General features: G+C 39.4%; 2 protein-coding genes and 1 non-coding gene across 3 annotated transcripts; 2 read left to right on the top strand and 1 right to left on the bottom strand.

The window, feature by feature from the left end:
• Positions 1-19,223: 19,223 nt before the first annotated feature.
• LOC107830577 (peroxiredoxin-2B) lies at positions 19,224-27,889 on the top strand. Its single transcript, XM_016658188.2, has 3 exons — positions 19,224-19,460; positions 19,565-19,644; positions 27,473-27,889. Exons 1-3 carry the CDS (start codon positions 19,306-19,308, stop codon positions 27,724-27,726), a joined length of 489 nt encoding a protein of 162 aa, XP_016513674.1. The 5' UTR covers positions 19,224-19,305; the 3' UTR covers positions 27,727-27,889.
• Positions 27,890-41,092: 13,203 nt separating this feature from the next.
• On the bottom strand, positions 41,093-41,602 carry LOC107830575 (uncharacterized). Its single transcript, XM_016658187.2, has one exon. The coding sequence runs from the start codon at positions 41,600-41,602 to the stop codon at positions 41,093-41,095; it is 510 nt and encodes a 169-aa protein (XP_016513673.2).
• Positions 41,603-42,858: 1,256 nt separating this feature from the next.
• On the top strand, positions 42,859-42,965 carry LOC142164407 (small nucleolar RNA R71). The gene has a single exon (XR_012695178.1). It is a non-coding gene; the product is annotated as a small nucleolar RNA R71 (small nucleolar RNA).
• Positions 42,966-72,089: the final 29,124 nt, after the last annotated feature.

The raw sequence follows: 72,089 nt of genomic DNA, 5'->3' as shown, positions 1-72,089 counted from the left end.
GCTTTGCTAGGGTGATATGTCTGTGACACAGTATGAGATACGGTTCTCTGATTTGGCCCGTCATGCTATCTGGTTGTTTCCCACAAACATGGAGAGGATCATGAGGTTTATTGATGGTCTCACTTATCATCTACAGTTGCTTATGACCAGAGAGAGGGTTTCGGGTGCTACTTTTGATGAGGTTGTCGACATTGCTTGGCAGATTGAGATGGTTCGCGGTTAGGAGAGGGTTGGGAGGGAGGCCAAGAGGCCTCGTGGTCAGGGTGGATTCAGCGGTGCTCCTTTTGGGGGTCATTTCCAGCATGGTAGAGGTCGTCATTTCAGACAGGCTCAGTCAGCTCGGCCATTTCACCATGGTGCATCATCTGGCCATGGTTCTCACAGTTCCTATCAGGGCCACTCATCACTTAGTGCCCTTCCAGATCAGAGTTCATCCTGTGCTCCACCTATTCAGGTCTCTTCCATGCCAGGTTCTTCTACCAGTTATCCCGATGCTAGGGGTTCCCTTCAGTTTCCGCCACCAGCACCAGGGAGTTGTTTTGAGTGTAGGGAGTTTAGGCACATGTGGAGGCATTGTCCTCGTCGTCATGGAGGTCTATCTTAGCAGAGGAGTCAGCCTCCGACTTCAGCACCAGTTACTTCACCACTCGCCCAGTCAACTTGGGGAGGAGGTCAATCAGCTAGGGGTCGCCCTAGAGGGGGAGGCAGATCAGGAGGTGGCCAGGCCCATTTTTATGCTCTCCCTGCCAAACCAGATGCTATTTATTCAGATGCTGTGATTACAGGTATTGTCTCAATTTGCCACAGAGATGCCTCAGTATTATTTGACCCTGGTTCCACGTATTCATATGTTTCCTCATATTTCGCCCATTTTCTGTATATGCCCCGTGAGTCTTTAGTTTTATCTGTACATGTATCTACTCTTGTGGGCGATACTATTATTGTGGACCGCGTATATTGGTCATGTGTGGTGACTATTGGGGGTCTGGAGACCCGTGTGTATCTATTGTTGCTCAGTATGGTTGACTTTGATATGATATTGGGCATGGATTGGTTATCTCCATGTTATGTTGTTCTAGATTGTCACGCAAAGACTGTGACGTTGGCTATGCCGAGATTTTCGAGGGTTGAGTGGAGAGGTTCTGTAGATTATGTACCAAGGGGTGATTTCATATTTGAAAGCTCAGCATATGGTTGAGAAGGGTTGCCTGTCTTATTTGCCTTTTGTGAGGGATGTTGGTGCAGAGACTCCTGCCATTGATTCTGTTCAGGTGGTACCTGATTTTCCGGATGTGTTTCCTGCAGACCTGCCGGGCATGCCGCCTGACAGGGATATTGACTTTGGTATTGATTTGGTGCTGGGCACTCAGCCCATTTCTATTCCGCCGTATCGTATGGCACCGGCGGAGTTGAAGGAATTGAAAGAACAGCTTCAGGAACTCCTTGATAAGGGGTTTATTCAGCCTAGTGTATCACCTTGGGGTGCACCGGTTCTATTTGTGAAGAAGAAAGATGGTTCCATAAGAATGTGTATTGATTACAGACAGTTGAACAAGGTCACAGTCAAGAATAAGTATCCTTTACCTCGTATTGATGATTTATTCAACCAGCTTCAGGGAGCGAGGGTGTTCTCCAAGATTGATTTGAGGTCCGGTTATCACCAGCTGAAGATTCGGGATTCAGATATTCTTAAGACAGCTTTCAAGACCCGATATGGCCATTATGAGTTCTTGGTGATGTCTTTTGGGCTGACCAATGCCCTAGGAGCGTTCATGCATTTGATGAACAATGTATTCCAGCCCTATTTGGACTCATTTGTCGTTGTATTCATTGATGACATCCTGGTGTACTCTCGTAGCCAGGAGGAGCACACTCAGCATTTGAGGATTGTATTACAGAGATTGAAGAAGGAGAAGTTGTATGCAAAGTTCTCCAAGTGTGAGTTTTGGCTCAGTTCAGTAGCATTCTTGGGACACCTGGTGTCCAGTGAGAGTATTCAGGTGGATCTGAAGAAGATAGAGGCGGTGCAGAGTTGGCCTAGACCGTCCTCAGCCCCGGAGATTAGGAGCTTCCTTGGTTTGGCGAGCTATTACCGTCGCTTTGTGGAGGGATTTTCATTTATTGCATCGCCCTTGACCAAATTGACCCAAAAGGGTGCTCCATTCAGGTGGTCGGATGAGTGTGAGGAGAGTTTTGAGAAGCTCAAGACTGCCTTGACCACAGCTCCAGTGTTAGTTCTGCCATCATCTTCAGGTTCTTATACCGTGTATTGTGATGCCTCGAGGATAGGCATTGGTTGTGTTTTGATGCAGGAGGGTAAGGTGATTGCCTACGCCTTGCGCCAGTTGAAGACCCATGAGAAGAACTATCCTGTCCATGATCTTGAGTTAGCAGCCATTGTTCACGCCTTGAAGATTTGGCGCCATTATTTGTATAGGGTTCATTATGAGATCTATACTGATCATCGGAGTCTGCAGTATCTATTAAAGTAGAAGGATCTTAATTTGTGTCAGCGGAGATGGTTGGAGCTTTTTAAGGATTATGATATCACTATTTTGTACCATCCGGGGAAGGCCAATGTGGTGGCCGATGCTTTGAGTCGCCGAGTGGAGAGTTTGGGGAGTTTAGCATACCTTCCAGCAATAGAGAGACCTTAGGCATTGGATGTTCAGGCCTTAGCGGGCTAGCTTGTGAGATTGGATATTTCGGAGCCTAGTCGGGTATTGGCTTGTGTGGTCTCCAGGTCTTCTCTTTATGACCGTGTCAGGGAGCGTCAGTATGATGACCCCCACTTACTCGTTCTTCAGGATAGGGTTCGGAGAGGTGATGCTAGGGATGTGACTATTGGTAGTGACGGTGTGTTGAGGATGCAGGGCCAGATATGTGTGCCTAATGTAGATGGGCTTCGGGAGTTGATTCTTGAGGAAGCCCATAGTTCACGGTATTCCATCCATCCGGGTGCCGCGAAGATGTACCAGGATTTAAGACAGCACTATTGGTAGAGGCGGATGAAGAAGGATATAGTTGGGTTTGTAGCTCGGTGTCTCAACTATCAGCAGGTTAAGTATGAGCATCAGAGACCGGGTGGCTTGCTTCAGAGATTAGACATTCCGAAGTGGAAGTGGGAGCGGATCACCATGGACTTTGTAGTTGGGCTCCCACGGACTTCGAGGAAATTCGATGCTATTGGGGTTATTGTGGATCGGCTAACCAAGTCTGCGCACTTCATTCCAGTTGGTACTACTTACGCTTCAGAGCGGTTGGCTGAGATTTACATTTGAGAGATTGTTCGCCTGAATGGTATCCCAGTTTCCTTCATTTCAGATAAGGGTACTCAGTTCACATCGCAGTTTTGGAGGGCCGTGCAGCGAGAGTTGGGTACCCAGGTTGAGTTGAGCACAGCTTTTCACCCTCAGACGGACGGGCAGTCCGAGCGCACTATTCAGATATTGGAGGATATGTTGCGCGCTTGTGTTATTGACTTTGGGGGTTCATGGGACCAGTTTCTGCTACTCGCGGAGTTTGCATATAACAACAGTTATCAGTCAAGTATTCAGATGGCTCCGTACAAGGCTTTATATAGGAGGAGGTGTAGATCTCCGATGGGATAGTTTGAGCTAGGTTAGGCTAGGCTCTTAGGTACAGACTTGGTCCAGGATGCATTAGATAAGGTGAAATTGATTCAGGAACGGCTTCGCACGGCGTAGTCTAGGCAGAAGAACTACGCGGATAGGAAGGTCCGTGATGTGTCTTTTATGGTTGGGGAGAAGGTTTTGCTGAAGGTATCACCCATGAAGGGTGTTATGAGGTTTGGGAAGAGGGGAAAGTTGAGCCCCTGGTTCATTGGGCCTTTTGAGGTGCTTCAGAGGATAGGGGAGGTGGCTTATAAGCTTGCCTTGCCACCCAGCTTGTCGAGTGTGCACCCAGTGTTTCATGTTTCTATGCTCTGAAAGTATATCGAAGATCCGTCCCATGTTTTGGACTTCAGCATGATTCAACTGGAGGGTGATATGACTTATAATGTAGAGCCAGTGGCTATTGTGGATCGGCAGGTTTAAAGGTTGAGGTCAAAGGATATAGCTTCAGTAAAGGTGCAGTGGAGAGGTCAGCCTGTGGAGGAGGCCACCTGGGAGACCGAGCGGGAGATGCAGAGCAGATATTCACGCCTATTCGAGACTCCAGGTATGTTTCTAGACCCGTTCGAGGACGAACGGTTGTTTAAGAGGGGGAGGATGTAACGACTCGGCCGGTCGTTTCGGGAGTTATAGCCCCGTTTTTCCCATTTCTATTTCCTTTATGCTCTTAAGCTATATTATGATATACCGAGTTAGTTGGTTCGGGTCTGGAGTGGTTTCGGAGTGGAATGAGACACTTAGTCTCTTATTTAGAACCTTAAGTTGGAAAAGTCAACCGGATGTTGACCTATGTGTAAACGACCTCGGATTTAAATTCGGATGGTTCTATTAGCTCAGTTAGGTGATTTTGGACTTAGGAGTGTGTCTGGAATGTGATTTGGAGGTCCGTGCTAGAATTAGGCTTGAATTGGCAAAATTGGAAATTTGGCGATTTCGGTCGGCAGTGGAAAATTTGATATCGAGGTCAGAATGGAATTTCGAAAGTTGGAGTAGGTTCGTAGTGTCATTTGTGACGTGTGTGCAAAATTTGAGGTTATTCGGACGTGGTTTGGTTGGTTTCGGCATCGGTTGCCGAATTTGGAAATTTAGAAGTTCTTAGGCTTGAATCCGAGGGTAATTTGATGTTTGGATGTTGTTTTGAGTGATTCAAAGGTTCGACTAAGTTTGTATATTGATATATAACTTGTTGGTTTTTTTGGTTGAGGTCCCGAGGGCCTCGGGGTGATTCCGGGTGGTTAGCGGATTTGTCGAAGTTGGAATTTGCAGGTGAAGTTGCTGCTTCTGCTATTTCCGCACCTGCGTAAGGATGAGTCGTAGGTGCGCAAAAGGGGGTTCGTAGGTGCGGGCAATGCTGGATACGCAGGTGCGAGAAGGCTATCGCATCTGTGAGCCCGCAGGTGCGAGACCTGGGGTGCAGATGCGGAAGGAAGGAAGAAGGCTGGCTTCGCAGATGCGGCACGCCACGCGCGGGTACGTAAGCGCAGGTGCGACGGGTTTGCCGCAGATGCGGAGTCTGGGCGGATAAGTGAGTTGCACAGGTGCGGCTCCTTGGACCGCAGGTGCGGTCGCGCGGGTGCGAGTAAAAGGCTGCAGGTGCGAGAAGCCTGGGCAGATGGTATATATTGCACACTTCGCGAATTTTGGTGCATTCTTCACCATTTCTATTTGGTTTTGGAGCTTTTGGGAGAGATTTGAAGAGGGAATAAAGGGGGTTTTCATTGAGATAAGTTACTTGAGCCCTAATAGTCGTATATATGGTGATTTCCCGTTGTTTAAACATGTAATTAGTGAAAATGAGGGGTTAGGGCTTGGGATTTTTGGAGGAGTAATTTAAGGATTTGAAGGATCAAACGATGTCGGATTTTTATGAATTTGGTATGGTTATACTCGTGAGTGAATGGGATATCTAGTTTTGTAAATTTTGTCGGATTTCGAGAAGTGGGCCCGGGGGCCGGGTTTGAGCCAATTTTGGGTTTTGGTCTAATTTTGTAACTTTTCTTGTGGAATTCATTCCATTAGCGCGTATTGATAGTATTGTACTGATTATGAATAGATTCAGAGCATTTGGAGGCTGAGTCCAGAAGCAAGAGCATTGCGGGGTAGAGATTTGACCGGTTTGAGGTAAGTAACGATTGTAAATCTAGTCCTGAGGGTATGAAACCCCGGATTTTGTATCATTCTACTATTTTTTAGTGACGCACATGCTAGGTGACGGGCGTGTGGGCGTGCACTGTTGGGGATTGCGACTTGGTCCGTCCCGTAGCAACTGTAAAGTTGTATATTTTGTTGAAACTATATGATACTTATGTGTTTTAGAAAGAGATTCTGTAAATTGGGTTGAATGCCATGTTTGGGCCTTGTGTCAGTGCTGTTTGGACCCTTAGGGGCCTTTTCTTACTATCCTCTCACTGTTTTCGATTGAAAATCTATGTTCAGTCATGATTATACTTGTTTGCTGCATAACTCAGTTTTATGACTCTATTTTGATGCATATAAATGTTGTTTTGTGTTGAATGCCCTATTTTACTGAAATGCCCGAGTGGCTTGAGAGGTTTATGACTGAATGAGGCCGAGGGCCTGATTTGTGAGGATATTTATGGGATCGGGCTGCACGCCGCAACATGTTTGATATAGGCTGGGGGCCTGAGTGATTTATGTCATGATTTGGCTTGATATAGTGCTTGGGCTGAAGGAGCCCCTCCGGAGTCTGTACACACCCCCAGTGAGCACAGGTACCTACTGAGTGCGAGTGCCGAGTGCTGAGTGACTGGGAGGCATGAGTGATTGTGAGGTATGCCCGAGTGGCAAGAGTGATTGTAAGCTATGCCCGAGTTGCACGAGTGACTATGAGGTTTTGCCCGAGGGACTGTTTATGATTTCATCATTTTTGCTCACCTTTACATTAAGCCTTTGTTTGAAAAACCATTGAAAAATATCTTTAAATGATTTTTACTGGAACCGGGTTTAAACGAGAGGATTTGATTCAAACACTGATTTTTAACGCATGCTGTACTTTACTGAATTTTTGTGATATGAACTTGATATACTTTATTGCTCGTCACTACTGTTCAGTCTTTATTTATTGTTGTTACTTACTGAGTTGGCGTACTCACGTTACTCCCTGCACCTTGTGTGCAGATCCAGGTGTAGCTGGATACGGTAGCGGTTATTGATTATTCTGGTTGAAGATTTCTGTTTCTAGGGGATAGCAAGGTAGCTGCTTGGCGACCGCAGCCCCTCCTCTTCTCCCTCTTATCTTCCTTTAGTTGTATTTAGCTATTTTCCAGGCTGAGTTAGCCTTGACATTGTTAGATAGATTGTAGTAGATGCTCATGACTAGTGACACCTCGATATCGGGCTTTTCTTTTCCGCACTTTTGTTTTCTTTTATTTGAACTCCTTAATGAAGGTTTTATGTTAAATAGCATCGAAATTATCTTTGAAATGAAAATATCGGTTTGTTTGGAAATGAGTCGCCTTGCCTAGTTCTATGATAGGCGCCATCACGATAGGTTAGATTTTTGGGTCGTAACCATCTGTGTGGACAGAATCGCCGCATCAGCATCCTTGCTTTTGCGAGCCAAAACTCGCTTCTGCGAACATCCCTCACCTGGGCCATTTCCGCTTCTGCGTGCTGGAAATGCGCCTCTGCGCACAAGCTGTCGCGTCTGCGGCCTTCTCCATCAGCCCAACTTCCGCTTCTACGTGTCTTTCCTCCGCATCTGCGATCACGAAGGTTTTAAAAATGCTTCGCACTCGCGACCTCTACCCAGTCCCTATCCAGCCGCTTCTGCTATCAGTCCCTCGCTTCTGCGTGGTCGCTTTTGCGATCAGGCTTCTGCAGAAGCGATCGCACTAGCAACAGAAAAATTCCAGCATCTCCTTTATTCCAAAAATCGATCTGTTAATCATCCAGAATCTCCCCCGAGGCCCTCGGGACCTTAACCAAATATACCAACACGTCCCAAAATGCGATATGAACTTAGTCGAGACTTCAAACCATGTCAAGCAACGTTGAAATTATGAATCGCTTCTCGAATCGAACTTATAAATTTTCAAATTTCCAAATTTTATATCTTGTGCCTAAACGTAACAAATCAATCTGGAATGACTTCAAATTTCGCACACGAGTTATAAATGACATAACGAAACTATTCCAAGGCTCGGGACCCCAAACGGACATCGATAACACCAAAGTCCACCTCAAACCAAACTTAGGAAATTCTAAAACCTTCAAAATGCCACTTTCCATAATAAGCGCCAAAATGCTCCCGGGCGACCCGATACTCAACCCGAACATACGCCTAAGTCCGAAATCATCATACGAACCTATTAGAACCTTCAAACCACGATTCTGAGATTGTTTACTCAAAAGTCAAACCATAGTCAATTCTTCCAACTTAAAGCTTCTAAAATTAGAATTTTCCATCCGAATCAACTATGAACTTCCCGAAATTAAATTCCGACCACACGTACAAGTCGTAAAACATGAAGTGAAGCTACTCAAGGCCTCAAACCATCGAACGACGCGCTATAGCTCAAAACAATCGATCGGGTCATTACATTCTCTCCCACTTAAACATACGTTCGTCCTCGAACGTGCCAAGAACTATTCCGGAGTTGTCCAAAATCACTGTTTAACACCTCGTGCCACTACAACCCATGTGAGCACATTAGGTCGAGCCAAACTGAAGATCTTTCCTGCTACCTTAGTCCACAAGCCTTGGAATCACACCCCAACATCAGAAATTTTCCACGAGACTCGATTCCAACATACGAACACTGCATCAATCATCGGACATTGTACCCAACATGACCATGCTCCTCCGCTGAAATCACACCATGTACCACATAAGTTGCTTGACCATAATAACATCCTCCGACCACAATAGCTGCAATTTTACGAACCTGGTGGTCGCAATACACCTCATAACACATCTAAGACCTTATCCAACTCTCGCAATACTGGCACGACGGAAGAGATGTGTAGAAACTCATAACCACCTGCCGAACCAACAAATCATGGAGTCTCTCCTCCTGACAAGAACCATTACCTTATTTTGAACTGAATAACGATATTTGCTCTTTAATATACTTTACACAAATCTGATCGCACTGATTCCAGTTCCAATAACCTCGTCTCACCCAATACAAGCTGCCCAGGCAATAAGCCACCTCAAACATTGCCCAAGATTTAATATGACGTCATCAATGCACCAATAAGCTACAACTCAAATATGATACATAAGGAAAAACGAACTCTGGAAATGAATTACCCAGCCCGCGTAACGAATAAAATGGTCGAACAGACGCTATGAACCCTTCTTAGAGAATGGGAAACAAAAATACACAGAAATAAGTATATGGGACCGTACTCAACATCTCACTGTTGTGGCGTGCAACCCGATCCACACATGATACTATTGCGGCGTGCAATCTGATCCAAACAACATACCCATGGTGGCGTGCCACCTGATCCACACATAACAATAAATAAGGAAATACCCATCAAGCCATAACGCTTATACCTACGAAATACCGAATATCATCCACAAGCACGCCAAGTGCAAAAATACAACTCTGGGGAGACGGATAGCGCAATACGCTTCAAAACCCAAGCACAACTAAGGTGCGATAAATGACCTACATCTCGAGAGTCATCCTGCTCATATGACACCACAAGATACACGGGACCACAACATGCAAATAATCAAGTCGTCTCAATCTGGAACAAACTCCCACAGTTCACAACCAAAGGAATAGAGTGCCTTCCAGGCATAAACTCTCACATTAACGATAGTACCATAATCTCCAGGCTTGGTTTCAATCTTTAACAATCAAGTGACTAACATGTCACACTTATACATATTTCCCCGTGGGATACACTCCCATGACCTTCCGCACCAGGTAGCAAGGTCTACATTTCCAAACCACCAACAATACTAATGTTGTAAAGCAAATCAAAAATCTGCAAATCAATACACAAAGCCTCTTACACAGGACACCGTTCTCAGGTGACTAGAGAAAATACCAGCTTACTCCGAACATCTAAATTCTTTCCTGCTCATCCAAGCTCGTGACATTCTTGTCAACATCGAACCGTAATCCTTGATCCTCAACTTCCAATTCCCATGCCGCTCACTATGCCTATCATGCCGCTATGCAAGAGTACAAGAATCTCATCATAACTCCTGAACCACCAATAGGATAAATACCTCATCATCTAGAACTCTTTCACTCAACACATTTCAGAGGAACGATGGCAACACACAACCGAATTCCCATAACCGCAGAAAATACAAACCTCAAGTTGTGGTCTAAACCACCATAACTCTTCCGGGATCCATATACATATACCAGGCCACTAAAATCAAATACTTCTAAATCAATCAAATTACGGTGGTTGTCAAGCCCGCACGTACAACCACGAATCACCTGTATAACTTAACATGCCAAAGGAACTGATCATTGCCACAATCACGGTGATTAAAATCATTACTAACCGACCCCAACTTCTTCCAATTTACTCTTGACTTGCCTTAGAAATAATAATAACTCCATTCAAAAACATAACAAACTCAATCAACACTCATCCCGTGTGACCCGAATCACAAGACCACATCGTCTCAATACCCATGAACTATCTCATACCCTCCTCATGCGCACAACAGCATCTCCAACTGGTACACCCGTTCTGAAAGATCTTCTATGAATCTGAAGTAGTTCCTCCCATTTCTCCAATATTGCCCTGCATATCCGATGATAACTTAGAAAGTTTCCGAGTATTCCTCACACTCTGCTAAAAAATCCTAGTCTTCCGTCATATAACTAACCCCAAAATCCTTAGACGCTTCATCTTAAATTCTTGAACTCACTAGGACCGTTGTTGGGAGTTACCCACTCTAACCTGGTCCCGAATATAACCAAACTCCAATGCTCTGCTAGCACATGGACACCCTCTCAAAGAAGTAGCCGGCTGAATTCTCTTCCTTGTACATCACATCCATAAGAAGCATAAACTCTGAGTCATCCCAAAATATGAACATGAACCGATAAGGCAAAATATAGCACACATTTAACAAATTCTTTGCTCGAATTATCCCAGATGTTTTCTTTTTCTTAGTTATAATTGATCCATCAATGCACCGATAATCAGAAACCGCACAAGCAGACAACCACGCGATCCAATCATAGATGGTGGGCTCCCCCACTTAGCTTTAAGCTACAATCACATAAATCTAGAACCCACAAAGATTTCTCCTACTCAATTACCGTGATATCGCATCGCTAACCCGCCAAATTTCTCGAAATCTCTTGTTAAACTCTTCATAAAGCATCCTCAATCATCATCCATAATTGACTATCCGACCTCCCACTGGGTAGTAAGTAGAACTCTACGTAGAAAATTCATCAAAATCGTGCAACCGCTAACCTGCTCACAGGAGATAACCTACCTGTGGAATTCAATACCGACATCTTCCAACGGCGCTGCATTGGGTATAACCACCACAAAATCAGTAAACCCTCCTGAGCCCGTGCTCGTCCACCAGCTGTAAAATTATGTTTATTCCCCATTGACATCAATTGAAAGTCCGACATTACGTTCCAAACTCATAGTCATGTGGCATCCGAAATGATAATCGAGTTTTCACACCCCTCATCATTTCAAGCAAACTCCTTTCTGCCATATTCAATCTCCCTCGGTACAGTAGCCACCTGTAACACCCCGAAAAAAAAAATTCAAAGTACTTAAGTGTAAGGCCTGGTAAAATTTACAAAGAAAATAATGTTTTATGGTGCCGAACTAGGCTTACGTGTTTGAGGGTTATAGAAATTATTCGCACGCGAGCAAGCTCGTCGCGGCTCAGACTTTTTGGGTTGAACAATGCACGAGAATGAAAAGGAAACTTTTTGGAAGAAAAATGTAATTCTGCGGTCCATTATGCGACCGCAGATTCACTCTGCGGGCCGCATAATGGCCGCAGAAGTGAGCAGGAGAAGGGCCAGTCCGGGAAAATTATGCGGTCGATTATGCGACCGCATAACTGTTTTGCGGTGCATTATGCGATCGCATAACAGTTATGCGGACCGCATAGTGATCGCATACACAAACAGATTTTGGCCAACTTTGGACACCAATATGCGACCGATATGCGGTCAGCATAACCATTATGCGATCGCATATGCGACCGTAGAACCTATTCCGGAGCTTCATTTTTGGGTTTTTAAAACCCGACCCTACTTCGTTAAATACACATTTTGGACCATTTTTGAGAGATAATCTGACATTTTAGAGTGAGAGAGGGTGTCCTAGAGTGAAAAGGTGTTCTCCAATCATTGTTCTTCAATTCTTGCCCAAGTTTTGGAAGATTGAGAAGGGAAACTCACTAGGTCTTCATCCCAGAGGTAAGATTCTACACCCTAACCCTCAATTTTGAATTTTGTGTAGAAATGGATAATAAGCAAGATAATTTCTGGGCAAGAGGGTTGGTTATTGCACATGCATGTGTTATCAAGGGGTGTAGAAAGATTGTTGAGCTAAAAATGGTAAAGGTTGGGTTGTGGGATGATGGAATCCTCCATAAAAGGATATTGAAACCTTAATGTACATCTAGTGTTTGATAAAATGCTCAAATGAGCTAGAACCATGATCATCTTCCTAATTTTGGTTTAATTTGTTATATTTCTAAAACAGATTGAAGTTGCTAAGAATTTCGGAACATTTAGAGTGTAAGGAAGCTCAAGTGAGGTATGTTGGCTAAACTCTTCTTTAAGAGTTGGAATTCTCATTATCCTTGTGAGTTCCGAGATGTTGATTATAAATCGAGTATTCCGATCAAAGTTTTGTGATGAAGATATATGTTCAATTTGTATTTCAAATGCTCTTATTATATTGCATTATAAATTGAGGATGTGTCCCAAACTATGGATTACGTATCCACATGTTATAATTTCTAGTCGTGATTTATGTGAAAGGTATTATGCCAAGTTGTGTAGAGATTGTGATTATGATACACCTCCACCCACATACATTGGGGTGAGGCGTTATGACCGCTTTGTGTGGGGATTATGGTATAGAGATTGTGATTATGATACACCTCCACCCACATATATATTGGGGTGAGGCGGCATGACCGCTTTGTGTAGGGATTATGATATTGAGGGACTGCACCTCCACCCGTTTACATTGGGGTGAGGCGGTACGACCGCTTTGTGTATAGTTTTGGTATTGTTGTGGCACCACCACCCGTATACATTCGGGTGAGGCAGCATAGCCGCTTTGTGTAAGTTCTTAGTACTGTAGTTATATATCCACCCGCATACATTGGGGTAAGGCGGCAGGGCCGCTTGATTAGAGTTGTGGTATTGTACGTACACCTCCATGTGCATACATCGGGTGAGGCGGCGGGGCTGCTTTGTGTGAAGATGGTTACATAAGATCTCATCTTAAATTCTATAAATGTTGTTCATAGCTTTTAATAAGCTTGCTATGGTTGAGACAGTTATCTATATTATTCTATTGCCGCAGGTTTATCATAATTATCTTGTATTTCTAAATTCTTAAATTGATGTTTAGTTTTCATACTAGTACTATTCGACGGTACGAACGTCCCTTTTGCCGGGGGCACTGCATCTTTAAATGGATGCAGGTGGTTCCACAGCAGGAGACATTGATCAGTGATAGCAGTACACCTTCTTCCCAGCTGACTTGGTGAGCCCCACTTCATCCCGGGGTCATGTATCTTTTGTACTTTATGTATTCGGTTTGAGGTATAGCCGGGGCCTTGTTGCCGGCATTATCATTGTACTCTTCTGTATCTATAGAGGCTCCGTAGACATAGTGTGGGTTGTGTTTTGGTGCTGGGAAAGACAAACTACGTTATGTTGTGGTTGTATTACTTGTTCTAGTTAAGACGACTAAAAACGATGGAACTATTGGTAATGAATTGGTATTGTGAACATGAACACCTTTTTGTCTAATTAATGAAAATATGTATTATCTTCATTCGTGGATGAGTTTGGGTAGAAGAAAATATAACAGGCTTGCTCGGTCTGGTTCATTCGGTTGAGCGCCGGTCGCACTCCTCGGTTTTGGGGCATGACACCACCATCCCAAATAAAATCCGTAGACTAAATCACCTTCCATCACGATTCCCAAATCACCCTAAACTTTCTCAAAGCACGTGGCTATCCTACCACAGAATCTATACGTTACTCTGCCACTCCCACTTCGGTTAACCGATCTCCTTAAGCAACTTCTCGGCCTCTGCTATGCGTACTTGACCTGCTAACAATTCAATCACCGCGAGACACCTCTCACTATGTCCCTCCTCATCCTTCGCTACCTAAAGGTTGCATCAAATCAAAATCCATCTCTGTAGTACCTAGAGTAATAAATTGCTACCAACTCTAAGCCTCCTCGAAGATCATCTCTCTCTATCGATCCATCAGCATTCGAAACATTGATTCGATTCTGAAATCGCTACACACCGCCTTCTCTAACAACCGTTTCTTAGACACTATTTCATCACACCCTGCCCCGAAGGCAAATCAAAGAAGACAATAACACTGGCGAACCTTAATGCGTTCAAACAAGGACGACGACACCGTATCACAATGAAAATTCCACCACGCTCGAAAATATCAAGTCTCGTTACTCCATCAACCAAAGCCTGAACATCCATAGTCCAATTGCCTTTTCTCTGCTGGAATTAAATGCTGAACCTCTAAATTATGCACTGAGAAATCCTCCTTCCAAGTCATTTACTGCCTCGACACATAAACAAGAACCCTACCATTACACCAACACAGTGCGATAATAACACGTGAACATTATAACAATCTGTGCAAAGCCTCGAAACCATAGGAAATACCGATACTGGGCAAAAACGACAGTACACTCTTCCGCAAGGCAATGATAATTGCCTGCCCAAATACGCAGGGAGAAACATCCTGCACCATGTCTGCAGTACCACTACAACTCCTCGATGCCTAATTGATAATAAGTGCTCCACGTCGCATAAGATTGAGTAGGAAGAAAATAAAGGCATAAGCCTCAAAAGAATCAAATTGTACGACGAGAAATCAAGAAGGGAAGTGCTCCTAACAGCCCTGTAGCCTCTCGAAGATAAGTACAGACGTCTTCGTATCGATCCGCAAGACTCTAATAGACTCGCTCATGACTCGTGAGACCTAAGTGAACCTAACGCTCTGATACCAAGCTGTCACGATCCAAATTCCACTATAGGTCGTGATGGCACCTAACGCCGCCTTCAGGCAAGCCAACGGTGATCGATCAACTTAATTACTCATTTTGATTATTTTAAAATCATAATTCATGTTAATCACATAGTATAAAAGCTGGTACTCATGCAAAACCCATGATTTTATTTTCCAATTCATGTATAAAAATATAATTTTCAAGCTGAAATATTAATAATTACATGAACTACAATAATGAACAACCAGTAGGAACCCCCAAAATCAGGTATCACAAGTGCATGAGCATCTACTAAGGAGTACAATAATAATACAACAACCATCTGGAATACAAGTTAGACGGGAAAAACAAATAACTCTGATGGAGACTCTATATGCTGCGAATCGTAACAAGGAAATGCAACTCACCGTAAAGTCCCCGCAAAAGCCGCGCCTCTGCACCCAGAAGACCACCGGAAACATATATATATACATGCACAATAAGTGCAGCAAGTATAGCATGAGTACGTAAATCAACGCGTACCCATTAAGTATCTAGCCTAATCTAAGAGAAGTAGTGACGAGGGGTCAACATCGACACTTACTAGTGGTCCAATAAGACAGATATAGTAGAAGTAAACAGATGTGAGGTAGAGTAAATAAACGAAATAAACAAGTATAAATACGTGGTACAATCTTCCTCTCAACCATAAACTCAAGCTCTTAATTAGCAGTTACCTCCTCAATCGGAGTATATGTATATAATGGACCTCACCAGATAGGTCGTCACAGTTCAAATCAGGAAAACTCACAGATACACTGGCTTTTTGTCAAATATTACGCACGATTTCATCAGAGTATTTTATAGAAATGCCGAGGCGTATGACCCGATTCCATCATAATATGTGCACTTCCTAGGGTCGAACGACACAAACCATAGATACATCTATTATATTGCCGAGGCGAATGGCCTGCTCCTATGATAATGTGATACATAATGCTGCCGAGGCAAATGGCCCGATCCCATCATAATGTGCGCACTGCTGAGGGTCGAACGGCACGAACCATAGATGTATCTATTATACTATCGAGGCGAATGACTCGATCCCATTAGAATAAGAAGCTTTAACGGGTCCTTGACCCTACTCACAAATAAACGTGTGAGTTATGCATTTTAAGGAAAACTTTTCGATGAAAATGCATAGCGCGGGAGAAATTCGTAAGAGGAGTACAATTATTCCGCGGCTAATCATGAAGCCCGTCAAATCTCTACAATATCAAGTCTATCACTCTATGCAAGTCTAGTCTCAAGTCGTAATGCGAAATAAAGGAATTAAACGAGCAAAGATAACTCTTGTAGTACAATTATAGCATGGTGTGAACCTAAGTCTACGTAGACAATAACATAAATTTAGCTACGTACGGACTCTCGTCACCTCGTGCGTAAGTAGCCCCCGCAACAAGTAGCACATATCAAATACATCACCTAGGGGTAGTTTTCCTCTCACAGAGTTAGACATGAGACCTACCTCGCTCCGAAGTTACGTAACCGGCTCCAAAGCCTCTCTAACATCTCAAACCGATGCCCGTTGATCCAAAGCTAGTCAAACAATGTGAAATCCAATAAAAATATACTCTAATACCCATAATTAATCAATTTATAACAATTTCCAACTCCGCTCGAATAGTCAATAAAGTCAACCCTCGGGTCAACGTGCCCGAATTCCGAAATTTTTTGAAGATAAACCTTACCCATAACATTACGAACTCAAATATATAATTTATTCCTAATTCCATTTCCAAAATCGTGGTCAAAATCCAAAAATATCAAATTCTATATTTTCTTCAAAAGCCCCACAATTTTTCTAAATTTTCCTCCTTAGATCCACATATAAACCATATATTTAGCTTACAACAAGTGAGAAATTACTTTCCTTGTGTTGCATGATGAAAACTCCCCAAACTCTTCCAAAAATTGAGCTCCAAAATCTCAAACGAAAATGACGAAATGACTAACTTTTGATCCTTAAGTGTTTTGCCCAGTTCGCATCTACGCGGACAGAATCGCCGCATCAGCGTCCTCGCTTTTGCAAGCCAAAACTCACTTTTGCGAACATCCCTCACCTGGGCCATTTTCACTTCTGCATGCTGGAAATGCGCCTCTGCGCATGCGTTTCTGCGACCTTCTCCATCAGCCCAACTTCCGCTCCTACGTGTCTTTCCTCCGCACCTGCGTGATTCCTGCGTGTCTTTCCTCCGCATCTGCGATCACACAGGTGCGGAAAATGCTTCGCACCTGCGACCTCTACCCAACCCCTATCCAGCCGCTTCTATGATCAGTCCCTCGCTTCTGCATGGTCGCTTCTGCGATCAAGCTTCCGCAGAAGCAATCGCACCAACAACAGAAAAATTCCAGCATCTTCTTAAGTCCAAAAATCGATCCGTTAATCATCCGGAATCTCCCCCGAGGCCCTCGGGACCTTAACCAAATATACCAACACGTCCCAAAATGCGATACGAACTTATTCGAGACCTCAAACCACATCAAACAACGTCGAAATTACGAATCGCGCCTCGAATCGAACTTATAAATTTCCAAATTTCCAAATTTTATATCTTGTGCCGAAACGTATCAAATCAATCTGGAATGACTTCAAATTTCGCACACGAGTAATAAATGATATAACGAAACTATTCCAAGGCTCGGGGCCTCAAACAGACATCGATAACACCAAAGTCTACCTCAAACCAAACTTAGGAAATTCTAAAACCTTTAAAATGCCAACTTTTCACAATAAGCGCCAAAATACTCCTGGGCGACCCGATACTCAACCCGAATATACGCCCAAGTCCGAAATCATCATACGAACCTATTGGAACCTTCAAATCCCGATTCCGAGGTCATTTATTCAAAAGTCAAACCTTAGTCAATTCTTCCAACTTAAATCTTTCGAAATTAGAATTTTCTATCCGAATCAACTCTGAACTTCCCGAAATTAAATTTTGACCACACGTACAAGTCGTAAAAACATGAAGTGAAACTACTCAAGACCTCAAACCGCCAAACAATGCGTTAGAGCTCAAAACAACCGATCGGGTCGTTATAATATTAATGAATAGTAATGGATAATAATATTAAATAATGTGACAAATCAATAAAAGATCCATATGAAAATGTGGTAATATAATATATTAGATAAGGTAATACTAAAATTAGGAAAAATAATTAAAAATCCAGTATTAGAAATGGAAGGGAAGACTACTTGAACTTGAGATTAGAAAGTTTTTAAAATTATGATGAGAACGCTCAAACTATGGAGAACCACGAAATTGAAGCTTACTAGATAAAGAAAAATAAAATTTGATAATAAATTAAAAATTTTAAAATACTAATCTCGTTAATTTTACTAGCAAAAAGTCAAATTGTACCTTAAAACTCAAAGCAAAAAAAGTTTAATTGCATGTCATAAAAAATAATAATTATAATATAACTTAATATATTTGAAACATAATAATCAAATAACTTATGTATTAATATTTTAGACCAATTCAAAATTAAAATTAAAATTAAAATATGATATTATTTTGATTATAAGTAAAACATTAATGTAAAAATTAATTACTATTTCATAGTAGGGAAGTGAATGCATATAGAGGAAAATAAAGCTAGTGTGAGGATATTTACAGTTTGAATTAATTTAAAAATAAATAAATAAAATAATTAATAATGTTATTGATAGATTTAAATAATAAAAGAATTCCGAGTAAGAGGATATATGCATAAAAATATACTAAATTGTAAGTATTAAAAATTATATTTATCGTTGATTATTAAAAGGGTAATAAGTAATGAATAATACAAATATTTATCGTTGATTATTAAAAGGGTAATAAGTAATGAATAATACAATAACTATAAGCAAAAAAATAAAAAGAAAAAAAATTGTGTAAAAATATAGAAGAATAGACATATTTGACGAAAAATAAAGTGGTAACAAGAATTTTATTAATATAATATGATCGAATCTGCTCTAACAAAATAGAACACAACATGAAATGTTCAATATTGTTTGATATTTATAGCGAAAACGAAAGGCAAGTACTAAAATTAATGGATTAAATTGTTATTAATATAAAAAAAGAATATATATTATCCACTGCGAGATTTGAAAAATAATTTCATCTTCTGCTTTTTAATTAATTTTAATAATTATATATAATTTTTATCTAAAAGATTTATATTTAAAGTTATTTACGCATAATTCAAATAACTCAAAATCATAATTTAATATAATTTGTGTCAGCCATACACGTGTTAGCTCAAAAGATGTCGGGTGTCCTACTCTGTTCTCCCATAACTTTTTGCGGACTTCAAAACTTTTATTAAATCCACCTAATAAATATAATTCTTGCCTCACTAGGTCAACAGTCCAATTGTCGCCGGAGAAAATTGAGAAAGCTATAATACAAAAATGGCAGCGATCGCCGTTGGTGACATCATCCCCGATGGAACTGTATCTTACTTCGACGAGCAAGATCAGATGCAGAGCGTTTCCGTACACTCACTTGCTCAGGGCAAGAAGGTCATTCTCTTCGCCGTTCCCGGAGCTTTCACTCCCACTTGCAGGTCCTATTTTCATTTCTTCATTTTGTTTGGAATTTCTAATGGAAGAATGGAACTTTCGAGAAAAATAGTCTGATATTTGGAATGTGAAATGTTTATATATGCAGCACGAAGCATGTGCCTGGGTTTATTGAACAGGCTGACGAGTTGAAATCTAAAGGCGTGGACGAAATTCTCTGCATTAGCGGTATGTTTCTTCTCCTCAATTATCATCTGTGATGTAGAGTTTTATTTCTTTGATTTTGCTTCACCAAGAGGATTTCTTTGGTCTTTCTATGATTTGTACTGACTTTGTTTCAATTTACGTGACACAAGAAGGAAACCATTCTATATTTAAAAATAACTTTAACTTTAAAATTCTCTTTTTATCCTTAATTAGATTATTTATATCCAAACAAATGTCCATTTCTTTCTTTGGACCATAAGTTTCAAATTTTTTATTCTTTCTTGAAATCCATACTTGTTTCTATGCTTGCAAACTCGTCTTTACTGTTATTACCAAAATTGTGTCTTTGTTCAGAAAATTTCAGTGTATCCAGCACAGGCCCCAACTGTAATTATAAAGTTTTTAGGTGTATTGTTAGTTCAGAATATTTCATCCGGTATCCTTTTTTGAACTGGTATTTTAATTTTGTTTACTTTTAAAAAAATCTTATAGGTATACTGGTATAGACTCACGTTCTTCCCTTCTTCTTCCTCCTCCTCCTATGTCGAGATTTTTTTTTGAGAAGGTAACAAATTTTATAATAAAGATAAAGTAGTTTTTAGCACAAAAATTGTGCTAAGAGTAAAACATAGTTACAAGACCCCACAAAAAGAACAAAAACAAGGGCTCCTTTACACCAAAAGTGAAACAAAAATATATTGCTCAGAATTTGCTCTATCTTCAAAGCATATTGAGTTTCTTTCCTTCCATATTATCCACCAAATACATGCTGGAATCTTGGTCCACCATCTCTCTGCCTCAGTATAATTCCTGGATCATTCCAACATGCTGGCACTTCCCTAGTTGTCTAGGGAATTGTCCAATTCAATCCACAAGTTGTTGGTTACTTTGCAGTGCAGAAACAGGTAGTTGTTTGTATCAACCTCTTTTTCACACAAATAACATTTAGAGAACTCTTCACTAGACAATCATGTGTTAGAATAACCTCTTTGACCACAAGCCAGCAGAAACATGCCACTTTAAATGGAATTTTCACCTTCCAAATGTGCTTCCATTGCCAGGACCCAATGTGCTGTTGCCCAGAACTGTTAGAAATTGCTAGAAATTGTCAAGTACAGCAAGTTCAATTCTACAACCATTTTGAGTTCAAATAGGTTGTATTTAATGTTTAAATATTAAACTGTTCTAGTAGTACCATAGAATCCCTTGGCTCCACGTTTTCATGCCAAACAAAAAGTATTTTATTGACCAAAATAATTTTATAATTTTTACTTAGAATGGATTAATTTAGTGGTACATGGAGAAAAATGATGAAATGCAAATTAGGAAAAAATATAAAGGATAATACCTTAAATGGAAGACTAAGTATGCTACGTTGAAAATAGTATTTTATTGTGGTATTGAATACGTTTAGTTGCTTGTTTATACTCCCTCTGTCCTAATTTACGTAGCACCGTTCGGATTTCGAGAGTCAACTTTTTGACTTTGAACGTGAATATGGACATAAATTTTTTAACTTTTTTGAAATAAAATTTATACATTTGAAAATTACGTAACAACAACAACAAAAAACCCAGTGTAATCCCACAAGTGGTGTTTGAGGAGGGTAGTGTGTACGCACACCTTACTCCTACCTTCAAGAAGGCAGGGAGGCTGTTTCCGGAAGACCCTCGGTTTAGGATAGGTAAAAGGAAGGGCGGCAACAACAAGCATACCAATTAGAAAACCGAAACAAAAATACAAAACTAAATACATTTGGTACTGCAATCAGAAAGCCGACACGAAAGCGATAACAAGTAATCACAGAAGTCAAGGGATACGAGAATACTAAATCACGTAATAAAGCTACTGTTACCGACAAGGACAATGCTCGGCTACCTGTCCTAACCCTCTACCTTAATTTTCAACATCCACACCTTCCTACTATCCATGGTCATGTCTTCAGTAAGCTGGAGCAATGCCATATCTTGCCTAATCACCTTCCCAATACTTATTCGGCCTGCCTCTACCTCTCCTTAAGCCCTCCAGGGCCAACCTCTCACGCCTCCTCACCGGTGCATCTGTGCCTCTCCTCTTCACATGCCCGAACCATCTAAGTCTCGCCTCCCGCATCTTGTTCTCCACAGGGGCCACGCCCACCTTTTTCCTAATAACTTTATTTCTAATTCTATCTAACCTGGTATGTTCGCACATCCATCTCAACATTCTCATTTTAGCCACCTTCATCTTTTGGACATGGGAGTTCATGACTGGCCAACACTTCGCCCCATACAACATAGTCGGTCTGACTACCGCTCTGTAAAACTTACCTTTAAGTTTTGGTGGCACATTCTTATCACAAAAAACACCGGAAGCGAGTCTCCATTTCATCCACCCCGCCCCAATACGATGTGTAATATTCTCGTCGATCTCTCCATTCTCTTGTATAACTGACCCAAGGTATTTAAAACTCTCTCTCCTAGGCATGACTTGCGAATCAAGCCTCACGTCTTCGTCCACTACCTGAGTTGCACCACTGAACTTACACTCCAAGTATTCTATCTTGGTCCTGTTCAACTTGAAACCTTTAGACTCCAGGGTCTGTCTTCAAACCTCTAACCTCTCGTTAACACCGCCTCACATCTCATCAATCAGCAAATAACATGTACCATGACACCTCCCCTTGTATGTGGTGCGTCAATGCGTCGATCGCTAAGGCAAAAAGAAATGGACTGAGGGTTGACCCCTGGTGTAACCCCATCATAACTGGGAAGTGTTCCGAGTCCCCTCCCACGGTCCTCACTCGGGTCTTAGCTCCATTATACATGTCTTAATAGCCCTAATATATGCAACAAGAACACCTCTAGCCTCCAAATATCTCCACCGAACCTCCCTTGGTACTTTATCGTAAGCGTTCTCTAAGTCGATGAATACCATATGTAAATCCCTCTTCCTTTCCCTATCCTGCTCCATCAGCCTCCTAACAAGATGAATAGCTTTCGTAGTTGAACGTCCCGGCATAAATCCGAACTGATTTTCAGAAATAGTCACAATCCTCCTCAACCTCAGCTCTACCACTCTCTCCCAAGCTTTCATAGTATGGCTCCGTGTTGTCAAAGGCGCGCTTAAAGCGCACTTAAGCCCTGAAGCGAGGCTCAAAACATGTTGAGCGCTTCGCCTCGCTTTGGTTCTAAAGCATACTTTTTCTTGCCGATGAGTGTAATCTTGAAAAGGTGACACTAAACAACTGATATTTCATTTTATTGTAATTATTTTTCAATTTTTTTTTCTATATGTGTGTTATTCATGCTTATAATTATTGGTCTTGGACTACATATATATATATATATATATTCTTTTTTTTTACTTTTTCTCCCGTTGCCCCTTTTTTCATTAAATCCCACGCTTTATTTGCGCTTTGCGCTTAAAGCCCCAATAGACCTTAGAGCTTTTTTGCGCTTTTCGCCTTTGATAACACTGGTATGGCTTAGTAACTTGCTGCCCCGGTAGTTGTTGCAACTTTGGATATCACCTTTGTTCTTATACAGCGAGACCATCCTACTCCATCTCCATTTTTCGGCCATTTTCTTCATCCTAAAAATGACGGTAAATAACCCAGTAAGCCACTCCAAGCCCGCCCTACCCACGCTCTTCCAAAATTTCACCGAGATCTCGTTTGGACCGGTTGCTCTCCCCCTTGCTCATCTGACACATAGCCCTTTCAATCTCCTAGACTCTTATACCCCTACAAGTCCCTTAGCTCAATGCTCCTATCCCCCTCTTTGTTCAAACGTTTATGGAAGTAAGTCTGCCATCTTTGTCGAATACGTGCCTCATCCAACAAAACTCTGCCTTCCTCGTCCTTGATGCACTACACTTGGTCCAGGTCACGGGTTTTCCTTTCTTGCACCTTGGCTAGCCTGTACAACTTTTTATCCCTTCCTTTGCCTCCAAGTTCTTTATATAGGTGTTCAAACGCGGCCGTCTTGGTTGCAGTAACTGCTAACTTTGCTTCCTTCTTAGCTATCTTATACCCCTCCTTGTTCGTCCTCTTCACCTCCTAGTCCACGCTCTCTAGAAGCTTCAGATATGCCGCTTTCTTGGCTTCTATTTTGCCTTGAACCTCAGTAATCCACCATCAATCCCCTTTGCGGCCACTAGAGGAGCCCTTCGAGACCCCCTAATACCTCTCCAGCAGCCTCCCTAATGTAATTCGTAGTCGCGGTCCACATACCACTCACATCTCCGCTACTCCTCTATGCTTTCGTAAATCTAGATCGGGAAGAATTGGGGGAAGAAGGGCACACAGGGAATGAATGGGAAGATCGAAAAGTTGGAAGAAGAAAGGACTTTTTGGTTAGACGCGTGGAATTGGCTAAGCATTTTATTCGAACAAATATAGAGCCAGAATGGATGGTTTTGTGTCTATTACCAGTTCTTCCTCCTGAGTTGAGACCGATCATTCAGATAGATGGGGGTAAACTAATGAGCTCAGATATTAATGAACTCTATAGAAGAGTTATCTATCGGAACAATACCCTTACTGATCTATTAACAACAAGTAGATCTACGCCAGAAGAATTAGTAATGTGTCAGGAGAAATTAGTACAAGAAGTCGTGGATACACTACTTGATAATGGAATCCGGGGACAACCAATAAGGGACAGTCATAATAAAGTTTACAAGTCATTTTCTGATGTAATTGAAGGCAAAATGGGAAGATTTCGTGAGACTCTGCTTGGCAAACCAATAAGGGACGGTCATAATAAAGTTTACAAGTCATTTTCTGATGTAATTGAAGGCAAAGAGGGAAGATTTCGTGAGACTGCTTGGCAAACGAGTCGATTATTCAGGACGTTCTGTCATTGTCGTAGGTCCTTCACTTTCATTACATCGACGTGGATTGCCTCGTGAAATAGCAATAGAACTTTTCCAAACATTTGTAATTCGTGGTCTAATTAGTGTGTTCTGTCTTTAGTCAAAGTTCCTTGAAAACTATGTATAAAGCATTGAAATTCACAATAATTAACAATTCAAATTATTTATAAGACACCTGAAAAAATTGCATTGAAAGAATGTCTCAAAATTTGAATGATAACACATAAGTTGGGACAAAGGGAGTAATAGTTAATATTCTGTTTTGGTCTTATTTTTAATTCTACTATATAATAAGGAGTAAGCTATCATGAAGTCAACATGCTAGCATGCCGATTGGGGCTTTTTTGCTATTTTGCATTTTTTACTTTAATACTTCCGCTTCTGGTTAGCATGAACTATTGAGGCTTTTTGTTAAGTTGACATGTGGGAGTTGTGGGTCCATAAATTTGTAAGCCAATTCTCTTTCCGTCCACCAAATATCCTCGAAATTAAATGTAAGAAAAATCCTTCAACTACATGCCATTTGTTATCAGTGGTAATACTGAGTAGCACAGGCAACTTCCAATGAAGTTCTTGAAGAAGATACTTCTATTTTATTTTTTTTACGAAATTTTAAGAGTAATGTTTTACATTAAAGATAACAGAGTGATCAATTAACAAAATCACAAAACACAAATCTTACAAAGACAAATATTTGCACACTTTTAAGTTGACATGTATCTATCTGCAAACACTCAAATTCTTACAATGAATGTCATATAGTGTCTCATGCATTTAGAAAGTGCTATCTTATTTGACCTTTTTGAGGTTTATGTTTTGCTATTTGTTTATTAATCACTCTGGAATCTCTAATGTAAAACATTACTCTTAAAACTATGTAAAGGAAAAAAAAAAAAAAATGAAAACCCATGCTTCAAAAACTTCATCGGAAGTTGTCTGTGCTAATTAGTATTGATATTGATACCACGTGGCATGTAGTTAAAAATTATCAAGGTTATTTCTTACTTTTAACTTTAGAGGGCATTTGGTGGACCGAAAAGATAATGGAGTTAGTATTGATCTCTAGCCCCCACATATTTATTTAACAAACAGCCTTGATAATTCATGTTAACCGGAAGTGAAAGCATTAAAGTTGAGAAATACAAAATTTCATAAAAGTCCAGTAGGCAAGCTTGCATGTGCCTCCTGCTAGCTTACTTACTCTTATTGTGTAGTAGAGAACATGTAACTTCAAGAACACAAAAGTCACTTAGCTATAGAACCCCCTTATAGTTTGAGTTTTTGGTTCTTTTGCAGAAAACTTAAATATCTTTTGGGAATATTCACGTGATTATAGGGAAAATACAATCAATCTCTTCAATCTTAAATTAGTTGGAGTCCACAATATGAAATCTCAAAAGATAATTAAAGTTGAATATTGTGGTGGAGTTTCAAAATTACTTAAAATAAGACTAACCAGAACCATTTGGTATAAAATTTTCTGAATTGTATAAATCACCTCATCTAAAATTTAATTTAAACAGATAGAAATGGGATACTTTTGTTTGTTTCTTATATAAACATGCAAGGTGTCCCTCATGTGTGGGTCTAAATCTTTTCATGGCCAAGCTCGTGAAATATTTTTAGCTTATGGATGGACTTGATATCACAGAACCTCGGTCTACTCTAGCATTGTATTGAATTGTGTGAATTAGCTCATTTAAAAGTTTAAGCTATTTGACATGGAACATATTTGTATATTTTAGTTCTCCAACAATTTTAAAGATAAAATGAAACCTCGCTAATTCTCCCAATCCTTTGAAAAACCCTTTTGTTTGTAAGGAAAAGGGTACATCCAATCACCTATAGGAAAACTGTCATAGGTACAATCGAATGAAAATGTTTTTTCTCATGGCTTTTCTTCCTTATCCTTCATTTACTATGACAGCTTGTGATATTTTTATCCCTCTCAGGGTGCTCGAACATTTTTTTTGTCTTATGGGGTCAATGTAACCCCCCTAGCCCTAAATCCGCAATTCTGCATTCTAAGGAACCCAACAGTGGCTTTTCCTACTTTTAGACCTGAACACCCAACCTAATGGTTGAAGGTGGACGATCCTTGTAACTAGGTTGTCACCCCTTTTCCTGCTGAAGCATATTGGAGCTTCACATGGTTGGTGTCGGATTTGATTGCAAAACTATGCAAAATCACTGCAGATCTAATAGTAGCTTCTCAATTCTTAGGTGATCTGTTCATGTACTTGACTTTCATAAGTTACAAAACTGCCCTCGCGTCCTTGCCTGCTGTGCCAACATCATGCTTCTTCTCTTCTCACCTTTTTCCTTTTACCTGATCTTAATATGGAGTTCTACCAAATTTCCACGCTTCATTTTTTGCATAATTTAAAGGAAGAAAATCACAATTCATTAGAAGGTTCAGAAGTAGGGACAATTTTGTTCTCACAGTTTATTTTGTTCTCAGCTGATAATTGTCCTCAATCCATAAGTAACGAGGGGTAAAGAGTGTAGGTATAGATAGCCAGCAAATATCAGGATCACTGAACTGGCTTGTGGAGATAAAAAATGGGCCAATTAGGACAGTAAGATTAGCAGGTCTTGGTATGTGAGTGCATCGTTATCAGCAAAAATTGATCATATCTTTAGTGCAAGTACCACTTTTTCCAGTGATTATATTTTATCCATGTTGTGGTGTCTGAATAATATGGCAGAGTGGCGCTTTCTTGCTGCTGGTTCAAGCTGACGTTCAACAGGTGGAAACTAATAGGGAAAAGAGGTGGATTGCAAATTTTTAAACATAAAACTAAGTGGTAGCAGGTTTATTAGCCTCTGCTAAGAGCCAATGATTTCTTCTGGTGAACAGAATATAACTAAAGCACCCATTAGAAAGAATGCAGCACGATAGTCATCTCTGCTGACCTTCATGTGCATCTGTTTCTCTATTATGCTTGGTTTATTGTTATGGAAGTTGTTACATGTTTGCTTCCTGCTGCAGTTAATGACCCCTTTGTGATGAGGGCCTGGGCAAAAACATACCCGGATAACAAACATGTAAAATTCCTTGCCGACGGAGCTGGAAAATACACTCATGCTCTCGGGCTTGAGCTAGACCTGTCTGAAAAGGGGCTTGGTGTTCGATCTCGAAGGTATGCTCTTTTGGTTGAGGACCTCAAGGTGAAGGCGGCTAACATTGAATCTGGAGGGGAGTTCACTGTCTCCGGTGCTGATGAAATCCTCAAGGCTCTTTAAGGTTCACCACTGCCTTCCGTGTGTTTTTGGCTGTATTTACCGAGCGTCTGGAATGTATGCCAATAATATTATTGAAATATAAGTACTCGGTTCTGTTCCACAATATCACAGTTTGTATGAAGAATGCTTTAATATAGTAATAAAAAACTTCTTGCTGCTCGGATTACTTGCTCCACTGTGTGTTGGAGGCAATTAAATCCGCAATGTAACAAATTGGTCCAAGGTTGAGGTGGAAACATGTTAATACATGTGTACACCCAAATATTTCGAAATAATATCCTAAAAATGTGGAATATCCTAAAAAGAGTATGCCATATATTAGATGCAAAGGAGGAACTTTCGATAATATTGATGCTACCTTCATTTATCACTGATATTCAGAATTGTCAGTGCACAGCCTTGCTGCTGGAAATGTCACACTCGGGTGTACCCGATAAATTTTTGCCTCCTTCCCGTGTTATCTATATTGCCACAGTATTTTCAATTAACTTGCAATACTGAGTAATATCATCTGTAGGCTGTTGCTTCTCGATTTTCAAGATGCGAATGATGCATTTGTGATAAAGATGTGGGCAAACAATAAGCTAGAGAAAAGTGATGTGATGTTCTTTGCTGATGATTCTGCAAAATACAGGAGAGAACTGGAGCTGGAGTTTGATGCAGTTTGTCTAAACTTTTAAAATCAGCTTATTTTGATATGTGTTATTTTCAAAAGTACTTTTCAAAAAAGAATTTTTAGTGAGAAACATTTTGTGTTTGACTAATCTATATTATTATATTTACTATACTAAAAATGGGAAGACTCTAAGTTGTAAAGTTGATTTACTAAAATATTCATAAAAAAATTAGACGACATTTTTACCCCTCATCTAAATACTACTCATATAATAAATTTGTACTAAATAATAAATTTACATTCCAATAAATAATAAATATATCAATTAAATTTGAAGTCATTGGCTTGAAAGTTCCATGTATCTGCCAAGCACTTATTTTCTTTCTTGAAATTGGAATTACTTTCATCTTCCAGTAATTATTACTATGTCTATTCATTAATGTTTTGAAAACTCTTTCATTTTCAAACAATATTGTCTCAAAATTAGCCGAAGAGTTGTAACAGAACTGGGTAATTAAAGAGATGTGGTATTGGTGACCATTTTGCCATTTATTTTGTAAAGATAAAAAGAAAATAATTTAATAAAGTTAACAGAAAAGTGATAAAATCCAAAGAAAGAGAAACATTCAGATGAGTTCAAGTGGCCAACCTTTAATAGGACAATTTTTTAATAAGACCTTTGATTTTCTTAGGATGTGTGTCAAAGTGCAATAGTGAAACTGAAACTTTTTATAAATTAAACAAGCTAAATGTGGAGAATTATTTCGTCGGCCAGTTGTTGCAGGATGTCAGTTACGTAAATTGTTTTAATTGTTATTTACAAATCTTTTCACATTTCATTCTTTGTTGTTGTTCCTTTCAGCTTGCACTGTAATATTCTTTTTGCACAATCTTGACATTTTTTGCTGCAATCTATAGAAGTGCACAACTAAAAGTTCCTATTTCTCTTGTTTCTGTCACAAATTCCCTTTTCAGGTACTTTTCCCAGCATTATCTGTAGTACATCACAGGTAAATATATTCTTTTCTTATTAGACAAGTTCATTTTCTACTACTGCCTTCTATGTAGGGAGTTGTATTTATTGGGTGACATGTAATACAATATTAACGTTCTACAAATATCATTGGACTTACTTGCCAATCTCGCAGTCAAAAGTTCGACCTTATTGAATACTATTAGTCTATTGAGGGAAAAAACAAGATGTGCTGATAATTTTTAAAAGTAAAGCTACAAGAGTTTCACAAAGACAATACTTACAGGGTTTCTTTTTTCTTTTTCTTTGAGAACTTGAACGTTAAAGTGTCTAAAATGAAATTACCCGAAAGCAGAACATTTAGATTACTTTTGCGAAAAGTCTTGACATTTTATTACAAAGAAGGATATCAAAATTTATCCAAAAAGTTATAAATAATATAGGGGAAAAATTTATACTCTGGATGGCTGCTGCTAAATTTGTTATCTTCTTCCGCTTTCAATAAAATATTTCCAAATAACGAAGAAAATTAGTTCATCACACCTACCTACTGTTATACTAATTGATATGGACACACGTGCAACGTACGTGTTTAGAAACTAGTTATTATAAAAGCACGAATAATTTATACTAAATATTAAACGACAATAATATCCTCGAAATATTAACCGACTTTTATGCTCTTAAAATTTTTAAGGATTTCTTTTAATATATAAGTCCATATTGGATAAAAGGGTAAAATTAAGAATTTGTCTCATACTTGGACTTTAAAATCTTCACCACAAGACGCGGTTACCATACCTAATTTGTGACTGATTCTAATTAAACCCGAACGCGAATCTCTATCAATAAAAACCTTTTGCTTATAGAGTCTCAATTTTAATAGAAAATAATCGTGGATTTACATGTGATCTGCAATTCTGCATAATTGTTGTTTGATATTATGCGCTTTTGCAAGAGATACATGTGAACATTGATCTAGCAAATCCACTGCACAATTTTCATCTTATATATATATATATATATATATATATATATATATATATATATATATATATATATATATATATATACTATTTTCTTACTTGAAGTTTCAGTAGTTGGAATTTGGCTTTTGTTGGATGTTTTATTTATTGTTGATGCTTTTTTCAGTTCATCGTTGTGCCCTTGAGATTAAATTTTTAATTCGCTTATTTCTCACCTTTTCCTTCTCATAAATTTGATGCAAAAGTTTTAGATGCTAGAAAGAAATTCGAGAAATTCATAATAGGTCATACAAAATATATTGATGTCTGCTACAACTCTTGGTTTGATTGCACAAACATCAGCATCTAAGGTAATGAAGCAATCTTTGTCTTTGCGCATTTGGCAATTGTGTTATCATTGGTTACTATTTGGACGTTTCTTTGCTTTGTCTAATTGATCTATGGGCATGAGAATGTCCCTCTAAAAGAGGGATTCCTGGATAATCATATTGGATGCTAAAATATGCAAAAGATCCAAGTCTAAGGAAGGAGGTTTACCATGCCCAAAAATCGTGGTTCTTAAAGTTAATAATACAATGATAATTAATAAAATTCTTAATGTTTATTATTATTATTATTATTATTATTATTATTATTATTATTATTATTATTATTATTATTATTATTGTTGTTGTTGTTGTTGTTATTATTATTATTATTAAGTGATGCATTATGATCTTTTTAGGTAACGTGTGAAAATTGAAATAATTGATCGAGGGAGAATATTGAGAGAAAACAATTGTGAGATCCTTCGCGTGGGTTGTTTTGACAGTTCTTCCCCTTTATTCTTAATTAGATTGATTAGTTCTATAGTACATTAAAATAGCTATCTTATTTATTTTGTTTATACAATAATTTCAGTTTCAGAGTCGGCAACTGATCACGCCCAACTATGCCTCTTAAGAGGTCTAGCGGTCGTTGCAAATAAAATCTGATTTACAAGCCCGGAGTCGAATCTCACAGGGAAATAACGTGTTAATTACAACTAGCACGAATTCAAGTAATCAACCTTCAGAAATATTATAAAACAATTTGAGAGTTTACTAACTAAGATCAAAGTAATTAAAAATACAGTAATTTATAACTAACAAGGCAAATATTGTAGACAAGATTTAAAAAAGTCTAAGGTTATGATTTTCCCTATTGCCGGAATCTTCTCCGCTATGTTTCCTATAAATTTTCCTAAGTCCATAGCTGCATCCCCCATTTTTCCAACTCCCAGTAGCGCTCTCTCTCTCTCTCTCTCTCTCTCTCTCTCTCTCTCTCTCTCTCTCTCTCTCTCTCTCTCTCTCTCTCTCTCTCTCTCTCGAGTAACTACTACAATTTACTAGACGTATTCTCTCGAACTACGCTAGTTGACACTAATTTACCGCTCACGACGATCGCACCAAGGCTTCATTATCTCTAATCCCGCCTTTAAACCCTCTGTATCGATCTCTCAACTACGTTAGGAGTGGTGTTGTTCAACAACTGCCTAAATGTGCACTCTCTCTCGAGCAGTATACACACTAAATAGGCACAGTTAATTGAGAGCTCTTCAATTAACTACAATGAAAATATAGTTGAACAAGTAGAGAAAAATCAAAGGCAAATCTATATTAAACGCAGTAAAAAATCATCCTCCAATAGGTTCCATCAGACCTTAGATAAAAGAGTTTAGCTACTCATAAATACAACAACAATCAACATAATGTTTAAAGACATGAAACTACAAAGTAAAGAGATAAAGGAAGGGAAAACTCGTTTGATTCTTGCTCCACAGTGCTTGGCAGCCTATTTCTTCTCCAAAATCATGTTCAACCCTAGAATAACTCATTTGGGGAGTATTTATGCCAATCTCCCGGTCCAATTTTGGTTTTGGGTCTTTTAACCCGCGACTTTTAATTACCGTGCTATAGACCTCGCGAAGCCTGGTCTATAGCGCGGTCGACCTGGCTATAGACCTCGCGAAGCCTAGTCTATAGAGCGGTCTACCTGGCTATAGACCTCGCGAAGCCTAGTCTATAGAGCGGTCTACCTGGCTATAGACCTTGCAAAGCTTGATCTATAGCACAGTTTGGATACTTGATGCTTTTGTGCTCTTTTATTGTATTTTTGTCCTCTTTTTGTGAAATTTTCATTTGATGATTCCTTCCGATGTTCCTACACATAAAACAATACAATTTAGCTCAAATATCACACAATAACTCATTAGACCAACAAAATATAGGACGAGTAATGTGCTAAAAGTAAAGCATTTTGGCATCACATCACCACCCTACACTTAAACGTTGCTCGTCCTCGAGTCAACGACCAATTCCTAGAGCACTTTTATTTTCTTTTAGCACATCCGAAGCACACCATACCTATGACTATGGTTGATAGCAACAATTAAACTTTAGCATATGTCTTCGACACACATTTTCTTTACTTTATGCCATACTTCAAATCTTTATTCAACAAAAGGACAACATGTTTCTAACAATCCTAACCTCACAAACCGACTCAATATCACAATGCATTCATCGCTTGAACACTTAACATCATAGAGAAATCTAATAACATCATCTATCCCTTGTAAAATCATGTGCCCTCACAACAAGAGCAAGAGAGTAAGTTGAATCCACACATTCGAATCAAATGCTCAAATATATTTTAAGGATGCTCATATATCAAAGAAATTTCTCACTCTCACAAAGAAGTCACATGCATGCACAAAGTACCATAGGCTTGCCCATTATGTAAACCTCTACTAATGTAGGCTTGCTCGATTAAAATCAATTAGGACTTTTTATGGTTGTAATGTTGGCTTAAGGACATGTAGGATAAATTTAGGAATAGTGACTAACTCCTAAACACTTTAACACATCACATAATTAACTTTAAGCAAAAATGCTTCAATCCATTTCAATTTCACAAACATTATCACCCCTAAAAAATTTTCTCTTTATTTAAGCACCACATTAATTCATACACACTAGCAAGGACAAGATATGTTTATTTTCCTTTGCTACATATTTATTTTTTCTTTTCAACAATACTTTTTTTTCTACCCGTCCTGCTAGTGGTGTATTCCTTACAATACAAGTGCACCTTTCTTTCTTTCATTGGTTCCACTCAATAGCCACCTAAGTTTCATCCTTACTTCTTTTACTGCTCATTTTATAATTAAAGTACTTTAAGAGGTAAAATGATCAAAACAATGATAATTAAGAACAAAGGGGTATAGGTTTGTAATGTGGTTGCCAAATAAAAGTTTATAGGCTAAAAAGGGTTGACTAGGGATAATTTTTATTGTGGTAAGCACTAAGCTCAAAAAAATCAAAGAAAGCCTAATATCATTTTTCAAACCGAGCAAAACCTAAAATTTCGCTTCAACTCACATGCCGGGCAGGTTCTGGACTCTAATGCAATGACAGAGACTATACAATTTCTCACCACACATGGCATATGACTCACTAAGGAGCCACAAAATATTAAGCATCAAACACAAAGTGACATAAGCCAAGAAAATGAGATATAGGCGTCAATAAACATGTTATTACTCAACAAGGCATATCAAACATTTTCAAACCATAGGGAAGGTACTACACATGCTAGAGCCTAAATATCTATCAAATTAGTCAAAGGAGCCTAGCATTTCTCATTTTTTTTTTCTTTTATTCCCTAGATTCTATTCTAATCTAAAGACAAAACAAAAACTACTACCTGGTTCAACTACATCTCGTGGAAAAGAACCGATGCACAAAGAAAAATCACAAGGGATTATTACTATCTACAATAATAAAAAGACATATATATATATATATATATATATATATATATATATATATATATATATATATATATATATATATATATATATATATATATATATATATTTATTTATTTATGTGTGTGTGTGTTGACTTAAGTACCTCAAGAAAACTGCCTAAGAGATCAATCGTCGGGAAAAGTCCAGTTATTTTATTTTTATTTATTTATTATTTTTAAAAAATATTAAATAAGGGGAAATACGAAAATAAAATAAACATTAAACACACGAACTAATTACTTTATCTAATATTTACAAATGACAGAGAATACCTTCCACCCCACACTTAGATCATGCATTGTCCTCAATGCATATATAAAATCATAAACAACAAAACATGTAAGGTGGTTGGAAAAACTCCTTGATCAGACATCGTCCTCGCCCTCATCATCAAAGGCTCCATCTGCACCTGTCCAGTCCTCATCCTCTTCTCCCTCATCATCATCATCATCATCCTCGTCGGACTGCTCTAGCTCGACCTCAGAACATACTGGTGTGTTGATATACTCATCATCTGGGAGTCGCTTCCCATCGCCAAGCCTAACTAGCTGTTGCGCATGAGGATTTAGCGGATAACGCTCCTCCAAGGTGGTCCTCTCCTCAGTAGTGGCCGGCCTTCCCCCAATCCTGAGCTATAAATCCATCATCCCATATAGATGTGACATAAGGCTGTCATCTCGAGCATTGCACTCGACACCTGTCATTGTGGCCATGGCATTCTCCTCTTTCACCCGTATGTTTGTGATGTCCATTATTCTGAGGGGTGGAGGAATGGCTTTATCAAAATCACGCTTCTCCTCCACCTCCTCTTTGCACAGGTACTGAGTCAACATGTTGGCAAAGGACGATCTGTCAATGTGCTTGCTTTTTCTCACCTGGGACATCTGGTAGCGTATTAAGTGGCCCATATTCACTTTCTGGCCATTCATGAGGAAGTAAAACATGCATATCCTTTCACGGCTTATAAGAGTCTCATGATTGAATGGTAATAGTCGTGTGTTGATCAATTTCAGCCATACCTGAGCTTCCGACTTCATTTGTTTCTTTGGAAATTTCCTATGGCGTTGGGTCTTCTTGTCACGAACCCAAGCAGTCATAGAATTGACACCACAGAGAGTGTGTCTCAATTCCTGATATGGAGGACGTGTGATAAAGTTGTCCAAGGTTCCTGTGGAACATCCGGAGCTCCCAAAAAATTGCATATAGCTGTTGCCGAAAAATCGATCAACCTTCCTCTAATAAGCACCAGCTGCTCAGGATCATTCGGATCAAAACTGGCATAAAATTCCTGAACAAGGTTGACATTAATATCCCCGGTGTTTCTAAATACGTAGCTTAAGCCAAGGTCATAAATACCCTTCCAAATTGATTGGTACTTAGCTTGTAGGCGCCGCTCATGAATAGCTGACTTAAAATGTATATGTCTTGGCTGACAAAGCTTGTACCAATCCTTGGCAGATTGAGGTATGCTCTTCAGTCCAAATTCTCATTGTCCCTCAGGTTGTGGGCATGTGGCTGATATAGCTGCAACTGCTTGCAACCCTTCAACTTGTCTTGAAGTGGCCTCCTCACCTTTTCTCTTTTTCGGTGGAGGTCTGGAAGAAGCCTTGGCCTTAGTTTGAATAGTAGCCTTGCCCTTGCCTTTACCATCGTCTTTTTAGGAGGCATGCTCGTACCTACATAAGTGAACGTTCCTTAGTGATAAAGCAGATGAATCAATTCAAAACATGGTCTTGCGACCCCACACTTAAGAGTTCACTACATGATGTTCAACCATTTTGAGGCTACTCATACTTCACCTCTTTATTTTAGCATGCAAATAAAGCATTGGCAAAATGGTGTTTACCACAATTGTTATGCATGTAGCTGCTGTTGAGCCCAACTAAATTTGTAATTTGGAGTGGTGAAATGCAACTTAGCATAAGTATTATAATCCAGGAGACCAAAACTCCATTTGGGCAAAGAGTGCCTTTGAGGCATTTCGACAAACACTTAGCATGCGCTAGTGTTGTCAAAGTGGTTGTAGAGATGAGGGATTGCCTCATCCTCCCCAAATCGGCTTGGGGATTTCATGTTATCACCCTTGTACCCAACAACAATATCAATCCTATGGGGTTTATGGGATTAGGGAAAGCAAGCAATTTGATGCTATAAATACATACCCAAAATTAGAGGAATTTCATTTCTTAACTCAATTCAAATTTTTGATTGATGAAAGAGTTAGGAACATACCTTAGATGCTTAGGAGGATTGAAATGTTCCTCAATTGATGTCTCAAGTGAGTGAAAGAGTGGATGCAAATCGTCTTGAATGAAATTTGTGTGTGAGGGGAAGGGAAAAATGGACGGGTAGTGTAGTGTGTTTAGTGAGGTGTGTGTCTTTTTGTAGTGTTTTAATATAAAGAGGTTAGAAAAAAAAGTAGTATTTTAATATAAATAAGTTAGAAAACAAAGTAGTGATTTAATATAAAGAAGTTAGAAAACAAAGTAGTGTTTTAATATAAAGAGGTTAGAAAACAAAGTAGTATTTTAATATAAAGAAGTTAGAAAAATAAGCTTAAAAAATATTAAAACACGTTACCTGGCGAGGCGAACTACTTAGAGAGCTTACAAGCAGGAGACGCGAGCTCCTTAGCGAGCAGAAAAACAGGTGGCGCGAGGGTTGCCGCGAGGTGGACCTTGCTACAACCCATGCGATGTGAGGTCCATAGCGAGCTGGTGGTCTGGCTGGGCGAGGTTTGATGCGTGATATTGAAAAGCAAAGAAAACTGACCTTGCGATAACCTGCGCGACGCGAGGCAAAAATGAGCTCTGTCTCGCTATAACCCGCGCAATGTGAGGCTAACGCGAGGTACTGCTTAGCGAGCTGGTTCATTTGCGACGCATGGTTTAATGCTAGGTTTTGCTCACTGTATCCCTTGCGACACGAGTTTAATAGCATGCTTAAGACCTGGCGATGCGTGGTGTTTAGCGAGAAAGGGAGTGGTTTGTTGTGCTTAGGTTGGGCAAGCTCCCAAGCAAGCAATGGACAGTAGGTTTACAACAATGGACAATAGGTGATGTGGGGTGCGTGCATGGGGGCTGGCCATCTGAGTTTTTACAACGAAAATGGGAGATGGCCAGGCGAAACCAATAGCGAGCTAGAAACATGGTTGGCGAGGATTTCAGCGAGTAAAGGACCGTGCGAGGCGATCTCTAATGCGTGCTAAAAATCTGGCGACGCGAGATCCCAGCGAGAAACTTACCTGGCGAGGCAAGCTCCTTAGCGAGCTGCGAAGCTGGCGGCATGAGGCATAACGCGAGGTCCTTTCCTGGCTATACGAAGTCTGCTGCCAGATTTTACTCGCTGTTTCCCTTGCGACTCGAGGCTGCCACGATATTGGTCTCGCTATAACCCTCGCTGGGCGAGCTCTATAGTGCGCTGAAGACTGGGCGACGCGAGCTGAAAATCACGTTGGGCAGCAGGCGATGCAAGCTATGCCGCGTGGTGAAATGTTTGCAATGCGAGGTTTGCTTCCAGGTGCACTGTGCATTAAACTGGGTGACGCGAGGTACGCAACGTTGTTTGGAGCGTACGCATGTAATTTTTATTTTGTTTTGTGAACGACTCCTCGCGCCATGACTTTCCATCATGCTCCATTACCTGTTCAGATACCAAGATTTAGCTAAAAACTTGTTAGTGCAAAAAAAAAAAAACGAAAATTTATAGTTAAGCTAAAATAAACTACGAATTGGGTTGTCTCCTAACGAGCGCCTGATTTAATGTCGTGGCATGACGCATGCAATCAAACTTAAGGTTCACTCAACAATTGAGGCTCCTTCAAATGAATCACCGATACAACATTTTCCTCATCCATGCTAAGGTAATGTTTCAACCTTTGCCCATTAACTCTAAACCTGTTCGTTCCATCCTCAGATTCAATTTCTACAGCTCCACTTCAGAGTACTTGCACCACTCTAAATGGTCTCGACCATCTAGATTTTAGCTTACCTGGAAATAGTTTCAATCTTGAATTATACAACAACACGACATCTCCGGGTTTGAAAATCCTCTCTTGAATATGCTTGTCGTGCATGATCTTCATCCTTTCCTTGTACAACCTGGTGCTTTCAAAAGCATGGTAACAGAACTCATCGAGTTCATGAAGTTCTGTGACTCTACTCGTACCAGCGGCCTCTATGTCAAGATTTAATTGCCTTAATGCCCAAAAATCTCTATGCTCTAGCTCCACCAGTAAGTGACACACCTTTCCGAACACCAATTAGTACGGTGACATACCAATCGGAGTTTTGAATGAAGTGTGGTAGGCCCATAGTGCATCATCCAATTTTTTCGCCCAATCAGTCCGAGTAGCATTTACAGTTTTGGTCAAAACACTCTTGATTTCTCGGTTTGACACCTCAACTTGACCACTTTTTTGTGGGTGATACGGAGTGGCAACCTTATGGCGTACGCCATATTTTTCCAGCAACTTTGCGAAGGCTCGGTTGCAGAAGTGAGTTCCTCCATCACTAATGATCGCTCTTGGAGTTCCAAATAGGGTGAAGATATTTTTTCTTAGAAAACTAATAACTCCCTTTGCATCATTTGTTGGGAGTGCTACAGCTTCTACCCATTTCGAGACAAAGTCCACTGCTACTAGTATATACTTGTTGTTGTATAAGCTAACAAATGGTCCCATAAAGTCGATTCCCCATACATCAAATACTTCCACTTCTTGGATTGGTTCATGGGCATCTCATGTCAACGGGAAATATTCCTCGTCCTTTGACACTCATCACAAATCTTTACCCAAATGTGTGCATCTTTAAACAACGTCGGCCAATAGAAGCCCGACTCCAAAACTTTAGCAGTTGTCCTTACTCCTCCGAAATGACCTCCATAAGGCAAAGCATGACATGCCTGCAAACTAGAAGTCTATCTCGGGAATACATCTCCGGATCATGTTATCAATACAAATCCGAAACAAATATGGTTCATCCCAGAAATAGATGCGATAATCACGAAAGAACTTTTTTTCTGCACAGAAGACAATTCATAAAGAACAATATTGCTTGCCATGTTGTTTGCAATGTCGGCATACCGTGGCACTTCCTCAAGTCTCGTGGCTAACAGTTGTTCCTCCGGGAAAGTCTTCATGATCTCTTCCACCTAAACCTTCATTTCAGCTCTTTTAAGCCTGTACAAGTGATCAGCAACTTGGTTTTTCGTTCCTTTTTGGTCACGAATTTTCAAGTCAAACTCTTGCAGCAGTAGAACCTATCGAATCAGGCACGACTTTGCTTCCTTTTTATCAATTAGGTACCTGAGAGCAGCATGGTCAGTATAAACAATTACCTTCGAGCCTATCAAGTAGTACCGGAATTTGTCAAATGTGAACAACACTGCTAGCATCTTTTTTTCTGTCACTATGTAATTCAATTGGGCGCCATTCAATGTTCTACTTGCATAGTAGATTGTATGCATGATTTTATATTTTCTCTGTCCAAGTACTGTTCCCACGACATGGTCACTTGCATCACACATCAACTCAAATGGTTGCTCCCAGTCAGGTACAACTATGATAGGTGCAGACACTAGACTCTTCTTTAATCCTTCGGAAGCTATCCTACAGTCATCAGAAAACACAAAAGAGTGATTGTTTTCAATCAATTTACACAAAGGATTAGCAATCTTGGAAAAATCTTTTATAAACCGCTTGTAAAATCCGGCATGACCAAGGAAATGTCTTATTGCCTTGACGAAAATGGGTAGTGGCAGCTTCTCTATTACATCAATCTTGGCACGGTCCACCTCAATGCCCTTACTTGACACTAGGTGTCCCAAGACTATACCTTCCTGTACCATAAAATGGCATTTTCCCAGTTCAACACCAAATTAGTCTCCATACATCTTCGCAACACTCTTTACAGATTTCTAAGGCAATTATCAAAAGAATTTCCCACCACTGAGAAATCATCCATGAAAACCTCCATTATATCCTCAACTATATCTGTGAAGATGGCCATCATGCACCTTTGGAATGTGGCGGGTGCATTGCATAGACCAAAAGATATTCTCCGAAAAGCGTAAATGCCATATGGACAGGTGAATGGCGTTTTATCTCTATCCTCCGGGGCAATAGATATATGGTTGTACCCTGAGTATCCATCCAAGAAGGAAAAATGGGACCTTCATTCCAATCTATCTAGCATCTGATCAATGAACGGCAAGGGGAAATGATCATTTCGGGTGGCCTTGTTCAATCTTCTGTAGTCCATGCAAATTCGCCATCCCGTGACTATTCTTGTTGAGATTAATTCATTGTTCTCATTTTGCACAACAATCATCCCACCTTTCTTTGGCACACATGGAACTGGGCTAACCTAGTTGCTATCTGAGATGGGAAAAATAATTTTCGCATCTAACCACTTGATCACTTCCTTCTTTATAACTTCCTTCATGTTAGGGATCAACCTTCTTTTATGTTATCTTGAAGGTTTGTGCCCATCTTCCAGTAGAAGTTTATGCATGCAGAAGGCCGGGCTGATACCCTTAATGTCTGAAATGGTCCAACCAATTGCATTCTTGCACTCTTTCAACACCTGCAAAAGTTGTTTTACCTGCACATCTATATAACCAGATAAGATAAAAACATGCAAAGTTGAATTAGGTCCCAAGAAAGCATACCTGAGGTGAGATGGTAGCGGTTTCAGCTCCAATTGTGGTGGTGCTTTGATCGATGGCTTGGCTGGAGGGTTCTTTCTTTCTTCCGAGTGTAAAGGCTCGAATTCGAGCTCTCTTTTTCAGTACCCTTGCCCTTGAAGAAACAACACCCATTCCGCCAAGTCCTCACCATTTACTTCTTCTAAGTTCATAAGGCAGGCTGTTAGATGGTCTTTTGCATTAAGTGCCTCATCATCTTCCTCTATGATTACATCCACCGTGTCTAACAAAGAGCAATTTGCAAACTCACTGGGTCACTGCATAGACTTTTGCACATTAAATGTTATTTCTTCATTATTCAGCCTCATCTTCAGCTCCCCCATTTCACAATCAATCAGAGCTCTCCCTGTGGCCAAGAATGGCCTTCCCAAAATTATAGGAATCTCCTCATCAACCTTACAGTCCAGAATGATAAAATTTGCTGGAAACACGAATTTTTCAAGCTGCACAAGTACATCGTCAAGTATACCTGATGGCCTTTTCACCGTTCGGTCAGCTAGTTGCAGTAACACGGATGTAGGCCTTGCTCTTCCAATGCCTAACTTTTTATATATAGACAATGGCATCCGATTTATACTTGCTCCCAAATCACACAATGCTTTGGCAAATGCATAGCTATCTATGGTGCATGGAATTGTGAAGCTTCGAGGGTCGGATAACTTCTCAGCTATAGGTCTTGACACAACAGCACTACAAGTCTGTTTCAATGTGATAGTTTCCAAGTCTTGGAAGTCGAACTTGCGAGACATCAAGTCCTTCATCATTTTTGCATAACCGGGCATCTCCCTCAAATCATCAATTAGAGGAATGTTTACCTGAATTTGCTTCAGCATTTCCATGAATTTTTTGTACTGTTCATCCTTCTGATATTTGGCCAAGCTCTGCGGGAAGGGTGCTGGAGGTCGCTTCTTTTCTTTGGCTTGAGTTAGATCCTGCTCAGGCACTTTTTCTGAAAACCTTCTCTTGCATTTTCTCAGTCTCTTCCGCAACTTCTTTTTCCTTGTTTATTTCCATGTGGGCTGGTTGCATTCTTACTTATGTTAGCCCGGTTGACTCATCTAACTCAATTGGCACTGACACAAGTGTTTCAGTTGACCGGCTCTCACGAGCAATTTCTTGCTTTAAATCAAGATCTCTACCATTTCTCAAGCTCACCGCCATAAGCGGCTTTAGGCCCTGCTCTTTTGGATTGACATGTGTGTCCGCAGGTAACGTCCCTTGAGGACGATTATTAAGGGACATGGATAATTTCCCTAGTTGAATCTCAATGCCCTTGATAGCCGAATCATGTGACAATACCTTTTCTTGCATTTGGTGGACCTTTTCTTTCATTTTCCTGCTGGCCCCAATGAGTTGTTGCAACATTCCTTTAATTTTTGATAACCCATCATCCTGCCTCACTATCTGCCGTTGTTGAGGTTGTTGATAAGTTAGCTGCTGAATTTGCTGGTTGTATCCTTGTTGCCTTTGGTAAGGTACACTACTTGACCCTATGGTCACATAACTCTAGGATTTTTGGTATTATTGTACTGTTGTTGTGCCGGTCTATACTGCTGATTTTGCTGCCCCCAATTCTGACCATCTTGTCTCTGTCCTCCATAGTTGCACACATAGTTCATGTTCTCTTAATAGTTCTGGTTGTCACTTTCACCACTCCACGAACACACGTATGGTTGGTTAATGCATGGTGTACATAATCCCTCATTAGTCATGTCAACTATGTGTACCTGCTTTTGGCCTGATTCATCAATCTTCTTGGTGAGGATACTCATTTGCGTCATCAGAGTGGCCATATTTTCGGCTATGGAATTGTTCGGGTCCAATGCTACTGAGTGAACTATAGGGGGTGATTGTGGAATCTCTTGTCATCCATCCCGAGTTTTGAGCCATTTTATCTAGCAGGACCTTACACTCTCTAAATGACTTGCTTAAAAATGCTCCACCTGCTGAAGCATCAACATTGGCCTTCAAGTTGTCCGCTAATCCCATGTAAAACCGTTGTCCCAACATCTGATCTGGAATGCCATGATGTGGACACTTAACAAGCATACCTTTGAATCTCTCCCACATTTCTTGTAATGTTTCAGCTGGTTTCTGCCTGAAGCTCAATATCTCATCAACCTGCTTGGCAGTCTTATTGGGTGGGTAGAACTTATTCAAAAACTGCTTGACTAATTCCTCCCAAGTTGTGATGGAATTTATGGGGAGCGAATTAAGCCATTTTTGGCTTCTCCTGTCACTGAGAATGGAAACAACAACAATCTTATTGCTTCCGTGTCACATTTGGTTGCCTTTGCGTGACACAAATCGACAGAAAATTTTTCAGATGCTGCTGTGGATCTTCAATATAAGACCCGGAGAACAGTCCCTTATTTTGCAGCAGATGTAGCATGTTGTTTGTGATTTGAAATGATTCCTCTTGTATCCGAGGGACTGCAATTGCAGTTGCCAAATTTTCAGCAGTGGGTTGTGCCCAATCATACAAAGCTGCTTCACGCACAAGAGGTGCCACACCTTGATTTTTTGGGTCATTCACATTGTTTCGATTGTTTTGATTATCCAAAGCATCGTCCATGTCTGGTTCAATTTGTTCTCTTGGATGATGATGTTGTTTGTCTTTCTTGTTTGCATGATTTAATGCCTTGAAAGTTTTTTCAAGATCCGGTAATGCTTCAAATAATTTACCAGTTCTTGAAGAGTTTCTAGGCATATACCTATAACACACAAGACCACAAACATTAGAATTTCAATGTAATGAATAAAAATGAAGAAAATTGACTAAACTAAGAATCCTAACAATTCTTATATCTGTAATTAGTAACACTGTTGCTTCCCCGGTAACGACGCCAAAATTTGATCACCCCCAACTATGCCTCCTAAGAGGTCTAGCGGTCGTTGCAAATATAATCCGGTTTACAAGTTCGGAGTCAAATCCCATAGAGAAATAACGTGTTAATTACAACTAGCATGAATTCAAGTAATCAACCTTCAGAAATATTATAAAACAATTCGAGAGTTTACTAAATAAGATCAAAATAATTATAATGTAGTAATTTATAACTAACAAGGCAAATATTGTACACAAGATTTGGAAAAGTCTAAGGTTATAATTTTTTCTATTGTCGGAATCTTCTCCGCTACGTTTCCTATAAATTCGCCTAAATATTTTCTACCGATCGTGAATACTTTAAGTGTCGTAGCTCTCTCTCGAGTAACTACTACAATTTACTAGACGTATTCTCTCGAACTACGTTAGCTGACACTAATTTACCGCTCACGACGATCGCACCAAGGCTTCGTTATCTCTATTCTTGCCTTTGAACCCTCCGTATCGATCTCTCAACTACGTTAGGAGTGATTTTGTTCAACAACTACTTAAATGTGCACTATCTCTCGAGCAATATACACACTAAATAGGCACAATTAATTGAGAGCTCTTCAATTAATAACAATGAATATATAGTTGAACAAGTAGAGAAAAATCAAAGGCAAATCTATATTAAACGCAGTAAAGAATCATCCTCCAATAGGTTCCATCAAACCTTAGATAAAAGAGTTTAGCTACTCATAAATACAACATCAATCAACATAATGTTTAAAGACATGAAACTACAAAGTAAAGATATAAAGGAAGGAAAAACTCGTTTGATTCTTGCTCCACAGTGCTTGGCAGCCTATTTCTTCTCCAAAATCATGTCCAACCCTAGAATAACTCATTTGGGGAGTATTTATGTCAATCCCCCGGTCCAAATTCAGGTTTGGATCTTTTAACCCGCTACTTTTAATTACCGTGCTATAGACCTCGCGAAGCCTGGTCTATAGTGCGGTCGACCTGGCTATAGACCTCGCGAAGCCTGGTCTATAGCGCGGTCGACCTGGCTATAGTCCTCGCGAAGCCTGGTCTATAGCGCGGTCTACCTGGCTATAGACCTCGCAAAGCCTGGTCTATAGCACGGTCAACCTGGCTATAGACCTTGCAAAGCGTGGTCTGTAGCACAATTTAGATACTTGATGCTTTTGTGCTCTTTTCTTGTATTTTTGTCCTCTTTTTGTGCAATTTTCATTGGATGATTCCTTCCGATGTTGCTACACATAAAACAACATAATTTAGCTCAAATATAGGGCGAGTAATAATGTGCTAAAAGTAAAGCATTTTGGCATCACATCAGCAACTCAAGAGTTTCAAATCCTCTGAAGTATTTTTAATTTCTAAATTCACTTAGTTATATTATTTAGTGCTTTTGATGTAGGTTTTGACTCTCAGATTCCTATTAAATAATTATTATTAATAGCTACAGTTCAGCTACTTTTATTTTTAGTACGAGACAAATACTAAAAAAATCCAAAGATTATGGATACTTAAATACATATTTTTGAACGATCTTTATATTTAATTTCAAATATTGATAAAATTTCAGTGAAAGTATTTGAAAATTTATTGCAGAAAATTTAGAATATGAAACGATAACGACCGAAATAATTGGAGCGGAAAGATCTAAGTGATTTACTCAATAATTAATATTTTGATTTTGTAACAGTTTGGTTATATTCTTTCTGCAAGTTAAGTGTCTTACTGCCCTATTCGTAGCCGATATGATCGTATTCAAGTGAAAGTTATATTTAATTTTTTTTAAAAACAAGGAATTAAATATCCATATAATATACGATAGAAATTATCACATTTGAGAAATACTCTTTAAGTACATAAATTTTTAATCAGTATCATTAGTTTGGGTTGAGTGTCTCTGCCAGCTTGGTGAGTATTCATGGGTTTAAAATTTAAATCCATTAGTAGCATCCTTTACCTCTTTCCCTCTCACTTCACTATTGTAATAAATGTTCTTAAGCAAAATAAAACAAAATTGGTTATATAGAGTCGTGTGGATTGTGTGGTTTAGTTGGAGAAGGATTACATACTTAGGATGGGATTTGGCATGGACTTTAATTTCCCATTCGTGGGATAACATGTATTATGTGGTAAAATGGTTACTTTACTATTTGGTGTTATTTTCTTTATAGTGATGCTATTAAATGATAGTGAATGATTGTCATTCGTATCATACATGTATTTTCTTGTAGTGATGCTATTAAATGATAATGAATGATTGTCAGTCGTATCATACATGTTAATACCAAGATTACCTTAAACAAATCATTTTTGAAGTATTTTTTTTATCAATGTTTAAAGTAGATAATAGCAATTAATTAGGAAGCAATACGAAGAAAAAAAAGATAAACTTAAGCAACCAATTTTTATACTTGAAATTGTTCTTCCAGATAGATAATTCATATTAGATAAGGTTATGATGTTTAGGTTTTAAAGTCAACTAATATTCTTATTTAAAAGAAAATGACGGCAATAATTGAAAATTTGTTGTTTAACTTGGATACATTTAACTAATATTCTCATTTGTATTGCTGATAAACTGAGATTGCAAGGGTGAGGATCAAAATTTCTTATTATTGACTACTTGGCTAATGCTAACTTTAGGACCTTTTTCTCCTTTTATTCACTCATTAAATTGCTCCCTAAGGATGATATTAGGTACTTGCTGAGCTAAATGTATACGCATTGGTAATTATCTTCGGAAATCGATTGAGTTGTTCTAAGATCATCATTTAGGCCTATTTAAGTTGTGTTACTTCCTAACTATTAATTCCGACTCTTTAAAAATAATATTTTGATTTGAAACACTTTTCATTTTTCAATCATTAATATGATTTCCTAAGCAACGTCTATATCTCATTTTGTTATTTGATTTTACTTTTTGTCAATGTTCTATGCACGATAAATTATGTCTTTTCATATAATATTTTAATAATTAACTACGTGCAACACACATATATAGAAACTAGTTAATTTGATAAGTGCTTTTGAGCAGCAATTAATGTTTGGTCATTCTTTTAAAAGTACTTATAAGTATAATTGTTTTCAAAAATGCTTTTGAAAAAGGTATTTTTGGATAGAAATTATTTTTTTTCTTTTCAAAAACTGCTTCTACTTCTACTCAAAATATTTATTTTTCTTTCTAAAAGTTTGGCCAAATACTTTAACATAGGAAAAGCAAGCACTTTTGGCTCAAAAATTCAGTTTCGGCCAAAGGAAGCTTGGCCATATTATGAAAGAGTTTTGTAATATCTTTGCAGAAGGTTACCGCTCTTGGTTCAGGATCTTGTTGTTAAAGTGGTAATATTGAGTCCGGAACTAAAGTATGGTTCATTTGGACTCAAGAGACATAAATAGGTTAAAAAAAAATTGCGCACCATTTTATATATAGTGTTGTTATTCATCGCGCTATACTTTGACGTGGGGTACTCACACTAGTAAAATTGATTCCCAATTGGCATAACATGTTAGAACCAGTATTTTAAAAGGCGTAGGCGTAAGGCGAGGCATTTTACATATGCCTCAGCGGGGCGTAAGCCCCATATGTATTTAGTTTTTAATATTTTATAAAATAATATAATGACAGTAAATATTTAAAAACAGGTAAAATTGCATAAAAATTGAAAGAAACTATATATATGTGTGCTCCATCCCACAAAAAACTAATCAAAACAATCTATTATACGTTACTTACAAGCACAAGTAATTTGAGTTTAAAAGAATAAAGTTTTCTATATGGAGGAACAACAAGGATGATTAACCTGCAATTTGAACTTTGAATTTGCTGCTATGAAGAAGAATGTAGTTCTCTTTGTATTTGTAAATTTTTTTTAAATATTCGTTGCTTTTGGGAGATATTAGCAGACTAGCGGACAAGATAAAAAATTAAAAAAAACCATGAATTAGGGCTTAAAAAAATAAAGAAGATCTTTACTTTTACATTTAATACTTTTGAGTTCCTTTTTAAACCTTTTGAGTAATTACCAAACTGACTTTTGAGAATTTGGATATTATATGAAGGACTAATTCAACAAATTTTGTTTCAATTTGAAAAAGTCTCTGGGGCTTACTCCTTACTAAAAAAATGCGCCCCGAACGGCCGGGCGTACACCCCAAATTGCGGGGCGTACGCCTCTTGAGACTTTCGCCCCACACCATCGTCCCGGGGCATTTTTGGTACGCCTCGCCCCGGGGCTCGCCCCAGAAATGCCTTTTAAAATAGAAGTTAGAACCCTAGTGTGTTAATGATTCTCTATGTTTGACTTAATTATGTATACCCTTTTTGGGAAGAAGATCTTGTATGAAATCAATGTGATTAGACACTTATTTCTCATATGATGAAACCTTATGAACTTACACACGCTAAGGCCAAATGTGCCAAATGGTTGATTTGAAAGGGAACTCTTTTGTACAAACTATTATTGTTTTGGGAATCTGAAGTGTGGCATTGTGAATACACCTCCACCCGCATATATCGGGGTGAGGCGGCGGGATCGCTTTGTGTAGAGTTGTGGTATTGTGAATACACCTCCACTCGCATACATTGGGGGTGAGGCGATAGGGCTGCTTTATGTAGAGTTGTGGTATTATGAATACACCTCCATAAGTTGGGGTGAGGCGACAATGCTGCTTTGTGTAGAGTTTCTGGTATTGTGATTGCACCTCCACCCCATACATTGGGGTGAGGCGGGAGTGCCGCTTTGTATAAAGGTAGTTCCAGAGGATCCTCGACTTAAAAATTTATAAATATTATTGAAAGCTCTTAATAAATTTGCTTTGGTTTAAACTTCTATCTATGTTATTCCATTGTCACCCTGATTCATCATATTCATATTGTATTTCCATGTTCTTGATTTCTTGTTTGGTTTTCATACTAGTACTATTTGACATGTACTAACATCCCTTTTGCCGGGGGCGCTGCATCTTTAATGGATGCAGGTGGTTCTAATGCGGAGGATATTGACCAGTGATAGAGGTATACTCTCTTTCCTAGTTGACTTGGTGAGCCCCACTTCATTTCGGAGTCGTGCATCTTTTGTTCTATGTGTATTATATTTTGAGGTATAGCCAGAGCCTTGTTGCCGGCACTATCATTGTACTTTTTTGTATATACTAAAGGCTCCGTAGATATGGTATGGGTTGTGTATTGGTATTGGGAAGGTAAAGATAGTAATGTCATATGTGTATTACATGTTCCACTTTAAACTATGAAAGTGTATGTATTTTGAGACTTTATAAATGAAGTAACTAATGGTGATGGAATTAGTGTTATTCATGAACCCTCTTAGTGTAAATTAATGAAGTTTATCTTCTCTTTATTTATGGGTGAGTTGGGTAGAAGAAAATCTAGCAGGCTTGCCGGGCTATCTCGGTTGAGTGCCGGTCGCGCTCCCCGAGGTCGGGGCGTGACAAATTTGCAATGGTTGCCCAGTTCCAGAAGCACAAGCCAAGCGACAAGGGTCAATTGCACCTGTTGCCTGTGGTACAATAGCATGCTGAAGTTCTTCTCCATTTGTCTCCTTCATCACAAGTGCATTTTGATCTCCAGCTCCCAAAGATTGCTGCAGCATCCTGAATTGCAAATCATAGATGGATTCCATGCTAGGGTTCACTGTAGCTCCAGGTACAGAAATCATTGTTCCATTGAGATCAGCTGCCTTAGCTGCAACTAGGGGTGTACAAATAAAATCGATAAACCGCACCAAACTGATAATCCGAGTCTATTAGTCAGAAACCTCTTTCTTGCTTCTTTCTAGGAGGAAATCATAACACACAACACGTTTTGTACATCGGTAGAAAATATCCGGTTCAAACCATAGTAGAACCCATCATGAACACTTTGAAATCCATTCGCACATAACCAAGCTGTCCTATTTCTCCAAGTTCTTTCTAAATTGCTACTTTTTCCTTGTTAGAACACTACTATACTTAACTAAAACTTACCCCACGAACTATAGCATAGAATCACGCTGCCCTAAGGCTTATAAGCCGCCAAATTCCCATTTTATATATCCCAAAGGTTCCACAACCAAAAATGCTTTCTCCGAAGAGACTTTATATGAACCTAAAACTGTTTTCTTCACCTTCTTGATACTAAAATGCATAATTCACAATGATATAAGATGCCACGAGTCTCAACACCGTTCAATGCAACTCCCAGTTTTCTATCCATATTTATAAATTTTGAATCCATTGAAACCATTCTCGAGAGTCATCCACTGTAACCATTCTCGAATTAACTGACCAAACAGGCCGAAACAACTTGTGCCCCATTAGCACACCAACACCCAAGGGAATAAAGAGTAACCCACACTCCTACGCAACCGAGCAAATTCCCGCTCCATGTACACTACATTCTCTGTGAATAACCACTCAATTATTTTATGGTCCTCCTATAACCATAGAGTGTAATACAACTTGTGTCCAGAAATTCCTTTACCCGAGTCATCCTCGATCTCGACCTCTGCAAGTCATAACTGATTCACCGGTATACTCCGAACCGAAACTAATACGACCCATAATCGTGCAATCAACTCGCCGATAGCAGACTCCCCCACTTAGCCTTAAGCTGCAATTATATAAAATTAGAACCCGTAAGGATTTCTCCTTCTCAATTACCAAGGTCTCGTACCGTTAACCTACCAGACTTCTCGAAGTCTTTTATTAAGCCTTTCATGAACATTCTTAATCTCCAACCAAAATCACACACGTGACCTCCTACCGGGTAGCAAGTAATATTCCTCGCAAAAGCTTCATCAACATCACGCCACCGCTAGCTACACACAGGAGATAACCCACATGTGGAATTCCTTACCGACATCTTCCAATGACACTGCACTGAGTGCAACGACCACTAAATCCGTAAATTCTCATGTGTTCATGCTCGCCCACCATTTGTATAAGTCTGCACTTTCCCTATTGACATCAACTATACGTCAACAATACCTTTCGAACTCAAGTCATATTTCACCTGACACGATAATCAGATCTTCACACCTCTATTCATTTCAAACACACTCCTTTCTGCCATATTCAATTTTCCTTTGTATACTAACCATCACTCCAAATAGAGTCTGCAGGCCGATTCACATACTAACACGATTCCAAACCATTCTACACTTTCTCAAGGCGCACGACTACCCTACTAGTGAATTCATATGCTAATCTGCCACTCTTACTTCGGTTAAATCATCTCCTTTAAGAAACTTCTCAACCTCTACTTCTCCTACTTGACCTGCTAGTACTTCAACCACCGCGAAACACTTCCCGTCATGTCTTCCCTCATACTTTGCTACCCAACTGTTGCATCAAATCGAAATGTATCTCTGTCGCACCTGAACCAATAAAATGTTACCGACTCTAAGTCTCTTCGAAGATCATATTTCTCGAGCCATCAACATCAAAAATACCCATTCGCAACCACAATTACTACACAATCACTTACTCTTCTTGAGTCCAAACTCATTGACAAGACATGAGAATTTAATTTTTCCCAAAATTTAACAACGTGAAAGATCCTTCAAAACATTCACACTCGAGACCGTACGCCACATCAAAACGAAAATCAAGCGCCCAATGGCCTTCCTTTAAATTTCAAGGAAACACTTCTCATCACATTCAAATTGTCTTAACACATCCCGTAGTTACATCATACTCATCACAATGCCATTCCACCGCTCATCGATCCATGAATTCCATTTGTATGGGCATTACCGGACATATGAGTCAAAATGTACAGGTTACAACTGAAGCTACCGAGCCAAAACTACGGTTTAAACCTGGCCTCAAGTCTTCCAGACTAGCCCATCACCAAAACACATAATACACATCTCGAACCTCGTTCATAGAATCACAAGCCGATGATGCACAACTGATACCGAGTGTTCATGTGCGCATACGAATGCGTGGAAGGAATTCAAAGAGTTATGTTTCAAGATGAATCAATTTTGCATGATAGAATACAAGAAAGTGAAATTTTCCTAAGGGTTCTACAGCCTCTCGAAGATAAGTACAGACGTCTCTGTACCGATCCGCAAGACTCTACTAAACCCGCTCATAACTCGTGAGACCTATGTAACCTAGGATTTAATACCAATCTATCACGACCCAAACAAACCCCTGTATGGTGCCTATCGTGGAACTAGGCAAGCCGACTCATTTCAAAAACAAACCGATATTTTCATTTCACTGATTATTTCAGTGCTATTTAACATAAAAACCTTTGCAAAGGAGTTCAAATCAAAACAAAAGTGCGGAAGGAAAAGCCCGACATCGGGGTGTCATTAGTCATGAGCATCTATTACAATCTGTCTAACAATATCAAGGCTAACTCAGCCTGGAAAATAGCTAAATACAACTAGAGGAAGATAAGAGGGAGAAGAGCAGGGGCTGCGGACGCCAAGCAGCTACCTTGCTATCCCCGAGAAAATCTGCAACCAAAATAATCAACAACCGCTACCGTGTCCAGCTACACCTGGATCTGCACACAAGGTGCAGGGAGTAACGTGAGTACGCCAACTCAGTAAGTAACAACAATAAATAAAGACTGAGCAGCAGTGACGAGCAATAAAGCATATAACGTTCATATTAGGAAATCTCAGTAAAATACCACATGTTTTTAAAATCAGGGTTTGAATCAAAATATCTCGTTTAAACCTAGTTCCAGTAAAAATCATTTAAAGATATTTTTCAACAGTTTTCAAACAGAGGAAAAATGCAAAGGTGAGCAAAAATGATGAGATCATAAACAGCCCCTCGGGCAAAACATCACTCATATACAGCCCCTCGAGCAAACCTCACAGTCACTCGTGCCACTCGGGCATACCTCACCATCACTCTTTCCACTCGGGCATACCTCACCATCACTCTTTCCACTCGGGCATACCTCACAATCACTCATGCCTCCCAGTCACTCAGCACTCGACACTCGGCACTCGCACTCAGTAGGCACCTGCGCTCACTGGGGGTGTGTACAGATTTCGGAGGGGCTCCTTCAGCCCAAGTTCTATAATCTGCACGGACAACTCACGTGCTGCATGGACAACTCACGTGCTATAATAATAAAGTATGCTGCAGGCGGGCATCCCCGATCCACACTCATCCTCACAATTAGGCCCTCGGCCGATATCAACATGCTGCGGCGTGCAACCCGATCCCATAAATATCCTCACAAATCAGGCCCTCGACCTCACTCAGTCATAAACCTCTCAAGCCCCTCGGGCATTTCAGTAAAATAGGGCATTCGGCCCAAAACATTTATATTCATCAAAATAGAGTCATAAAACTGAGTTATGCGGTAAACAAGTATAAACATGACTGAGTATAGATTTTTCAATCGAAAATAATGTGAGGATAGAAAGAAAAAACCCCTAAGGGTCCATACAGCACTGGCGCAAGGCCCAAACATGGCATTCAGCCCAATTTACAGAAACTCTTTCTAAAACATATAAGTATCATATAGTTTCAACAAAGTATGCAACTTTACAGTTGCTACGGGACGGACCAAGTCACAATCCCCAACAGTGCACGCCCACACGCCCGTCACCTAGCATGTGGGTTACTAAAAATAGTAGACTGATAAAAAATCTGGGGTTTCGTACCCTCAGGACTAGATTTACAATCGTTACTTACCTCAAACCGATAAATTCTCTACCCCGCAATGCTCTTTCCTCTGGACTCGGCCTCCAAATGCTCCAAATCTATTCACAATCAGTACAATACCATCAATATACTCTAATGGAATGAATTCCAATGGAAAATCTACAAAATTAGACCAAAACCCAAAATTGGCTCAAACTCGGCCCCCTGGCCCACGTCTCGAAATCCGACAAAATTTACAAAACTAGAAAGCTCTTAATTTAAAATCCAACATCGTTTGGTCCTTCAAATCCTTAAATTAAACTCTTAAAAATTCCAAGCCCTAACCCCCTACTTTCACTCCAAAATCCTACTAATTAATGATGAACAAGGCCATAGATTCACGAAATTTATACCATTATGGGTTAGAATCACTTACCCCAACGTTGCTCCTTGAAAACCTTTGAAATATCGCCTCTCTCCCGAGTTTGTCAAATCCAGAAATGGAAAATGAAGACAAAACACACGAGCTAGGGCTTTTCTACCCAGCACAGTCGCACCTGCAGCCATATGTCCGCTCTTACGGAACCGCACCTGCGGTCGAATCCTCGCACATGCGAGAACCACTTAAGCCCTCAATTCCGCACCTACGACCCCAGGTTCCGCATCTGCGTAACATTTCCGGTTCTGCAGAACCGGCCCAACTCTTCCTTTTCGCATTTGCGCTCAAGGCCTCGCACCTGCGGGTGCGCAGATGCGGCCAATTCTTTGCACCTATGTTCCAAGACTTGGCCTTCTATTTCCGCATCTGTGGCTTCCCCAAACGCACCAGCGGCCTTGCACCTGCGACTCTTTCTTCCGTAGGTGCGAAAATAACAGTAGCAGCAGCTTCAGCTGCATTTACCAACTTCGACAAATCCGTTAACCACTGAAAATCACCCCGAGGCCCTCGGGACCTCAACCAAAAATACCAACAACTCATATATCAACATACAAACTTATTCGAACCTTCACATCACTCAAAACAACATCAAATCATCAAATTACCCTCGGATTCAAGCCTAAGAACTTCTAAATTTCCAAATTCGGCAACCGATGCCGAAACCAACCAAACCACGTCCGAATGACTTCAAATTTTACACACACATCACAAATGACACTACGAACGTACTCCAACTTCTGGAATTCCATTCCGACACCGATATCAAATTTTCCATTGCCGACCGAAATCGCCAAATTTCCAATTTCGCCAATTCAAGCCTAATTCTACCACGGACCTCCAAATCACATTTCGGACGCGCTCCTAAGTCCAAAATTGCCTAACGGAGCTTACAGAACCATCAGAATTCAAATTCGAGATCGTTTACACATAGGTCAACATCCGGTTGACTTATCCAACTTAAGGTTTTAAATAAGAGACTAAGTGTCTCATTCCACTCCGAAATCACTCCGGGCCCGAACCAACTAACCCAGTATATCATAATATAGCTTAAGAGAATAAAGGAAACAGAAATGGGGGAAACGGGGCTATAACTCCCGAAACGACTAGTCGGGTCGTTACACAAACAAGTCAAAAAGCGCCTAAGAATTTCATCTTCCTTCTTTTATTCCCTAAATTCTATTCTACTCTAAAAATAAAAAACATAATAGGAAAAACTACTACCCGTTTCAAACTACATCCCATGGAAAAGAACCGAGGCATAAAGAAAAACCACAGGGGATTATTACACTACCTACAACGAAAATATTTTTTTTCTTTAGACTTAAATCCCTCAAGAAATCTGTCTAGGTGATCCATCGTTGGGAAAAGTCTAATTTTCCTACTTTTGTTTTAGGAGCTACTAACATACTACACAACTACGAAAAAAAAAGAAGTTAACATTTTTCTAATATACTACTACTAATTATCTAGAGAATTCTCCCACCCCACACTTAAAAGAGTGCAGTGCCCCCAATACACAAATAAAGCAAAACAATAATGAGGGTGGACAAAAAACTCCCTGTAAGGCCAAAGGCCGATGCAATAGCGGCTCACGGGTACTCAGACTTCCCCCAAGCATGGTCCTTTGTGTGGGCACCCCACACTTAGTTCTCACTATCTAACTCGCTTTTGCACTCTTCCAATGGCTTTGCCTCCCATGCTTATAATCCTACAAAACAAAAACAAACACTACAACAATAATAAGATAAAATAAAAATAAAAATAAAGAAAGCAATAAAGATGGGTTGCCTCCCAACAAGCGCCTGATTTAACGTCGCGGCATGACTTGAACTACTTTTTGCCTCCACCTTGAACTTATGAATTGGACCCCAAGTTTTGATTCTGCTCTATGATCATGCTCTTGGGGCGATACTAATTGTTGCGATCCAAAAATTAAATGATTCTTTATGCACTTTTTGGCTTTCAACCGAGGAGTGTCACTTTGCCTAGACGGCCTTGAAAATTTCAGAATATAGAGCTCATCTACGTCTTCCTTTGACTCTTGCATTGGCTCATACAGATCAATTTCCATTTCACCATCTAAAAATAATATAGAGAAGTGTTTGGAATGAGATCCAACGCGCTCAAATACATGACCTTCAAGATTTTTAACCTCCTCAACACCAATCACACTAGAGTCAACTAAATTTGTATCTTCAATATCCTTGGCTGACTCTAGTCTCACTTCTTCAACATCGACATCCTCAAATTATAGTTGGCTAGGTTATTGATGTTCTACTCTGACCTCCTCAATTAACACCTCAAATTCACGCTCTTCTTGGATACTATCCCCAAAATTGGTTTGCTGAGCATTAAAAGCTTCAACCACTTGACTCACTTGAGCCTCCTTGATCTCTTTCAGGTTCGCATCCCCAGGTTCTTTGTTCCTATTAACTTCACAAGAAAAAATAGAACCATCATAGTAAGGGGTTGGATTAGGACAAGAAATATAAGCACAACCATGAAAGTGACCATTTTGACCACTACACACATCACACACATTCCACAAATAAGATTGAGTTGGTGCACATAACTCGCTCTCAGGAACATTTTGAAAATTTTTCTACTGGTGGTTTCCTTCACAATATGTATACGGATCAAAAGTAAAATTACCAACACCTAAACTTACATAATTCCAAGATGTCATGTTTCTCAAATCTATAAGTAAAATAAAATAAAATAAAATAAAATAAAAGAAAAGTTCAAACTTGAAACCTAGCAATATGTACAGCTACAACTACACACCGTTAGTTCCCCGGCAACGGCGCCAAAATTTAATCATGCCCAACTATGCCTTATAAAAAGGACTAAGCGGTCGTTGCAAATATAATTCGGTTTACAAGTCCATAGATGAATCCCACAGAGAACTAAGGCTTAGCTATAGTTTTTCAATATCGCAAAAAAAAACACAAGTTCAAATAATTTCCTAGTTATAAAGATTTGATTTTTATTTCTACTAATTAACTAACAAATATTATAAAACAGTAAAATTATCAACTAACAAGGATGAAATTGGAGACAAGCCTAAGGAGTTATAGAGTTATGATTTTCCCAATTGTCGGAATCCTTCCCGCTATGCCTTCTATAATTTTGCCTAAGTTTTCTCTACCGATCATGAGCGCTCTGAGTGTCGTAATTCTCTCCCGAGTAACTACCATAATTTACTAGACATATTCTTCCGAATTACGCTAGCTGGCACTAAGTACGGCTCACTCGGATCGTACCAAGGTTTCGTTATTCCTAATCCCACCTTTAAACCCTCCGTATTGATCCCTCATATATGTTAAGAGTGATGTTGTTTAACAACTACCTAATTATGCACTCTCTTCCGAGTAATACATACTAAATAGGCACAATCGATTGAGAGCTCTTCAACCAACCAAAATAATAACGTAGTTGAACAAGTAGAGAAATCCAACGGCTCAATTATATAAAAACATAACAAGAATTTATCCTATAAAAAGTTCTATCAAAGCTCTAGATAACAAATTAGCTATTCATAATAGTATGCAAAAACTACAATACTAGAATTCATAACCAATAATGGAAATAGGAAGAAGGAAGTGAAAAACTCGTAGAAGAATTCCCCGCCTTGCTCCTAGTGTGTTCTTGCCTCCTTAGGTCAAATCTCGGGTCTAATGTCGGTCTCTTCTGTCCAATCCCGGTCTCCCTCAAAATTGGTGTTTAATGACTATTTATATATGTAGGAAAAAGACCCAAACGAAATAACCAAGTCCAAAACCAAATATGAGACAAAATAGGTTTTAAAAATTCGGAACACGCTCGCCACGGGCCGTGCCTCGCGAGGCAAAACGCGCAGAAGCTCTCTCGCTGCAGACCTGGCGTCGCTGCCTTTAACGCTAGGAAATTGGCTCGCGTCGCCAGCTTCTTTGCTTCGTTTCTCATTCTGCCTAACTTTTCCATTCTTTGCATTAGCTTCTATTCTTTTATCAATTCTTCTTTTGTCTTTTTCTTTGTTTCTTTCTTTGTCATCAATAATTATTTCATCATTAGATAATCATAAGCCCATTGTTTTAGTGCATGAAATACACTTTAAATATTTACTTTGCTCCAATTTCATCTCCAATGTACCTACAAATAAAATAAACTCAATTAAACACAAATATAGTATAGTTTATCATTAAAGCACCTAAATATAAGGTAAGTAATGCACTAAAAATATATAATTATAGCCAAACATCACTACCCCACATTTAAACGTTGCTCGTCCTTGAGTCAACCAACACTTTACACTATCTTTGAGCACTTAACATATTTAACACTTTTGAGGCACACTATACCTATGACTATAGTTAATAGCAATAATTAAACTTTAGCATATGCAATCTCATACACTTCCCTTTTCTTATTCCATACTTCAAAACATTCACAACAATTACAACATGCTCGTAACAATCCTAGCCTCAAAAACCGACTCAGAAGTCATAATGCACTCATGGCTTGAACACCCAACATTGTTGAGAGTCTAATAACATAACCTATCCTTCTTGAAACCATGTGCCCTCACAACAAGGACAAGAGAGTAAGTTGAATCCATACATTCAAATCAAATGCTCAAATATATTTCAATGTCTCATATATATGAAAGAAAATCTCTCACTCTCACAAAAGAAGTCTCGTGCATGCAATTTGTACCATAGGCTTGCCCATAATGTAAATGTCTACTAATGTAGGCTCACTCGATCTAAAATTAATTAGGACTTTTTTTTGATTGTAATGTGGGCTAAGGGATGGGTAGAATATATTTAGGAATAGTGGTTCACCCTCCTAAGTATTTTAACACATCATATGATAACTTAAGCGCAATTTTCTCAATCCACTTTAGTTTCACAACTTCAATCACTCCCAACAATGTTTCCTTTTTCTTTAAGCACTACTTTAATTCATACTTACTAGCAAGAACAAGACAACAATTTATTAATCTCTATTTGTTCTTTTTTTTTTCCAGATTGTTCTCTCTTTTTTCCCAACTATTTTATTTTTCAATTTCCGCTAGTGGTGTATTATTTTACAAAACAAGTGCACCTTCCTTCCTTTCATTGGTTCCACTCAAAAGCCACCTCACACTTAGTCCCTTCTTACTTCTTTTAGTGCTCATTTCACAATTAAAGTGCTTTAAGAGGTAAAATGATTAAAACAATGTCAATTAAAAATAAAAGAGTATAGGCTCGTATTATGGGTTCCAAATAAAAGTCTATAGGCTCAAAAGGGATAAATAGGGATAAATTTTATTTATGGTAAACAATAAGCTGAAAAAGATCAAAGAAAGCCTAAAATCATTTCTCAAACCGAGCATCGCCTAAAATTTCGCTTCAACTCACATACCGGGTAAGTTCTAGACTCAATCACAAAAACATGGACTACACAATTTCTCACCTCACATGGCACATGACTCACTAAGGATAGTTCCATTTTGATTCTCAAATAATTGCATGTATTCACGGAGCAACAAAATATTAAGTATTAATCACAAAGTGAATATAAGTCAATAAAGTGAGACATAGGCGTCACAAAACATGCTATCCAAATAACCAAGGCATCATAAGCACTTTTAGCACATAGGGAAGATACTACGCATGCCAAAGCCTAAATATGTTACTATCAAACAAGTCAAAAAGCGCCTAAGAATTTCATCTTTCTTCTTTTATTCCCTAAATCCTATTCTACTCTAAAAATAAAAAAAGTAATAGGATAAACTACTACCCGGTTCAAACTACATCCCACAGAAAAGAACCGAGGCATAAAAAAAAACCACAGGGGATTATTACACTACATATAACGAAAATATTATTTTTTCTTTAGACTTAAATCCCTCAAGAAAACTATCTAGGCGATCCATCGTCGGGAAAAGTCCAATTTTTTCTATTTTTTTGTTTGTTTAAAGAGCTACTAACATACTACACAACTACGAAAAATAAATAAGAAGTTAACATTTTTCTAATATACTACAACTAATTATCTAGAGAATTCTCCCACCCCACACTTAAAAGAGTGCAGTGCCCCCAATACACAAATAAAGCAAAACAATAATAAGGGTGGACAAGAAACTCCCTGAAAGGCCAAAGGCCGATGCAATAGCAGCTCACGGGTTCTCAGACTTCCCCCAAGCATGGTCCTTTGTGTGGGCACCCCACACTTAGTTCTCACCATCTAACTCGCTTTTGCACACTTCTAATGGCTTTGTCTCCCATGCTTATAATCCTATAAAACAAAAACAAACACTACAACAATAATAAGATAAAATAAAAATAATAATAAAGAAAGCAATAAAGATGGGTTGCCTCCCAACAAGCGCCTGATTTAACGTCGCGGCACGACTTGAACTACTTTTTGCCTCCACCTTGAACTACTTTTTGCCTCCACCTTGAACTACTTTTTGCCTCCACCTTGAACTTATGAATTGGACCCCAAGTTTTGATTCTGCTCTATGATCATGCTCTTGGGGCGATACTAATTGTTGCGATCCAAAAATTAAATGATTCTTTATGCACTTTTTGGCTTTCAACCGAGGAGTGTCACTTTGCCTAGACGGCCTTGAAAATTTCAGAATATAGAGCTCATCTACCTCTTCTTTTGACTCTTGCATTGGCTCATACAGATTAATTTCCATTTCACCATCTGAACATAATGTAGAGAAGTATTTGGAATGAGGTCCAACATGCTCAAATACATGACCTTCAAGATTTTTAACCTCCTCAACACCAATCACACTAGAGTCAACTAAATTTATATCTTCAATATCCTTGGCTGACTCTAGTCTCACTTCTTCAACATCAACATCCTCAAATTGTAGTTGGCTAGGTTATTGATGTTCTACTCCGACCTTCTCAATTAACACCTCAAATTCACGCTCTTCTTGGCTACTATCCCTAAAATTGGTTTGCTAAGCATTAAAAGCTTCAACCACTTGACTCACTTGAGCCTCCAAGTTGCGAATAGTTGCCTCTTGCCTTTCTATTTGTAGTTGCTTCTCATTATTTATTTCTAGAAAGAACTTTAACATATCCTTGATCTCTTTCAGGTCCACATCCCCGGGTTCTTTATTCCTATTAACTTCACAAGAAAAAGTAGAACCATCATAGTAAGGGGTTAGACGGGGACAAGAAATATCAGCACAACCATGAAAGTGACCATTTTGACCGCCACACACATCACACACATTCCACAAATAAGATTGAGTTGGTGCACATAACTCGCTCTCAGGAACATTTTGAAAATTTTGCCACTGGTGGTTTCCTTCACAATATGTATACGGATCAAAAGTAAAATTACCAACACCTAAACTTCCATAATTCCAAGATGTCATGTTTCTCAAATCAATAAGTAAAATAAAATAAAATAAAAATAAAACAAAAGAAAAGTTCAAATTTGAAACCTACTAATAATATGTACAACTACAACTACACACCGTTAGTTCCCCGCAATGACGCAAAAATTTGATCACCCCCAACTATGCCTTATAAAAAGGACTAAGCGGTCGTTGCAAATATAATCCGGTTTACAAATCTGGAGTCGAATCCCATATAGAACTAAGGCTTAGCTATAGTTGTTCAATATCGCAAAAAAAAAAAAACACAAGTTCAAATAATTTCCTAGTTATAAAGATTTGATTTTTATTTCTACTAATTAACTAACAAATATTATAAAGCAGTAAAATTATCAACTAACAAGGATGAAATTGGAGACAAGCCTAAGGAGGTCTAGAGTTATGATTTCCCTAATTGTCGGAATCCTTCCCGCTATGCCTTCTATAATTTTGCCTAAGTTTTCTCTACCGATCATGAGCGCTCTGTATGTTGTAATTCTCTCCTGAGTAACTACCACAATTTACTAGACATATTCTTCTGAATTACGCAAGCTGGCACTAAGTACGGCTCACTCGGATCGCACCAAGGTTTCGTTATTCCTAATCCTACCTTTAAACCCTCCGTATTGATCCCTCATATATGTTAAGAGTGATGTTGTTCAACAACTACCTAAATATGCACTCTCTTCCGAGTAATACAAACTAAATAGGCACAATCGATTGAGAGCTCTTCAACCAACCACAATAATAACATAGTTGAACAAATAGAGAAATCCAACAGCTCAATTATATAAAAACATAAGAAGAATTTATCCTACAAAATGTTCTATCAAAATTCTAGATAACAAATTAGCTATTTATAATAGTATGCAAAACTACAATACTAAAATTCATAACCAATAATGAAAATAGGAAGAAGGAAGTGAAAAACTCGTAGAAGAATTCCCCGCCTTGCTCCTAGTGTGTTCTTGCCTCCTTAGGTCAAATCCCGGGTCTAATGTCTGTCTCTTCTGTCCAATCCCGGTCTCCCTCAAAATTGGTGTTTAATGACTATTTATATGTGTAGGGAAAAGACCCAAACGAAATAACCAAGTCCAAAACCAAATAGGAGACAAAATAGGCTTTAAAAATCCGGAACACGCTCGCCACGGGCCGTGCCTTGTGAGGCAAAATGCGCAGAAGCTCTCTCGCTGTAGACCTGGCGTCACAGCCTTTAACGCTAGGAAATTGGCTCGCGTCTCCAGCTTCTTTTCTTCGTTTATCATTCTGCCTATCTTTTCCATTCTTTGCATTAGCTTCTCTTCTTTTATCAATTCTTCTTTTGTCTTTTTCTTTGTTTCTTTCTTTGTCATCAATAATTATTTCATCATTAGATAATTATAAGCCCATTGTTTTAGTGCATGAAATACACTTTAAATATTTACTTTGCTCCAATTTCATCTCCAATGTACCTACACATAAAATAAACTCAATTAAACACAAATATAGTATAGTTTAGCATTAAAGCACCTAAATATAAGGTAAGTAATGCACTAAAAATATATAATTATAGCCAAACATCACAATCCCAATCTATTTTGAGATATAACAAAATTGAACCATAATTAGGAAGATATTCATGGTTTCGGTTCATTTGAGCATTTTATCAAACAATAGGTGTGCAAATTTGGCTACAAGGTTCTTCTACAAGATTTTCTTCATTCTACATCCCAATCTTTACTTATTTGAGCTCAATAATCTTCCCACAAACCTTATTGGTACATGCATGTATAAATAATACTCTTACACCCAAGAATCATACTCCCAATCACCCATCTTTTACCCAAATTTGAAATTGAAAACTTGGGTATGGAACATTACCTCTTAGATGAAGAACTTGTGAGATTTCCTTGTTGGATTTCAAAGCTTGGACAAGATCTTGATGAACAAAACACTTCATCTACTTCTTCTATCTAGAACACTCTCACTTATCTCTAAAAAACCTCATATAATTACCCCAAAATAAGCCCAAAGCCTATTTATCAAAATGGGGCCAGGTTATGAAAATAAAAAAATTAACCCTCCGAAATCAGGTCTGCGGTCGCATAATGGACCGCAAAATGGCTATGCGGGTCGCACAATGCACCGCAAAATCGGTGCCAAAACTTGGGTTGTACTGGTCCATTCCGCGACCGGTTTTGCGGTCGCAGAAGCAATTTCGCGATCGCATAATGATTGTACGGTCGCACTTTTGACCGCAAAATCACATTTTTCCAGCCTTTGGTAATTGGGTCATAACTTCTTGTAGGAGTGTCCAAATGACGAACGGTTTGAAGCGTTGGAAACTAGACTCAAAGAGATTTAATTTGTTAAGTAGATCACCTCCTAAGTAGTTATAGTTTGGTAGAAGAATGCATTTGAAGTAGGATCTTGTGCGAACTCACTTGAAACTTTATCCCATCATAAATGTTTCAACCTGACTTAGCCTTGGGGCTCTTCTTAGACCATAAACCATTCTTAATGCACCTCATACATATATTATCATGATCAATTGATATCATTCTTTTAATAGCCCTTGTCTACACACAAAATAATATAATTAGTGCACATCAACTTTCTTTATAGCGCTTAAGAACTTCGAAATTTTTTGGGGTGTTACAATAGTATCCCTTACCACAAAAGTACACTTTCCCAGAATAACATAAGGGCACACATACTACATTTTGATACCAAATGAACAATACAGATATAAGGTAAATCTAAAGGTCAGATTTTGAGTGCATACATGAGAGAAACAGGAACATTATAACATACTATTAAATTTCTAAACATTAGGGAGAACACATTCAAAAGAAAGGCAAAGAGCACTCAGTTCAGGCATGCAGCAACACAGGAAATACAGAAACTCATGCCCTGGCAGACTAGTTATGAATTGATTAGCTTGCTACCAGCATATGCATGTATTAATAACACTACTTGGAACTTTAAAAGGTGTTAATAAAGGTTCAGGAAACAGTTACAACTAACACTTTTTACAGAAGTTACCAAAGATATCAGAAACATGATCAAAACTCTCAAAACGATTACAGGTTCACAGATTTGGACATGGAATCCCTGGGGGAGAGGGGGTCAATAGGATTATATTCATAATAGTATTAATCTTAAACAAGCCATTATGCTCAGACAATAGTAATGGAAAACTTCTCACAGGATTAAAAATCAGATTCAATTTCAGAATAGCAGAAGAGAGAGGACTGAGTGCAGTTCAAAACAAGCATGGGATCAGGAAGCCAAATAGGGGAACATACAACATTCAGTCAATTATCCATAGACACTTCAAGTGAGGTTGTAATCTTATACAGACAGGGGAGCTTTACACGTTATAGAATCAATTTAGCCATGTCATGAAGGGAGGGAGTTATAGACAAATGAGCATTATACCAAAACAAGTTTAACTCAGGTGTATAGTCTAAGTTAGTATCTAAATCTGAAGTAATCATACCCAGCTTCAAAAATTATCACTTAACTTATAACTAGAATCATTAGGTCTTCCTTTCATGAAAGATAACTTAATGATAATTAGATATAAGTTTCACAGAGTCAACAGTGTCACAAAAGAGGCTAAAGACAAGAAAGCACTACACCTAAATAGGTCTTGACTTAAACATGCAACTGAAGGTTACATCTAAACATGAGACAACTAAATTTAACTAAACAACAACTACCAGTCAACTATAACAAACATGATTATGACTTACTTTTTATGAGAATGAGATGACTTAATCTTAGTAGAATATATACAGTAGTGTCATTGATATTCATAAAAGTTCACCTCAACAAGATTGTTTCAACAGATGCAATCAATAACTAGATGAAATCATGAGAATGTCATAGTGATAACCTAGAAGTTGCCTTCAGAATTGGCAGATACAAGTATAGAGAAGGAAAACATCTAAATACTTAGATTTTCATGCTTCAGTTAAATGAAATGAACTTATGAACTTTCATATTCATCTCATTTAGGATTATCAAATAATAAACTGTCACGCCCCAAAACTGAGGAGTGCGACCGACGCTCCACCGAGTGAACCCGGCCGAGCAAGCCTATTAGATTTCCTTCTACCCAAACTCATTCATGAATAAAGAGAATATATATTTTCGTTGATCAAACAATAAAGTGATCATGTCTGCAATACCAATTACTTTCCATTAGTTACTTCATTTTAAAGTCTCAATTTCACATACATTTTTCATAATCTGAAGTGGAAATAGTAATTCAAACACAGCATAATGAGTTTGACTTCCCCAGCACCCATACACAACCCACATAGTGTCTACGGAGCCTCTAAAAGATACAAAGAAGTACAATGATAGTGCCGACAATAAGGCCCTGGCTATACCTCAAAACGTGATAACAAAATGTATAAAAGATACATGACCTCAGAATGAGGTGGGGCTCACCAAGTCTGCTAGGAGGAAGGTGTATTGCTATTGCTGATCAACGAATGTTCCTAAGGGGGAGAGGGTGTTACAACCCAAATTCGCATACCATAGATCACACCGTAAGTTAGTCGACGTAAATCCAAGAAGATATTATCTTTGAGATGATAAGAAGTTAATCCTATTGGTCTTAAACGATACAAGGGTGTATAAGAGAGGTTAACAAGTATTAGAAGTTAAACGAATCAAGGATGTTATAACCCGTATTTTCGGGTAACACTAGATGTGATTAACTGTCCCAAGAGGTCTTGTTTTAATGTATTTGAATAATATAATATCCGTATCATAAGTCTTGAAGTCAAGCGAGTTATGAAACAAAAGTCGATAAAAGTTGTCGCAACTTAGGTTTATAATTTTACTTAAACTTTAGGTCAAATGTTACTGCATTTTTATCCCAATGTGCTTGGAATTATGGGGTGATCTACCTATCAAATTGAAGATCTATGAGTCTAGTTTCCAACGCATTAAACCGTTCATCGATACGATCTCGGAATAGAGAGATATTTGTGTGTTTGTGAGAGTGCGCCAAGCTGCTCTCTATGGGGCCCACAAAGGCGGTTTAAGACATATGGATATATATAAGATACCTCAACCCCGTTTTAAGTCATTATTTTTCAGTATATTCAGACCTTATAACCCTAAAAACAGTCTCTCAAGATTCTCTCATGATCCAAGACCCAAACAAAGGGCAAACAACACAAATCAAGTGTCGGGAATCCCGTGGCGCTAGTAAGTTTCTTGTTCTTCTTGTTGTTGCTGATTTTTGTGTTGTTCCAGCTCGTGTGGGAGGTTGTTTTAAGTGTTTTATGTCCTGTAAATACACCTTCAAGTTTTTAATATCAACCCTAGGTGATTTCAAGTTTTCTAAAGTAATTCTAGTGCCGAAAAACCCGAATTAATTGCTAGTTTCGCTTCCTTGTTCTTGTGGCAGAATTGAAGGGATATTTCGTGGAAAATTAAGGTCAAATTGGAGTTGTTCTTTCTGTTTAAAGGTAAGGAACCTCTTACTCTATATATATTTAAGATTATCCAAGTTGTGGCTAAGTCGTTGATGCTAGAACTTGTGAAATATATATCGAAAGGCTTGGTAGTAATGTTGTTAGTTGGTGGACTGTTTTGGAGGCTCAATATGATTATTCATGATATTGTTTGGGCTGTTTGGTGATTGTATTGACTTGTGGGAAGTCATATAAATAGGGGAGGTGCTGTCCGTTTCATCGTAAAATAGGTTGCGGTCGATACATAATAGTTATGACGCTTAAACGATAATGATAGTGTCATTTCTCTTATTGTAGACTAAGGAGTCGTGACATTTGCATAGCTTGAGGTTGGGCAGTATATACAAGGTATGTGAGGCTATCCCCTTCATTCTTTTGCACGACTCCGATTGTACATAATGTAATGAACGAGCTCCCAAAGATACTCTACTCTTAGAAGCTAGCAGTACTTACATTGCTGCCCTTCTTATGAAACGATTGATATTGATGTTACTTCTCTTATTCTTATATTATCAATGTTGTTGGTAGTTCCTGATTCTTATAAGATTCTTGATGAAGAGTTAATCCTAATAACGTGTACGAAGGATACCAGCCTTATGTCACTCCGAAAGGTTCAAAATGTGATTCCAATGAGTCCAGCATGCATCATATATATATGTATCTATTTTACTCTACCGAGCCGCGCTATAGTCGGCCGGGTACGGCACCTATTGTGCAACCACTGATCAGTTGGGTTTTACCGAGCTCCACGTGGCCGGGTACGATTTTACCGAGCCCTATGATGGCCGGGTACGTTTTACCGAGCCTATTACGGCCGGGTACGATATGATGATGGTGATGCCCACAAAGGCGTATGTTTTAAAAGTTTATGTATATATATGTATGTATCATGTATTTCATGTCAGTAGCCCTCAGAGGTACCCAGATGTCACAGGTTGTATATTCTCTATCCCTGTTTACATTACTGTTCTCACTTATGCTTTCCTGCCTTACATACTCAGTACTTTATTCGTACTGACGTCCTTTTTATTTGTGGACGTTGCATGTCGTGCTGCAGGTCCTGATAGACGGGTAGACGTAGCTCCCCCATCACAGTAGGCTATCCGGTTCAGCGGTTATTGGCGAGATCCCTTCTCCGGACTTGCCGTGGTCTTGGTATGCATTTTTGTTATAGACATTATGGGTATGTCGGGGCCCTGTTCCGGCAATGTTGTAGCATTTATGTTCTTTTAGAGGCTCATAGACAGGTGTCGACTTATGTATGGTTTAGAATGCTTTGTTGGCTGATTTTTGTTGTATAGTCTTTCATGGCATCATGGTAGCTCGTACCTTATATATAGTTTCTTGACAGTCTTGTCGTCCCATGTTATGTATGTTTATGACATTATCTTTCATTGTTGGATGTTCATGATCCATGTCTACTATTTATATTGATCTTGTTGGCCCTTAAAGATAATAAGGAAGGTTAGATAAAATGTACGTTGGTGCTCGGCAAGTATGGCCCGGGTGCTAGTCATGACCCTCCAGTTGGGTCGTGACAAACTTGGTATCAGAGCAAGTCTGTCCTAGGGGATGTCTATGAGCCGTGTCTAGTAGAGTTTTGATTATGGATGTGTAGCGTGCCACATTTATAATCAGGAGGCTACGTGACATCTAGGGTTGTTACCTTCTTCCTGAATCTAGATCGTGCGTAGAGTTGAGTAGTAAGTGTTCATATCTAATATTCACCTTGTTTTCTTTCAGCGATGCCTTCGACTAGGAAGCAAGCAATTAGTAAACGGCTTGATACAGCTGTGGGAGAGGGTAACATTCAGGTGCCTCTAGCCATAGCAGGCCAAAGTGAGCCTCAGAGTGAGATGCCGTCCCATACCTCTCTGTCTCCTCCAGAGGATATTAGGAGGCACCCAGTACATCCAGTTCCTCCGTCTAGCACTACAGACCACGATATGCGCAGTGCGGTGCAATTGTTGACTAGCTTGGTATCTGCTCAGGCTCAGAGGCAGAATACCGGTGCTGCTGATAAACCGGTTAGTGCGAGAGTTTGTGATTTTATTAATCTAGACCCTCCAGTGTTTACCGGATCAGACCCCAAGGAGGACCCGCAAACATTTATTGATCAGGTTCATTGTACATTGCGGGTTATGCATGCTAGTGATACGGAGGCAGTAGAGTTGGCTTCTTATCGGTTACAGGATTTAGCGATTTTATGGTATGATAGTTGGGAGAGATCTAGGGGTCCGAACGCTCCTCCAGCCGTGTGGAAGGAATTTTCTGAGGCCTTTCTTCGTTACTACTTGCCAGTTGAGATACGACGAGCTAGAGCTGATAAGTTCTTGAACCTTCGACAGGGTAATATAAGTGTACGAGAGTATAGTATACAGTTTGATTCTTTAGCAAGGTATGCTCCCCATATGGTGGCCGAGATGAGTGATAGGGTGCATCTGTTCGTGAACGGGTTGGGACCACATCTGATAAATGAGTGCACAACAGCCTCCTTGGTAGAGGGCATGGATATTTCCCGTATTCAGGCTTATGCCCAGACCCTAGAGGATCGTAAGCGCCAGCAAAGGGCAGATAGGGAGCAGGATAGGGGCCAGCATAAGAGGGCGAGATTTGTAGGGTATTCTGATGAGTTCAGAGGCAGTATCAGGCCCCAATCTTCGAGGAGTTCGGCGCCACCTGTAGCTAGTGCTCCTCCAAAGTTTCAGAGGCCTCGGTATGATCGATTTACCTATTCTGGTTCAGGTCAGAGTTTGAGGGCATCAGGCTCACAATTTCATAGAGATACTAGTCAGACGAGACCCCCAACACCTCGTTGTGATCAGTGCGGCAAGGCCCACTTTGGACTGTGCAGTCGAGGTTCCGATGCGTGCTATTCTTGCAGACAGTGTGGCCATATGATGCGGGATTGTCCTAATAGAGGAGGTGGTGGTATGGCTCAACTGACTGGATCTGTGTCTGGTTCTTCCTCATCAGTTCGACCTCCAGCACAAGGTTTTCAACAGTCGACAGGTCGTGGTAGAGGTAGAGGTTCAGTGCCAAGTTCGAGTGGTGCTCAAAATCGAACCTATGCTCTAATAGGTCGACAAGATCTCGAGTCATCTCCGGATGTTGTTACAGGTATATTGTCTGTGTTTTCTTATGATGTATATGCACTAATTGATCCAGGATCTACCTTATCATATGTTACACCCTTTGTGGCTAATAAGTTTGGCATTGAACCTGAATTGATAAGTAAACCACTTGCGGTATCCACTCCGATAGGAGATTCTGTGATTGCTAGAAGGGTATATAAAGGTTGCACTGTGATGATTTGTAGTCGTCAAACCTCGGCAAATTTATTTGAGTTAGAAATGTTTGATTTCGATGTGATAATGGGAATGGACTGGTTGGCCTCATGCTATGCAAATGTTGATTGTCGCACGAAGATGGTTAGTTTTTAGTTTCCTTGTGAACCCGCCATTGAATGGAAGGGGAACATTGCTATGCCGAAAGGTAGGTTTATTTCCTATCTTAAGGCAAGGAAGATGATCTCAAAAGGTTACATTTATCATCTTGTTCGCGTTAGGGATGCGGAGGCGAAGCCGCCTACTCTATAATTAATCCCCGTGGTCAATGAATTTCCAGATGTTTTCCCAGATAAACTCCCAGGCCTTCCTCCTGAAAGGGAGATTGAGTTTAGCATTGATGCATTGCCTGACACTCAACCGATCTCTATCCCTCCATACAGGATGGCCCCGACAGAGTTGCGAGAGTTGAAGGCACAGTTGAAGGACTTGATGGATAAGGGTTTCATTAGGCCTAGCACTTCACCTTGGGGTGCGCCAGTCTTGTTCGTGCGGAAGAAAGATGGGTCGTTAAGGATGTGTATCGATTATCGACAGTTGAATAAGTTTACAATAAAGAACAAGTATCCACTTCCAAGAATTGATGACCTGTTTGACCAACTCCAGGGTGCCAAGTATTTCTCCAAGATTGACTTGCGTTCAGGGTATCATCAGGTGAGGGTTAAGGAGAAGGATATTCCAAAGACGGCCTTCCGGACAAGATATGGGCATTTTGAGTTCTTGGTGATGTCGTTCGGGCTAACAAATGCCCCAGCAGCTTTTATGGATCTCATGAATAGTGTATTCAGGCCCTATCTTGATGTGTTCGTGATCGTATTCATTGATGACATTCTGGTGTATTCTCGTTCGGAGGCGGAACATGCGGGCCACTTGCGGATAGTATTACAGACCCTTCAGGATCATAAGTTATATGTTAAGCTCTCTAAATGTGAATTCTGGCTGAACTCAGTAGCATTCCTTGGCCATGTGATATCTGATGAGGGTATTAGTGTCGACACTCAGAAGATCGATGCAGTGAAGAATTGGCCGAGACCTACAACACCGTCAGAAGTCCGCAGCTTCCTGGGGCTAGCAGGACATTATAAGCGGTTTGTAGAAGGGTTTTCCTCTATATCAGCACCATTGACTAAGTTAACACAGAAAGCTACCAAGTTCTAGTGGTCTGATGCTTGTGAACATAGTTTTCAGGAGCTAAAGAATCGATTGACATCCGCGCCAGTGCTCACTCTCCCAGAAGGAACAGAAGGTTATGTGGTATATTGTGATGCCTCAGGTATAGGTTTGGGGTGCGTATTGATGCAACGTGGGAAGGTGATTGCTTATGCATCAAGACAATTGAAGAAGCATGAAAAGAATTACCCGACTCATAATTTGGAATTGGCTGCAGTAATATATGCTTTGAAGATATGGCGGCACTACTTATACGGCGTCCATGTTGACATCTACACAGATCACAAGAGTTTACAATACATATTCAAGCAGAAGGAGTTGAATTTGAGGCAGCGTAGGTGGCTTGAATTACTGAAAGACTACGATGTCGAGATATTGTACCATCCCGGTAAAGCTAATGTTGTGGCAGACGCTCTCAGCCGTAAGTCAATAGGAAGCTTAATACATATTGAGGCAGGTAGACAAGGGTTGACCAAAGAGCTTCACCAGCTAGCCAATATGAGAATCAGATTGTTGGACTCTGATGACGGAGGTGTTACTGTACAGAATACAGCAGAATCATCTTTGGTAGCCGAGGTAAAAGCACGACAATATGAAGATCCTACCTTAGTAAGATTGAGAGAGGGAATTCAGCAGTGTAAGATTACAGCTTTCAAGATCGGAGGAGATGGGACACTGAGATACCAGGGCCGATTATGTGTACCTAGTGTGGCAGGGTTGCAAGAGAAGATTATGATTGAGATTCACCAGTCCCGATATTCTATCCATCCTGGCTCGACAAAGATGTATCATGACGTTAAGGAGCAGTATTGGTGGGATAACATGAAGAAGTCTATTGCAGAATTTGTAGCCCAGTGTCCTAATTGTCAACAAGTAAAGATCGAGCATCAGAAACCCAGTGGATTGATTCAAAATATAGAGATTCCGACCTGGAAATGGGAGGTGATTAATATGGACTTCATTATTGGATTACCTCGCTCTTATCA

This window comes from Nicotiana tabacum, chromosome 9 (genome assembly GCF_000715075.1).
Source record: "Nicotiana tabacum cultivar K326 chromosome 9, ASM71507v2, whole genome shotgun sequence".
NCBI classification, from domain to species: domain Eukaryota; kingdom Viridiplantae; phylum Streptophyta; class Magnoliopsida; order Solanales; family Solanaceae; genus Nicotiana; species Nicotiana tabacum.
Note: the sequence above shows the minus strand (reverse complement) of the source record. Positions and strands in the feature narration are given on the sequence as shown.

Coding starts and splice junctions, on each gene's coding strand:
- LOC107830577 (XM_016658188.2), top strand. CDS start 19,306: ATGGCAGCGATCGCCGTTGGTGACATCATCCCCGATGGAACTGTATCT. Junction 19,461..19,564: donor GCTTTCACTCCCACTTGCAG/GTCCTATTTTCA, acceptor TTATATATGCAG/CACGAAGCATGTGCCTGGGT. Junction 19,645..27,472: donor CGAAATTCTCTGCATTAGCG/GTATGTTTCTTC, acceptor TTCCTGCTGCAG/TTAATGACCCCTTTGTGATG.
- LOC107830575 (XM_016658187.2), bottom strand. CDS start 41,602: ATGATGAAGGACTTGATGTCTCGCAAGTTCGACTTCCAAGACTTGGAA.